Here is a 70,972-nt window from a genome sequence, read left to right as displayed (position 1 = left end):
CATCTCCTTTCAAATGGAATTAAAAATTACAAGCTGCAGCTGAAGCTGCAAGCGGTTCGAGTGACTGAATCTAGGCTACTTCCAGGTTCAATTTTATAGCTGAAGTGCATACCGGTGATTGTGAAAAAGTATTACGCTTCCAAACCACAAAGAAAGAGTATTTTGTATTCTTTTCTCGATCGTTTCTTCACATTCAACTTTGTTGAAATCATCTTAAGTTCAAAAAAATCTAAATTAATTGCGATTCAGACCAGCTTTGAACCATCAATAAGGGAAATTGTTACATACCTTGTCATTTTAAGAATGTATAACATCACAGAAAACAGAATAATCAGACTAGAAGCTTACTTTGAGATAAAAAGTTGTCTTTGAAATGGACACAATAGTACACATTTTTTGCCTGGCATTCCCGTTTCAATTACCTTTTCGGATTATCAAGTACCTAATTGAAAATGTAATGAAATGAGAAAAACCAGAATGTTGAGGCTAGCAAACAAAACGACGCTGCAGTAATTATGTAATTTTTTTTTTCAGAATTAAATTAAACGCATCAAAAGGCATTCGAATGCATCGAAATGATTTGATTACGCAAACCGAGGTGAAATAATTATGCTAATGAAAATCGAATGGGAAACATTTTCGTGCTGTATCAGCCCTATCAATAAATGGAAATCCATCTTTCGCTTCTGGTTTTTGAAAACTTTTCAACATCAAGTCAAACGCAGTGTATTTAATCTTAAAAGCTCGTTTAAACAAAAAAGAAATCCTAAGAACGGTCCAGTATAATCCAATGTAAAATATACGAGAAATATGGATTTTCATCTGAAGTAGATGTAAACTTATCACAATCCACGAAATCTGTAAAATATTTAATAACTGTGAAATGAATCAATAAAATTAGTATATCGATAAAATCAGGGGTGACATTGCGCATCCTGTTTCGAGTGATTTTCGTTCGAGACGCCCATTTGTTTAACGTGGTCGAAACGAACCAAAATCACTCGAAACGAGATGCGCAATGTCACCCCAGTATATCTATAGGGAAACTGTGGGTAAGACGAACAGGGTGGGTAAGACGGACAGGTGGTTGATTCTACTAGTTAAGCACTAAAATTCGTAAATGTTTTGATGGGCATCCAACCATCTTGCTATCTCATGATGTCTGAACATTCCCATCATCATTTAGAACTTTCCAATTTTGATAAAGTGCAGAAAAACTAAAAATTGGAAAGAATACTGCGTCTGGATATAACTTTTTTTCCATCGAAATTAAGCTTTTTGAGTGGTTTAATTCCAAAATGTTGCCCATAGCGTGAAGTATTTCGATTGAATACCTTTTCAAGCAACGTCTGCATTGAAATAATACGTAATTTTCTTTGCGTATGAAAAATTGTGAATACTTTAAAAAAATGTATAATGATGGGGTGAAATGGACAACTGCTAGTGTGGGTAAGATGGTCAATGAACATATTATAATAAAATGGTTGATTTTGCTTCTTAGTGATATCTCAAGCATATAAATGAAAATTTAACCGGCAAACGTGAACTTCAAACAAATTAGCAGCGGCCAGGCATGAAACAGTTTTTGGAATGCTTGTTCATATTGCCGCTGCCAAACAATTTTCTATTGGCTGCCTCTATTGGGAGGGGGTGGACTGCCCCCTTCATTTTTTGCACGCTACACTACCATATTTTACGTATTCAATTTGTTAAGGGTCAAAAATAATAATATGCTCTCAGTTGGGGCGATTTACAATACCTGTCCATCTTACCCCCACACATTGTCCGTTTCACCCGCAGCACTAAGAAAGTTCACTTTTTCGGACCATTTTTAAAACTCAAAATACTCATTGAAAAACATTTTTTGTTAAATATTTCACTAGCTGCTTTTGAAAACAATATATTGAACTGAAGTAAACTGCATTTAGATTTTATAAATCATAAGTTCTCTGTATTATATTAGCTATTCTTCTTAACCTGTTTGTCTTACCCACAGTTCCCCTACAAATTTTTTATTCTTATAACCATTCGTATTTATCAATTCTGTCAGTCAATTAATCAGTTTATAAACAAATTCAGAAAATCTGAAGAGAAAATTGTCGAATCCGAGTTCGTCGGTAGCCAACTCGAAGAATGCCAAGATACTTCGCACACGTTCTAATTAAACTACACCGAATTCAAGCGTAGCTTCTATCGACCGACACATCATCTTTTAAGATGAATGCCGATCTATTTCCTATTCAACTAAGAACAATTTCTTTTTCCGAAATACTTGCGAAGATGCAGAGGATTCCCTGGTCTTTAGTAGCAACAAGTATTGGACTAACATTCCCTCCCATTCCATCAGGTTCCGTATTCGGACGTGGCCGGCGTCGGTATTGATCAGCATGTGGGAGAGGTTGGACAATGAGGAATAGCCTGTTGTCCCAAGCATGGTTTTTCCCGCCATCATTTTGCAATTTTCATCGATCCTGGTCAATAACGGAGCATCAGCACGCGGGCGGTATCCAATGCTTATGCTTAAATTCAGAAAACCTGGAGAGTAATGTCACAGAACAGAAGTGGAAGATTGAACAACACGGTGATTATAAATGGTAACAGAGTCTCTTTTAATTTTGTCTTTCTTTTGGATGGTTTTCGTATAGAAAGGAATAACAGAAATAGGGTTTACACACTAACACATATACGACTTCTGGGAATTTTTTCGCGGCCCTTATGCTCAACAACAAACGAGCTCGGAGAGAAATGAGAGTATGTATGTGTTAGCTCTCTCTCTCTCTTTTTGTTAATATATTTTGTTTTGTTTATGCTTGCCCAGTTTTGCTCAAAATGGCGTCGGAACAAGAAGCATTTCGGGAGCGCGTTATACACTTTTAGAAACTGCAACAGAAATCTCGGGACAAAGTATACGATACAACATTTAAAAAGCAAATATGTTGCGCCTTTGACTGTTTACCATATCCTAAGATGCCCAACTATTCGCAACCAAGTAACGAACTTGAATCTGAACGATACTAAATTTTTCGTAACACATTTAAATAAATGCTGCCTATTGCAGGGAGAAGGGTAAGCCTCTTGAATAAAGAACGTTCGAAGTAGACACTTTATATACAACTTGGATGCACTCTAAAAGTTCCCTCCAGTTTATTCAATAGGTTTCTACAAGTGGCATTGGATGTTTAAATCTGACAATCTACCAATCTCAAAGTTGACCTAGCCAGATTCTTAACATGAACTAACTAAAGATTAATACACAATTCTGTGGATATTAAATTACAAATAGAGCACTTTTGCTAAAGTTACCGCCTACAAATTTTAATTTATAAATTAAGTCATTCCTGTCTTGACTTCCCAACGCTTTACAGAATGCTCGTACATTAAAACTCGCAAAAATGTCCAATCATCCAAAGTCTCTGTGAATTATGTGTTAATAATTCCTTTTGGTACACCTGGAAGCGACAGATTCCAAAAATCTATTTTTTTTATTAGAGTGCATCGGAAGACCCCTCGATTGTTTACGCTTTGATATTTTGACATGTTTTGAAGTAAACGGCTAGACATGCTTTTATAGACGTGATCGCGTTTGATTCGGTTGAAAAAAATTTAGAACGTAGTGATTTCGAAAGCGACTCCGTTGTGTATCCGAAAATTGGTGGTTCGTGATGTAGACCAAACCTCGTGTTTTTAGTCTTGGCCTTGAAATGGTTCGTGATGTGCAAAATGATGAATCGCACCGGGCCGTCGTTAGGAAGTACAGTATCAGCAAGGTAGCGAGTGGGAAAATTCTTCTGAAACCAAAAATGCTCAGATGAGTAATGGATCACCCTGACAGACATAGGAAGCGCAAAACGGGTACAAAAACAGCCACCAAGATCATGTGCGAAGTCAAGAGGAATCCGAGAGTAACCTTCCGCGAAATTCAGAAAACCCTGGAAGAGGAAATATGAATGATGGTCTAGTGATGTTTTTCGTGGGGTGGAGTGAAATGACGGAAAATACATCAACATCCTGTGGCAAAATCTGGAATTTTCGATGATCTAGAGCTAGACGGGCCACAACGAGAAGTTCATAATTCCGCAAGACAACGATTGGAAGCATATTGCCCATAAGCCCAACTTCCCAAGTAGTATTTTCGGATCAAATTGCTGAAATTGTCTCTACAAAGCCCACACCACAACCCTATTGAGAATTTAAGGATGATTGACACTTAGACCGTATGAATAAAACAGTTTGCTTTGCTTTTCCCGTGTAAATCTTATGGGAGAGTTTGCTTTAACTCTTTTATTCATACGGCCTAATAGTTAACAAAACTCGTATTACCAACAAAAATAACTATTTTAAAGACCTGGAGTGTGCCTGGGAAGAACTAGATCCACAGCACCTAAAGAACCTGGAGGAAAGAATGCCGAAGTGCCTACAGCAGCATTTTTTTCCACGCAAAGATTTCCACAAGGCCACCTGGAGATCAACGAACATTGAACCATATCGACCATATTCTCATCGACGGGCGGTTTTCTTGAGCATCACCAACACACACTCGATCGACTCGGATCATTACCTATTCTGAAACAAAAACCATGGTATCTCGCACAATTTTGCAGAAAACGCATGCTTTTTGTAAGTCCCAGTAAAAGGCTATTCAAATTTACCATGATTCTTGTACAAGTAATGTTCTCAGATAATTTTACCACCTTTCATGGTCATGTCTAGTAATTTTGACTACGATTCTGTTATTTTTGTTATGTATCGGGGTAACGCCGAAATTAACGCATAGTAATTTTGACCAGAACACTGCTTAAGCTAAACAGAAATCTTTACTGCAAAAATTCACCGGTGTGTCCTCTTAGTTTTACCCTCTAATATGGTAACAATTACCATGATTCTTGTTTCAGTGTAGTAACAGTACATATGCGCGCAAATCTCTCATGACAAAGCTATCCTCCTGGACCAAATACCTATTCAGCAATAAACAACCCGTAATTTGATGATAACTTCGCGCTACTACTGAGCTGAGGTGCTTCGGTCCTCGAAGACGGACTAGAACTATTCCTGGCTCGTGACACCCGTAAGTTCTATGAGAGGGTGAACCGATTTCACAAAAGATACATACGATTTCACAAAAGATTCACAAAAGATACATACATACATACCTACTGAAGCCTGAAATGTGTAGGAATGACGAACGGACCACACGAGCGTGACGTGGAAGTAGTTCTACGATGAGCATGTCAAAAGTTATAACCGTCTAGGACATTACCATTCTTTACCGGCAGACTTCGCAGCCGGTTATTTGAGTACAGGACAATTACGAGACTAGTGCAACGACTCTGGCAGCACCGTCCAGCCGAGATTCGAACGTTCGATGTCTGGCTTGATCGAGCAGCATCGTACCTCGAATCTGACTGGACGGAAGAGGGTATCAATGCCGATATAATAGATGGTGGCGAATCGGAATCTTGTATAGAAATATCTTATATATCTCGATTGCAATTGAGATTTACGAAGTCATATCTGAAAGAAAAAGTTCAGACCACATAACCTTTTATACAGCGGGTTTCAGAACATGCAGCTTAATACTCCGGAATATATGATTTAGATATAACTTAATATTACAATCATCTATACTGCTTTATAACACACAATCACAGTCGCGATTTGTATATGAGGACTCGCACGACTGCAAAACAACTCATTGTTCACTTTATTTTGACATACTAATCATCATTATACAATTCCAATGTAAAATTGACATGCGTACGATTTAATGTGAACTTTCTATTAGGATTTTCTTTTGTTATCTGGGTAGTAGTGTCCCAGCACTTGGATTCCAAAAGGTCAAACGAGAAATCGAATTACTGAAAATTAATAAAGTCATCAGAAAAGACCAACTCTCGGCATAACTCTACAAAAATGGTACCACTAACAATGACGCTTAATTGGATATTTTTTAAAGAAATGGTATGAAGAAAAATTCCCTGCGGAGGAGTAGAACTGGAATTTATCTCATCTGTCAAAAAAAGTAATCAGTTCGATCGCTGTAATCACCGCAGTATTACCCTGATCAACATCGCGATACAATCGAGCACGAAAAGCTATGGTAGATAAAGCACGACTACGGTTTTCCGGATAAACTAACGTGCCTTACAAACATTTATGTTGAATAGTAGCTTATTCAACCGTTGTACAGCCAATTTCCGGGTAATAAGCGCATGATAAGCTGTTATTCAACAAAAATGATTGTTGGGTGGCTGATCAAAGCTGCCCTGGAGCGAGTGATGTGCTACGTACGTGTTTCGGGAACACTCTAAAGTGCTTTCGAATCGCGCAAAATTCGCGGTTGCGGAATGGGATTAGGCTGTCCTACATGCTATTGACCATCACTGTTGAAGGTGTGAGCTGGCGAGCGGACTTTGAAACGATCTTCACCTAGAGTAGCCAACTTCCAGCCTCTACGAATGACTACGAATGTTTTCTCATGATAAAATCGTTTGCCGATGCTCGGCGCAAATATTCATTTTGTACATTTACCAACCTCTGCTTCTCAGCAACGCATTTAAGGTGTAAGTAGGGCCTACTTCTCCCTTCGCAAGAAATTTCGATAGGCGTATAATCGCCGCCAAAACAACTGTCGATGCACAAAACGCTAACCAGACCGATAATTCTTTACAGACTCGAGTCTGTGGCTTAACTTACGGAAGATATACGTGCGCTTGTCATATTTGTACGAAAGTATTGAAAAATATCGTGGATGCTGAATGCTTCATGACGAAGTTATTCCCGTAGTCTCACTGTGCCCTACTACTTTTTTAGTCTATCAATTTAAAAACATAGCTTAAGCTTTTCATTAATTTGAAATATTTAGGTATTTAAAAACTGAATGTAAACAGAGAAAAAATTTGAGCAGTAGAGGTTTTATTTGTTTTTCGTTTTTATGAGAACCTCCTAATTTTCAGTTATAAATTATGTCAAATTTAACCGAACCAAAAATTTGTTATGTATCCTTGTCACTTACAATGGAATACCTTTAATTTGAGCATTGTTTCAAACTTAACTCTAACTCACCTTTCAACACCTTTGCACCAAGCAATACCTCCAGGAGCTGGCTGAAATTTTTTCCCCGGCTCAACACTTCTATTCCTCCGAAACGGAAACATAAGCTTGTTAGAAGCTGCACAAACCACAGGCCGATTCAATTTAAATGGTGATTGTAAAATTTCCTGCAATTCTTCAACATTCCAACGTTTCCACAGTGCTCGTTCGATCGCTTCTTTGCTATAATCAGTACCGTCACAAATGACGATCGTTTCCAGATAGATCGGTTTCTCCAGTAGTGTCATGAGCAAGGAACCTTGCACGCCAAGCACGTTCCATCGTGCCATCTTGTCGCTACATGAGAGCGACAAAGTTCGAATGCCCTTACCTGGCTTTGTTCTGATCATTCCAATTGTCTGTGACATTGGATCAGTTCCTTCGGAACTAATCAATTTACCCCCAGTCATACCATCTGCTGTTTTTGAACTGGTTTCAGTATCACAGGAGGCATCTTTGCACAATTTCATTTTCTTAGCCAAAGGTTCATGTTCGACGGCATCAGATACGTCAAAAATGCTTGCATCTCCACATGGGCTATGGGTTGTGAAGAAGTGGAACGAAACATTGCTTTTTAAGCGGAATAATCTAGTTGACGTGTTGTGTTCAAAAATACTACATTCGTTGGATAAGGATTTTCTCATTTGGCTTAACAAATATCGTAAAAATGCTCTTCTGGTCAATACTTCAGCGTGGCTATCGTTGAGAATATCACCCTTAGAACTCAACTGATTCGATCCCAAGCATTTTGTCCCTGTACCAAGTGCTACAACATCCATTTTTACGTTATCATCTTTAGTTTCAACCTGTACAATAGCGGACAATATAGTCCATTCAAAGTCAATCTTTGGCTTTCCAGTTTTCGGCAGGCAACCAAATTTTTCAAGGCAAATTTTCGAAATTTTATTGGCGTCCTCCGGAGCCATGTTCTTAAGCTAAAAATTTATTGCTTGTTGGTAACAATAACAGTTTAACAGTATACCTTCCCGAATAAATAAAACTCACTGAACTATTTGATTTAAAAAGGCACCACATGAATAATGAAAGCGAATTCTATGCTTTAACTTTAACTTTATAGCCGAGCTCTAAACGACCGTATCAGGATCCCACGAGTACCTCGCACCACTGGTGTCTTTCAAACCATCCAACTGCTCCATATCTTCCGCCGGAATTTCAAAGTCTAGCGCAATATTTTCCTCAATGTGATCCTGCGATCGAGCCTTAGGCAAAATGCCGACGTTCCGTTGTACCGCCCAGCGCAGCAGAATCTGTGCCGGTGAACGATGCAGGCGAGTGGCAATGTCGGCAACCACCGGATCGTTCCGCAAATCACTACAAACGGACGTACCGAGCGACGAGTATGCTTGCAGAAATATACCTTCCGAGCGGCACAGTTCGAGCAGCTCCAGCCGGAACAGGTGCGGGTGCCACTCAACCTGAAAATGACAATAGATTTTTTAGTAAAATATGTTTCTATTGAGTCGATTGGAGATTTGAAGATTAAATTGAATTTATCGTTTGAATCCGGAATATCAAATGTAAATGTAAACACTTTGCGGTCGTAATATGTGTAAATAAGTAAGTAACTAAGTGAATTAAATAACTACATTCTTAATTTCTTACCATTTGTTTGCAAGAAAATGTAAGTCTTGAATGTCGAAAAAACCGCAGGTATTTTTATTATTTTTGATTTCCTAAACATTGAGGGATAAGGTACTTAGAGGACTTTTGTGAGGTAATTCAGTTTTTAGTAAAATATTGATGTTAATTAAATTCACATGGAACAAAATGCGATAATTGCGTTGCTCGAACGATATTGCTGTTGAACGAGGAAACGAGGAAAATGTTCCATTCAATTTGACTACAACAGATTTTGAGATAGTGGAATTAAAGGGAACAAATTAAACCACTTCTTCGAGTTTTCCTAAGACGCTCAAAAATCACTAATAGTACTAACTCGATAAAAGGAAGTTTGTTGCATTTCAACATTAACTGCATCGTTTACAATATTTTGTAGCAATCTAATAATTGACAATCAAAAGTATCATCACTCGATCGACAAAAACGTTATTATTACGATGCGTTCTACAGGTTAAATACCACATGTAACAGTGAATACGCGGTCACGTATCACATAAAAAGCTCATCAATTGTTACGAATAGATTACGTCAAACGGTTTTTATGGCAATTAAATTGTTCAACAATTTACCGTGTAATAGTAACAGTAATCGCTCCGCACATTTTAATTGGGTGGGTAGTGGGTACAACTTTGTACCATACTGTTTTGTCAGTCAACAACGGTTGACTGGGAAAAATGAAATTCTCAAATTCAGTTTTTGAAAATCGAAGAGTCAGATCAACCGCAATAGATTAGTCAAAATCAACTGTTATTTTAGTGATTCATTTTTTTTTTTTCTTGAAGCTAGTGTTACATAAAATAGGGCTTTTCAAGAAAAAATTCGCGAAAATAAAAGTTTCCAAGCTGACTTACTCATTAAGATTTGTTACTCTTCTAATATACTAAAGTGACATATAAAATCAAAATTGTCTTTTTGAAAAGTTTTCATTTCAGTGTCAGTGTTGGTTCAACGTTTGGCGGATAGTTCTTATTGGACTGTGTTACATTTCGAAATTCTGTAGAAAAAACACCACGTGAAATGGCTTGTTCATCCCGCACATTTTCAGCAAATATGTAATATTTCTCAACAAAAACTATCAAAACCCTCCGATCAATCTATCTAATAGCGAATTCATTAATCAACTTGGCTTAGGTTGATGAGCACTCAGATTTAATTGAAGTGCTGTCAAGGCGTTCATAAATTAACCGAGAGTTTAGCCCAGTTAAACTGACGACAGCATTCATTTTGAGGCGCATGTTAAAACTGTCTAATTATGGTTTACGGCTCAATATGTCAAACTGCGTATGTCGTTCATAAATTTCGGGTTCGGATTACCGAGGTAGCACCAAACTAAGATTAATTTAAGAATTGCCTATTAGAAAAGATTCAGTTTCCAACCTGCCTGGCAGGGCAACATTTGCTGCACCTACAAGGGAATAGCAATCAGTTTATTCGGGTAGTTGATCCAATAGTTGAGGTAGTACCAATAATTGCGCTACTATTCATTATTAATGCATATTTTCATCACCGTAGCATTTTAAATAAAAAAAATACGTTCTTTATATAAAACAAGTTCTTAGGAGTTCTTAGACTACACCATTTAAAATTAAACCATTATTTGCTAAAATGCCGACTTTCTAAAATCTAATACAACTATAGGCCCAGTTGAAGCGCACAACTATAGACGCTCATTTCTATAGTTGCGCTACAATGTTTTTTCACCTACCAACCTAGCAATGTATACGAAATAACACAATTAAAGGAACACCAAACTTAATTAAGGGAACATTAGCGCAACTATTGGTACAATCGAGGTACAATATAGTTAATCGGAAAATTCGTTTTTTTTTTTTCTTTATAAAACTTCTCATAGAACGAATGCAATTGTCTTGTGTCCTTGTGACAAATACCGTTTGCTTGATAAATTTATAACTCACCAAGAGCGCTCTCTGCGTACCACCCAGTGTGAACTGGGAGTGCGCCGTAAATACTTAAGATAGAGCAATATTTAGTTCAGCAATCTTATGAATAACAACTGACTCTATAAATACTCCGTACATAATATTTTTGAATTTTGCTTAGTTAAGGTGTTACAGTTATATAAGCAAAATAGGTGCACTGAGTGCAGGACAGCCCACACAAGCATTAATTGAAGCATTACCTCAATAAACAAGAAATAAAAAATTACATTGTGCTTAGCTACGCAACTAATGGAGCGTTTACCCTCATCAAATTTAAAAGAATTATAGTCGGAAATATTATATAAGATATACAGTGTCAATTTGATACCGCTATTAAAACTTCGTAATGAGAATACTACATAACAATTGTGTTTTAATAAAATCGTCAACAAAGCGGTAGCAGGTACTTTGTACTAAAATTCCCATAGGAATATTAATTTCCAACCGACCCAATTGCCCAAAAAATGCAGCGCATGGAAATTATTCCGACTAGCGAAATTCGAAAAATGACTAAATCATGTAAACCGTGTCTTCAATCCAGAGCCGGCGTTTAGGCCGGCAAACCTGTTCGATGGAACGGAGCCTCGCGCTTCAGGGGGGCCTTGCGCTTGGTGATGACTAGAGAAAAATGTTATGAATTCTAGTAGACAATCCCTGGCTGTTTACAACACAATTCACTATTCTAAAATATTTGCATGATTTGGATGATTTTCTACCCGTTTTCTTACAAAAAATGGACAGCGTAATATACGAGCTTATCAACATTTTTCGAGCAAGTTTTACTTTATGGGACATATTCCGGATCCGGAGAATTAACGGAAAGTAGACAGATACCGGAAAGTAGGCATACCTAAGGCAGAAAAAGAGAGAAAACCTTGCAAAAGGCTTTCAGAGCAATAAGTTTGACATCAATGTTTTTCAAGTTGATAGAGAAAATCACGGAAAACTATAGCCGCAATGAATTTTTAAAGAACTCTCCGTTATATGGAAATTAACATCCATACCAATACGGTAAATCTACGAAAACTGCACTGTACTGCGTTATGACGTCAATTGAGAAATCGCTCAAACATCAAGAGACGGCACCTTGTGTTTTTCTCGATATTGAAGGTGCTATCGATAAAACGTCCTTTGCTTCAATTTTCACAGCTCTCTTTTAAAATGGAATCGACACAGCATCATGGAGGGATACATCGGTCACGATTTCTGTGATGAAAGGAAATCCACAAGGAATTCTCTCACCCTTGCTTTAGTCACTAGCCAAATCCGAATTTTCAACTCAAACTCTAAATCCGTATTGCTGTACACCTGCGAAACTTGGTGCGTCTGAGCGGAGACAACGCAAAAACTGCAAAAACTGCAGATATTTATTAATCGCTGCCTGCGATAAACCATTCGTACCTGGTGGCCTAACAACTGGATATCTAACGAGGAACTCTATAGTCGATGTCATCAACGGCCGATAGCAACTGAAATTCGCGAACGTAGGTGGCAGTGGATCGGAGTGGATCGGACATCTGTAGGAAAATAACGAACGAGATCTGTAGAGAAGCACTCGACTGGAATTCACAAGAGCAGCGTAGACGTGGCAGACCCAGAGGCTCACGCTGCCGCAGCTTAGCCAACGACATTCGGGCTGTTTATGAGAACCTGTCCTGGCCAAAGGTGAAAACCATGGCGGGTAACGGTCGGCTGTGGAGATCGATCTCTGATTTCATACCTTAGTTCTGCCGGACCGGTGGACAGGGATACGTAAGTAAGTAAGTAAGTAAGTCTTCCATGACACATCTTTGTATCTCTCTGTTGGTGTCATTATTGGCGAGCACCAGAAAGCCCAAATGCACGAATACGCCTACCACTTCAAATTCGTATATATAAACGTATAGGGGGGCATCAGTTTAAGGTCCGAGCAGTGCATCTGAATGCAATAGATCCAAATTTAATTATCAAATGAATTTCACACTAGAGCTGTTGTAGAAGAGTCAAAAGGGGTTAGGCGGACCCACAAGCAGCGAAATCCTTGTGCGCATTCTAGGATTAAAAGAATCTCTTTTCAGCATCCTCCCATGTAATAATCAATTTCGCTACACGTGATGATTTCTTTGTTCGAAGGGCGCAACATAAATATTGTATCAGACCTTCAGGAGCTTTCTCCTAGTGATTCCGGTTGACTACTCACTCCATCCTCCACTTCGTCTAACACTTCGAATTCGTTACTAAAACTGGTGAGAAGCTAATATTTGTCTCCTTGGAGCCTTTTCGTCACATATACTGGGTAACTTCGACGAATTAATGAAACATCCAACTCCACTGGCCTCAATTTACAGTGTGATACACGTTACTGTCATCATTTTAACGACGACAATCGCGTTGAGCGTGAATGATCGGTTACTTTGATCAATCGCATTGAAAACTGTTTTCGATTGATTACGATGTCGTCAGCTAATTTGAAATCCATTAAACCGTGGTGTATCGCTACGTTGTATTCGTAACATTTCGCATTACCTGTCTGTCTCATCGTGAAAATCTGGCGGCGGCAGAACAAACTATTGAGAGAGCTTTGCAATCGGCGATCAATAGCGTGATCAAGCGGTAATTGCAGCAATCCAACTTGTCGCCCTTTTGGTAGATCTGGTCTCAAGATCGTTCCATCATCTCCTCCAATAGGCACTCCTCCCAAATCTTGGCACTTACTTAGCATAGTACTCTAACTATTGCTTTACCACTGTATTATAGAAGCTTTCTCCGTAATTGGTCGATACTAGTGGCATTATTGTTTTATGACCTTCCGCTCTTTTTTTTACAATTTCCTGAAGACTTGGAGCTTGAAAATGACGACCTCTGCACGTATTCCTAGATTTAACCGTTGTGCTTTCTGCCAGTCGACAACCACACTGGTTCGTAAAAAGATCACCATCCAAACGATAATGAAGTTCATCAAAGCTTCTACATGGCAGCCAAGCAGTAATTTTACTGTGCCTATGATATATAATGATACTGATATACTGACAAATCGACAGTCAGGTGGAGAACTTTCAGAGATGACTAAGTAGTAAGGAATAAGAGGAACAAAACAGCAGTAGGAGGAAGGTTGTGAACACTGGATAAGCTGCGGATCCACCAACACAAGAGGTTAAAAAACGATTAGCGAGGTGAAAACGGCATGGCCGCTCGGAAGGACGATATCTTGCATGAATTACCGAGGTACGAGCAACAATTGAACAAACGCTGGAGATGCTCAATTGTAGATACAAAATGCTCCCCCGTGTTCTATTTTCGAGGCCATTATCAGAATTCTTTGTTGACGAATAGTATCGCTCAGCAATCTGCAGACTCATTGACTCGTTGTGGATTTGAAAGCAGCGCACGATTCAATTAAATGAAATTTTGTGTACCTTTATTTTTATTCAGATATATCTGCAAACATAAACAAACCAAGTGAGAATTATTTTCAGCAGGGCTAACGGACCTCATATACATAGACAAATACTGGCACTGGGATCAATAGATTTGTACAGGTTATATTTGTTGAGGTTATATTTAACCGCCCAGTTAGCTTCGAGGGACGATGCTGGTCTAACCAGTCAGTTGTCGTAAGTTCTAATCACGGTTGGGCGGTGATGCTAGAGTCAATAGGATCGTTGCACTAGCCCCGTATCTGTCCTGTAGTCTAATAACCGGCTGCGAAATCTGTCGATAAAGAAGGGTCAACTTTTAAAGACGTTTATAACCCAAGGCTTTGCTTTTAAATTTGTTGAGCAAATCACGTCAAACTTATTTTCGTTTATTTCCGAGTTTTAACAGTAATTGACTAACAGCTGTATCGGAAAAAATGTAACAGCACCAGGTAGATAGGGACTAGTCTGAGACCTCACTGTTATTTAACATTTTAATTTTAATCGACAATTCGCATTTAGTTGCGCAGCAACTTTTATGTAAGATAATTCGCCTTGAATTTAATAGACATACCAGCACCACTACTTGTCTCGGCGTAATAAGGTTTGTTGCAAGATTAGCATGAGAAATTGGGGAAATTCACTCTAATTCGAATTGTTTACATTTCCACTTGATTTGTTTACGTCTAATAAAAAATACCGTTTTCCGATGAAACAGGTTGAGCTGATTCCAAGCAAGCTGTCGAAACATTGGATGGCGTAATCAATAAACTTGCGCTTTATTTTACACCTAATTCAAAATAATAACAAAAAATGACAGCGCTGTCTTCCTGCCCATAACTTATTGGAATTCCTACTATCCCGAGAATTCCTATTTCTCAGTAAACATGATTCCTTTGCCGAATTATAGGTAAGGTATAGAAAGATTCTAACTGTAAAATTCTCCTACATGAATCCTGCTTCCATAAACAAGGCAGCGAAACTTCTACAGAATTTCTCGCAGACAACGACGACATACACTTTCCTTTGTGAGCAACTTCAGCGATTTCGTGTAAATCCTTTTTATTCGCCCAGGTAGTCTGTGACTACGATCCCTAGATAAAGTTCGGTGTCTTATTAGCCTTGTTATTGTCTGTAGGCTATACGAAGAACCACACCACGCATACAACGATATGTTACGATATAAAATAACTGATTCGGCGAAGCTGGTAGTAGTGGAAATACTATTTACTAATAATATCAAGGAAGTAGAAGTTACATAACACACCCCTGGAAATCAAAATATTGCAACGGATTGATTGTGGTAATTATGCCGATAATAATGTACAACAATCCATCGATTTGAAATTGTTTTAAGATTGCAAAAGCTGAATATCCACACTAAGTACTATGCACAGTCGGAATAAGTATGATTATAATGTACAAAACTCCTCGGTCGCTTCAGTTTTACTATGGTTCATACCTGATTTACAGCCGGTTTAACACCATTGCAATCGTCTAACAGTTCGCGTAAGTGGTTAACCATATAGTTGGAAACGCCGATCGATCGACACTTTCCCTCTCGGTGCAGTTTGCAAAGCACATTCCATGTGCGCTTCCGATATTGGGCATTTTCTGGATGGGACACCTGAAGACCTGCAACCAAACGAATTTGTTGCTGTGTAATGCCAGGAGCGCAAAAATACAAAGCATAATTTCCAGAAGCTTATCTAATCAAACGAAACATAACATTCGACTATAGGTCTAGGGAAATGGCTTACCGTTAACGCCGGGCCAATGAATGAGGTAAAGGTCAATATATTCTGTTTGTAAATTGGCCAATGACTTATGTACCAGTTCCTCTACGAATTCTTCGCCTTTGTTGACTTGGGATACTGAAAAAATGTAAGTTGTGTAACAACGCCGAATTGAACAGTAATTTCGTTTGGAAGCTGACGGCTTAAAATAAGAAAAAACACCTAATAACTTCCTTCACCTGATTTACAGTGTAAACTAGAAAGCCACGGTTTTTTTTGAATAAATTACAAGCACAATTACGAATACAGAATCTGACCACGTCAATGGATCAAAGGTGCAATGCCAAAGAATCAATTCAACTTACTCAGCTTAGAAGTAATGAAGATATCTTCCCGCTGTAAATTGTACTTTGGAAGCAGAGTCTTCAGGGCCCGTCCTATATGCTCCTCGTTGCGGTAAACGACGGCAGTGTCTAGCGAAGGCAAATCAGATTAAATTTAAACCGTTTGCAGCTGAGAACTAATTACTAACCGATGTGTCGATAGCCGGCCTTCAGCGCGTAATCCAACGACTCGTAGATCAAATGGTTGCCGCGAATTTGGTACGTACCGACTGTAAGGGGGCAGGGAAATGGACAATAATTTTTATTCGCATTCAAATATATTCAAATGACTTTGTAGCTGAAACATCACATTGGTTATCGACCGAGCCGCGTTGAACTAGATTCAATTTTCAGTATTTTCACGAGTCTCAACACTCGCAAAACAGAAGATTTATTTTTTCTGGAGGAGCAATAAATTTCCTCCTTATCTTCTGTTTGCGCACCCTCAGTTCTAAAAATGTTATTTAATGAAACTTGTACTCACGGCCAATCAATGGAATACTGTAACCTGAATTGAGCTTGAACTTTAGATTCATTATTCACTGAAAACTTGAATAACTTTGCTTTCGAATTAAATCACACACCAAAACTCGGAATACCGCACACAATCGGCAAGCAATGAAGTGATACTGTTTGCGATCGATATCGAACTGTCAGTGTGACTGCCTCTCACAACATGTGACTGTAGACTGTTGCTATATACACTACACAGGCAGTGTATATATTCATACATCACACGCAACAGGTCGCACATGGATCGACCACACCGCAGTCGCAGTGGTGTACAGCTGACAGAAGCTTCAGAACAAAATAAAAACATGCCTGAAGCAGCCATCAAGCGAGTTGGAATGTTTAAAAAGGCAGTTAAAGCTAAAATTTTTTACAAATTTAAAAATAAGGCGGAAGCAGGAAAAGAAAAAAAATCTAGTTTTACTTGTTCTACAACAATTATAAAAATTATCTAGGTGATAAAACCACAGATAAAACTCAGAATACAGTAATTTGCACGCACAATTTTTGATGCTTGCCAATCTAGAAGTTCAACTTAATTGAATAAAATATGATCATTCTACGTATTTCCTGTTGCTTTAAAATATGTTTTGTAGTAATGACTGCAATACCTATACTTTTTATTTGTCTAGTTCAATTGCACTACTGGCAGGCTTGCTCGCCAGTAGTTCATTTCTATAGCAACCGTAACCAAGTGACCAAATTGTATACATAACAAAACGTGTGACAGCATCTAAAATCAAACAGTGTTTTTCATTAATCAAGTTTAAAAAAGTATTCAAACATAAATTTTCGCTTAGATCCTCAATTATACAAACATGAGCGATTCAAAACCTAAATCACCACGCAAACGCCGCTCACGTGGTCGCCAACGAAAGCGGCACCCCGCACAGTTCAAGGCTGACAAACGAGCTCCTCCGCAATCAACCAGCAGTACGGTAACCAAAGAACCCGAGCAGCCTGCGATCGTGAGAAAACCAAAACCTCAACTTAATCCCGACTATATCCGTGAAGAACTGGAAATTAAAACATCATTGCAAAAATTAACGACCGATGCTAGCAGTCTGAACGATGATCGAGATCGAGAGGTAAAATTTTTTACCGACTTCTTACCGGAAGCGTTCTATGATGCTCAGGATCACTTGAGTGAAACCATGCAAGAACCGGACACCGACCCAGTTCCGCTTGAAAAGTCACCCTCGATTCAGTCCACGCCGAACGCGCACGATTCGCCGACGCATTTGGCATCCTCGTACATTCAAACTGACGAAGATGATGTCATCAAGCGTTACACGGTGCAAAAGCTAAACTTAGAAGATTCAAAACTGTTGTATATACCGGAAAAGATTCTATCCGACATCCGGGGAAATCTCGAAAAAATTACCATCAATTCCAATGATGACCATTCTCAATCGGAACCGCTGAATAAACCACACCTCAATGAAACCAACAAAACGCGCTTAATAAACCGATTGATAGAGGAAGAGCAAGAAGAATGGTTCGACGCTTGCGGTGATTTGGTAAATTTACAGGACTTCGTTACTGGCAAACGAGTGAAAGGGGTTTGTAGTAAAAAGTTTCTTCCCTACTACGTAGAGCCAATACCGTTTGGAAAACCGTCAGAGCAACTGCCGGTGGAACGAACGATAAAAGTGTTGATCGGTAAGTTGAGATTCGAAAACCATCCCTCCTTCGATGAGGTCGTCAAATTGCGACTACGGTTGGAACAGATTTACAAACAATATTACACCAGCAAAATCATGAAGGTGATGCCAAAATTGCAGAAAAAATTAGATGAAATTAGGCGCGCAATGGCTGCCACCGGTGGTGAGGTGAGTTTGTCCAGCAAATTGCAACGACGAGAACTGAGAAAGCAGATTTATCAAGAAGCCAAAGTTAAGCGTCAACTGGAGAAAGAAATTGTGGATGTTTGGAAGAAGCTGAAGGTAATTATGAAACGCATATTTCCCAAAGTTAACTCCGGTTAACAGGTTACTTACTTACTTACTTACTTACTTACTTACTTACTTACTTACTTACTTAGGTGGCTTACCGTCCTAAGACAAAGCCTGTTGAACAAAATTTCTCCATGTAACTCGGTTGAGGGCTACCGCTCTCCAATTCCTCGGACACCGAGTACTTTCCGCCAGATCTCGCTCCACCTGGTCTAACCATCTTGCTCGCTGCGCTCCTGGTCGTCTTGTTCCTACCGGATTTGAGGCGAACACCATCTTTGCAGGGTAGTTGTCCGGCATTCTTGCAACATGCCCTGCCCATCGTATCCGTCCAGCTTTAGCTACCTTCTGGATACTGGGTTCGCCATAGAGCTGTGCGAGTTTATGGTTCATCCTCCGCCTCCATACTCCGTTCTCCTTTACGCCGCCGAAGATCGTTTTTAGCATTCGTCGTTCGAAGACTCTGAGCACTCTCAGATCCTCCTCGAGCATTGTCCATGTTTCATGCCCGTAGAGAACAACCGGTCTAATAAGCGTCTTGTACAGGGTGCACTTTGTACGGGGACTTAATCTGCTCGACCGCAATTGCTTGTGGAGCCCATAGTAAGCACGACTTCCGCTGATAATACGGTTAACAGGTTAGGTTTGCAGAATCATCGAAAGTCTTATTGCCAGAATTTGTTTTTGAAATAATTGTAAATTCATGTCTAAAACACGCACAACAACTGCAACAGTTATTAGTTTACCACAACTAAATTTTAGCAATGTGGTTGGCATGAACGGCGGTAGTTGCTATCCTTATAGTAACTTTGAATGCTCAACTAAGTTCTAGTTGTTTTTTGTACAAAAATGCAACATTAGTTGTGAAAAATTGCTTACGAAGATATTTAAAATAACTAGCAAACTGCCCCGTCTTCCTGGTAGATGTTTTAAATATTTTCGTATAAGCAGAACTGCTCATCCAGAACCAGTCAGATAATGTGCCATCGAACGGAACAAGTAACGTTCGGACGGCGTAATCTGTCGATAAAGAAGGGCCAAATTCTTGAGAATGTTTATACCCATGGATTTGCTTACAGCAATTTAATCCGACACTGTTCCTCAATGATATGGTTTCTTTCGATTTCAACTAGACTTCATTTGCCGTTTAAGCTAATTTGACCACAGCGCCACAGCGAAACTGAATTCGAAAAATTTATATACCTACGGGAAAATAGGACACCGCCTCTAGTTTCTGAAAATAAATAACAGATGTTTGCGCTAATGTTTTATCATGCGCCATGCATGAGAGTTTGCTTGAAACTATCAATGATTCCCTGTTGAATACAACAGATGTCATTACTTTGTAACGCATGTTGTACATTTCGGAAACAGCTCAATTTTGCGCGATCGCCGCCCTTATTTCATTGCCCTGGTCGGTAGTAAATATTCCGATCCTTACTGATTTGAAAGTCACAAATCCTCAACATGATTTAGGAAAACGTGCTGCTCGAAAATCCTGATTTGAACGTTGGTAGTAGAGTTTTATTGGGTAGATGTTGCCATTAAGGCTTTGACTCCCGTGAAAAAAAACTTATGTGTCCATGTCCGCCGGTCCGGCAGAACAAAGGGATGAAGTCAGAGATCTCCACTGCTGACGGTTACCCGCCATGGCTTTTACCTGTCGCCCGGACAGGTTCCCGTCTACAGCCCGGATGTCGTTGGCTAAGTTCCGCCGCCATGAGCCTCTGGGTCCGCCTCTTCTACGTTGTCCTTGTGGATTCCGGTTGAGTGCTTCTCTGCAAACTTCGTTCGCTCCTTTCCTCAAGGTGTGTCCGATTTACTTCCACCTACGTTCACGCATTTCTATGGCTCTCGGCCGTTGATGACACCGACGATGGAGTTCCTCATTGGATATCCAGTTATCAGGCCACCAGGCACGAATGATGTATCGCAGGCACCGGTTAATGAATACCTGCAGTTTTTGTGTTGTCTCCGCTGAGACGCGCCACGTTTCGCAAGCATACAGTAGTACGGATTTAACGTTTGAATTAAAGATTCGGGTTTTCGTACGTAGAGTGATCTGGTTTGAGCACCAAATGTTTCGCAGACCTGCAAAGGCACCCCTAGCCTTCCTGATCCATGTGGCTATATCAGTCTTGATACCACCATTGGGCGTTGTTCGGCTACCAAGATATTGAAAGGCGTCTACCTGCTCAACTTGTTGTCCCGCTACTGTGAAGTTGGTGGATTTGTTAGTGTTCACTACCATAGACTTAGTTTTCGCTACATTGACTGTAAGATCTTCTGCCTGGGAGCTCTCGGAGAGGTCATCTAACTTGCTCTGCATATCGTCTCGGCGTTGTGCGAGCAAGAGAATGTCGTAGGCTAGGTCGAGGTCATTTAGCTGCTCCATCGTTAGAGGATTCCAAAGCAATCCTTGATTTGGTCTACTGTCAATTGCTCCAACTAATATCTCATCCATAACGATGAGAAACAGAAGCGGTGATAAAATGCAACCCTGTCTCACGCCAGTAGTAACCCTTATGGGAACGGACAAGACGCGTCGTGCAAAACCTTGCACGAGAACGCCTCGTACTGAGTAGTGTTCGACATCGGAACGATCCGGTCCGGTCCGGTCCGGTTAAAAGGCGGCACGAACTTTGTTATTCCGACTATAAAGACTAATAATCCGGTCCGATTTGGCTCTGTTCAGGTTCCGGAACCGGAATAGAGCCAAATCGGACCGGAATAAAGTCGGAATAAGAAAATTCGTGCCGATTTTTACCGGACCGGACCGGAACCCGGACCTCAATTTTCGTTCCGATGTCGAACAATTGTACTGAGCCTCGATCAGATGGACTAGCTTATTTGGAACTCCTCTACGCCTTAGTGCGCCCCAGATGTTTTTGTATATTATCTAAATAAAATATCTACTTATGATAATGTATGTTGAATTACGATTAAAAGTAATTCAAAACAGAACATAAAAATGTTCTTTTTATTTCTAGTTATAAAATGTTATACCTACATATCTTTTCAACAGGATAACAAAGCTGACCGTGGCTACAAACTAGTTATCACCAACGACGAAATAGAGCAGACGGAGGATGATAGCCAATTGAAGAAACAATTTGCACTCGATTTGGAGGAATTACTTCAAGAAGAACACGAAATTTATGCCAAGGAGAAACAGGACTACAAGATCTACCTCCGAGATCTGGAACGGAATCTCGACGACGGAGAAGTTGTTGCTGTGCATAAACCCAGGAAACCCGATCAATCACGATTGAAACAGGATTTCGAAAAATCATTTGCCGAATCATTTCGGACCGCCGGAGAACCAATAGTAGATTTATTGCTTCTGAAAAATCCCGATGATACGGTGACACCAAAGGTGAACAAAGATATGCAATTTAAAGTTAAGTTCTACATCGATAATTGTCACGTTGCATCCACCAAAGCTCATCATTTTCAGAACAATCTCTTAGTCGACTTCAATACGTCATTTTCAATTAAATTAACGACGAAAATCCCGCAAGCATTGAAAATCGAACTATACGAGAAGAACCGCCTTAGAGTTAAACTAAAACTGTTCGAACTCTACGTTCCGGTTCCTAACTCATCCGAATTGTTCGACGAAGTAGAGTACGTGCCTTATGAGTTCGCATCAGGGAACACATTTAAAACCAATGAAAGCAGAACTGGTAAAATCGATTTGAAAGTCGGTTGGCTAGAACAGGTTGGTTCAAGCCCTTCCAAAAAACGAAATGTTCCAAACCGGGCACAACTTTCGAAAGATTTGATTGAGAGATGGCTTGACGAACAGACATTTGATCCCAATGATTCCGAGACAGAACAGGTGATGGAAACATTGGAAAAACACCACGCTGCACAAGATGCGGAACAAGATGAAAAAGAAGATGGTCAAGAAAAGGATGAGCCGTTTGTTTTCAACGAAGATCTGCTTGCTTTCTGTTCGGAAGAGGAAATTAACAATAACGCACGGTTGAATATGCTAAGCCAACGATTCAACAACAATCTCAAATATAAAAATATTAAATTTATACCACAGATCGAACGAGAAATCGAAATACCGGAGGAAATGAAAATCATCGATGAAACTCTTGGTACGGATCCGATCGATTTGCAGAGACACCGCGGAAAGAAATATCTCAAAAAGGTCTACGATACTATCACTAACCACTGCAATGTGATCAATCAGGACAAGGTTAACGATAATTTACTGGTTGGTGAACAGATTCCGACTTTTGGATCGTTAAGTTTGGCATTTTTCGAAATTTTTGGTCCACGAAGGCCACTTAAACCTGCGAGGCGATCTCCAATGAGCAGAGCATCGATTCGGGTTTCCGACGTTAATCAGTTCAAGATAATCGTTACCATTGTGAGAGCCTTTGGAATACCTACTCGCTTGGATGAGCATCCGGTTACCTCAGCAAGCCGACGGAATAGTAATTTATCTGCGACGAAGTTTTGTAAGTTGAAAACGCTAAACTTTGTGTTTCTTAGTTGAGACCTCTCTTATAATTCTAGCGATCCGATCATCGAACGTCCGTCCGTACATAACTATATCAATTAAGGATAAACTTCTTCGAACCTCCACGGGTGATGGAACAAATCCCACCTGGAATGAGAGGCTGGCGATTCCACTGGATGCCACAAGTGATCAGATGCGCCGGTATTTGAACATCGATTTGTACGACGAGTTCATGGAGGATCTGCTGGAAGATGATCGAGCGCGCCTGACGGAAGTTTACCAGAGAATTTCGAGCAAATGGCTGGGACAGCTCAGGATACCAATAAGTACCATCTACGTTAACCAGAGGGTAAGTTTGTTGCCAAACAAATAGTTTCGTTCAGATTCCATTTTTTTCTAAAATGACTTTAAATTTTGAGTGTTTTATTTACACTTGATCCTAAATGAAGGCAAGGTTTTTCAGTTTCTCCATTACCATAAAAAAATAATAAATTTTTTACTTATCAATATATCTAGATCGAAGGAACTTTCGAAATCAAAACTCCTTCGATTCTGTTTGGTTACTCGCGAAGCAGCGATGACTCGCCGGAGTACACCTCTATGCTAATCGGATCCAGCCTACCGGATTTGCGTGAACTCACACACATTTCGTTGTTCATAAACTTGGAACCGAACGTGGAAATTCCCTGCTTCGACACCAACGGGCTCGAATGTGTGGAACTAGAGCAGACCAAGGCTCGGATATATTTGTGGTACGAAGAGTACCGCAATGAATTTCCACAAAGGGCAAAGCTACCGTTAGTTACGCTACTTAGTGGAAAACGTGTTTGCGTCACACGACTAGTTGGACCCATTAGCGTTCCCTTTGTTCTTGACGAAAACGTGGAACAAATGATAAGGCGCTATGTTTCACTTATTCCAATCCATTACAACACTGATGCGTGCTCACAGCTGGGTGGAGTCTGGCTAACCAATAGGGTGAGTAAATGGTAGAATAATCCTGAATTTTTATTACAAAAAAATTTAAACTGTAATTCTCAGGAAATAATGAACGTAATGTGTGCCTCACCAAAGGATTTGGGTGTCTTATTGGCTTGTTTCTACAGTAGTCTAGAGTACGAGGTATACCTTGTTTTGGGACACAGTCTTTTGGCAGGAGACAGTGTTTTCGTCATGATTCGTGAAGGCAATGAGTTTTTCCTGATAGATCCAACGAATGGCAAGCGGTACAACAGTACCGATACGTACTGTCCACTAACTAAAATCTACTATATTGTCAATCAAGACAACGCGTGGGGAAATATCCAAAAAGAAAATCGAGTATTTCTAACGCAGCTAGATGTTACTCGATCTGCTTACTGGAGACCACTTTTTAACAGATCGCACGAAGCTCCTACCGGGTGTATTCATGACGGTAACTTTTTATATAAAACGGCTTTCGCAGTATCTGACTTACAAAAAACTATTGAAAGAAAAATTATTAAAAAGATTGGTGTTTGGCGGACACATCGCAGGACTATTTGGAACCGGTAAGAAACAATACCCTTATTATTGAATTCGTCAGTTAGAGATCTCAATCGAAAATTCAACCTGTCGGATTCGTTTTACGATATTTTGAACTTTGCACCATTTATAATATTTCAGTTACGTCAGTGAGCAACTTAAAAACGTCCTGCCTAGTTTAGAACTGGACGCTTGCCTGGATACCAACGCAGACCGTCACTTAGAAGTGTTCAGTCAACTATTGGCTCCGTACAAAGTTAATGGATTTCCAGTAAATCTGCCTTACACCAATCTCTCCGCCATTGTGGCCCATGTAAAAAGCACAGGAATACATCTGAACTCTGATAACAGAGCAGAATTTGCACTTGGTTTGTACATCAAAGACTATCCCAGTAATATCTATTCAGTGTGGATTTTTCTCGTTTCTTTAACACCTAGAATTTAGGAAATGCAAATATCATCTACATTTACTTGTATTTCGTACATGTTATTTACATGTAGAATATAAAGCCTAAAATACGAACTGAATTTATTTATTTTTTCAACCCTTCAACTCCCCACAGGCAACGATCATAACTTTCTGATTTACCTTTCCTGCTTTGGACCCACAGCGTTCCATTTTCCGAACCACATCTGCACCACTAATAACATTCCCGAAAACGACATGTTTTCCGTCTAGCCAATCGGTTCTGAAAAAATTATTCAATTAGAAACTAACATTTTTTCAAACCATTTGGATGAAAACCAATACTTACTTTTCAGTGCAGATGAAAAACTGCGAACCATTAGTGTTTGGACCGGAATTCGCCATCGAAAGAACTCCGAAACCCGTATGTTTTAGTATAAAATTTTCATCAGCAAACTTTTTCCCGTAAATCGATTTGCCGCCAGTTCCATTGTTTGCAGTAAAGTCTCCTCCTTGGCACATCTACAAACAAAATCCAATGTTAGTTTCAATTCAAAATCTGTTACCTTCTAAATTTTCTTACAAACTCCGGAATTATACGATGAAAAGTGGAACCTTTGTATCCAAATCCTTGCTCGCCAGTGCACAGAGCTCGAAAGTTTTCTGCGGTTTTCGGAACAATATCCGCTCGGAGGGACATAATCACACGACCAACGTCGTTGCTGCCTATTCGAACATCAAAGTACACCTGTGGATTTCGTTTTTTCTCCTCCGGTGCTTTCGGTTCCTTTGGTTGGACATCGTTAGCCGAGGTACTATCGTCGCCCTCGGTCTGATTGTTGAGTGTTGCTCCAGCGTGCTGCTGCAGCCAGGCATCCTCGGCCCAAACCGGCTTATTGCTGCCTTCTTTGATCCGTTGAGGTTTGGCAATATTTACCCGGATCGTCCGCCCGCACAGCTCGGAGTCGTTCATGTTATCCACCGCTGCGGCGGCATCCTCAGCACTTTCAAACTCAATGAACGCAAAACCACGATGCTTTTGCGATTCGTAGTCCACCGGCATCTGGATGTCTACTAAATCACCGAACGGAATGAAAGCGTCGTTTATCAGTTTCTCGGTGACCTCATCCGAGAGGCCACCAACGTATACCGTTCGTTTATCACTTGCCATTTAACTAATCGTGGTAAATTGTATTTGAATACTAAACCTAACAAGGACTAATGATTAAACGGATTAAACTGAGATTTTTGTTTTATACAGGATATTTTTGTACGATTTACAGTTTACCTATATAATGTTTACCTAATTATTTATAGGTAAAACACGTAAAACATTAGCACTCCACTACCTACAAACGTTTTATTTCAAATTAAAAATATAAACAATAATTGCACGCTCGTCCTTTTCACCTCTAAATAGTAAAATATCTACACTCTTAAATGAGTTTACATATAAATACTTTGGGCGATTTGGGTAGTGTTTTTGTTTTTTTAACCTGCTATAGCGGTACTCAAGATAAATATTTTCCCATGGAAATCAACACTCGACCTTCTTTTGAAAGTACGAAAGTACGTGATCATGATAAAGTAATCATTTGCTCGATCGCATCGTTTTTACGATGTTGCCCGTTAACTAAGTGTTAACTAAGGGATAATCCCTACTAGTCAGTAAACCTAGGCCCTGACTCATCTATGAAACATTTGCTACTGACACGATCAATCCAGCTTTTTACGCGCTATAATGGTGGCCGCTATAAATTGTGTTCGTGCTATGTGAACAATCTTTTTGACAACTCTGCATACATCAAATCTGGCACTCTTCTCTTGCAACACTACCGTGCTCTTTCTTTCGTTTACGTCAAAGAAGGAAAGCAAAACTGTGCGAAATGTAAACAAAACTATTGCCTTCCTTCTTTTGCGTAAACGAAAGAAAGAGCAACACTGCCGTACAGGAGAAGAGTGCCCAGTTTTGATGTATGCAGAGTTGTCAAAAAGATTGATCACATATTACGAATTCAATTTATAGCGTCCGCCATTATAGCGCGTGAAAAGCTGGATAGTCCTCGCACGCTATAAGAAACGTAAATCATTCGCGCTTAAGGAAGAAATAACTATCAATCATCTATACTCTATCTACCAAAATAAAAAATAAGATGCAGAGTAGGGTAACCTACGTATTTTGGACCCCGTCAGCAGCTGTACATAATTTGAACACTTACAACAATATCAAATAAAATTATCCAAATTATGTACAGCTGAGGGGGTCCAAAATACGTTGGTTACCCTATGTCCTGTTTTTCTGAAACTAAGGTAAAGAATTTTACGAAAAGCTTTTTTCCTTCACCTCATCACAGAGCTGTGAGTGGAACAAAAGGCAATCCAGCTTTCCACGAGCGATAATGGCGGTTATTGAGCACAAGCGGGCACAATCTTTTGACATTAATTGCAGGAGCGTCGAATTCGCCCTGACGGAATTACTATGGAAACATCCATGATTGTTTGCTGTTCGAGTGTAAAAATGTAAACATTGTTTAATTTTGCAGATCAGCTGAAGAGGAACATAATTGAACGGATAAGAAGTTTTATGGATTGTGGCTTCGCAGTTTTCGGACATTTCAGGGAGAATGGCCAAATACGCAATGGAAAGTTTCTTATCAAAATGAGACGCTGTTCGAGAGCAAACTAGGCAACGGCTCGACCAATATGAAGTTAATGTTTGCCTCTGAGTGCACTCGAATGTTTAATTCGCACGATTGTAAAAAGTATCCTGAGCCGATGCTTTCAGGAAATTATGGCCGCAAACCACTACAAAAGTTTGAATCCGTTCAGTTATGTTCCATTTCAGCTGATCTGCAAAATGAAACAATGTTTACATTTTTACACACGAACAACAAACAATCATGGATGTTTCCATAGTAACTATCAGGGCAAACTCGACGCTCCTGCAATGAATGTCAAAAGATTGTGCTCAATAGCCGCTATTATCGCTCGTGGAAAGCTGGGTAAAGGGGAAAATTTTAAAGGTTTTTCAGGGGGATGTTTCAAATCCGCGGAGAGTAATAGATGAAAAAATTTATTCAAAATGTGTAAGGTCTCAAAAAATGAGCATTAAAAATTTTGTTGATTTAGGCATTCCGGGATTATTCGGCCTTCCGTGATTCGGACACTCGTGATTCAGTCTTTCATGATTCGGCCATTCGTGATTCGGCCTTTCGCGATTCGGCCTTTCGTGATTCGGCCTTCTGTGACTGTTGGAATTCGGCCATTCGTGATTCGGCCATTTGTGTTTCGGCCATTCGGTACCAGCCAGCGATGCCAGATGTGAAAACATGTCTTCATTTTGAAGACATTTCAGTAACTGTGAAGACATTTAATTTTGTGAAGACATTTTGAAGACATTTCGAAATAAATGAAGACTATGGCAGACTAGTGCTCAATATCCGCGATTATCGCTCGTGGAAAGCTGGATACATTTTTGGTTAAAAATATCCATCACAAAAATATTATCATATTTTTATCCGTGTCGCTTTGACTGGAACGAAACGTCTGCTTTTGTTGCCAGTTTCTTGGTGTTGTCGGCGGTGCCCGAAACGGTGGCCACCAGCACCATCGAAAGTTTGCTCTATAATATTTGTGAAACAGAGTTTTTCAGATCGCTCGACTTGTTCATTCAGTGTTTGCTTCCAGTATCCAGTCAAAGTAGCACGCGTTTTTTGGTTTTCTCCTACTTAGAAGACTTCTACTTAGACAAATTCGTTACTAAACGGCTCTGTTTCTGCAATTTTAATTGTCGTGTGTAATTGTTAGGTGTTTAATCCGAGGAAACATGCCGAAAATACACCAAAAAAATTACTTAAAAAAAGTATTGTGAAAGGTAAGCTAAATTTATGGTTATGGTTATGTTATGTTATGGGCAGTTGCTAAATCAGCATGTTTTATAAATTTTTAGTTGCAAACGAGGCAATTATACCACCTCAAAACCAAACGCAACACCTTGATTCCGTGACTCCTGCTCTATCCAACGATGATGGATGTAATGTTACTCTGGAACCGGATATAGATTCTAACTATCTAAAGTTCCGTTGTGCGTATTGTTAGAATCCTAAAATAGACAGATAAACATTTTCGTTGTAATTTATACTAGGTATTCAATGTTTAATAGTTCTGCTGATGAAAATAAAACGGAAAAGTTTCATCTTTTCTTTGTTTATACATTTGATTTCCTTATGTTCATTCAATTTTGACGTAGGACTACGTCTTACGGCAAGTTTTTAGATAGGGTGTCATTCCAAAAAATCGAAAAATGCGAGCGTCACGAAAAATGAAAGGTTTTGAGCGCTAATAGCTCAGCGGGTTTCCGATCGATTTTCAATATTCTTACACCAATCGATCGGAAAATCTTCTAAGAATTAACCCAAACGAAGAAAAGTATGGATTCTTGATGTTGAACTATTGAAAAATTGAAAATAATGAACCTATGTTTTTCTAGAATTCACGTTTCGTGATTGGTTGGAAGATTCTTTACGATGATCTAAACCTATACCAATTTGATATCTGTGCTTGGGAAGTAAGCTAAAACAAGTGACAAAGTTTCCCCATTTTAAAAAGATTTCTTAACACCGCGGTTCAACCTAGACCATTTTGATGTCCTTGCTTGGGAAGTACGCCAGAGAGAGTGGCAAAGCCCCCTTGTACCAACAGATTTCGTACGAACGCGATTAAACCTAGTCCAATCTGATGTCTGTGTTCGGGAAGTGTGCCAGAAAAAGTGACACAAGTTCGTTGTCCCAACAGATCGCAAATTCTTTACTGCGTGACGATTAAACCTCGGCGAATTTGATATCTGTGTTGGAAAAATGTGCTACAGCCGTAGTATTCGGTTATAATACGGCTCTGTATGAATACGCATGGTTGCCGTTTAGAAGTGTTTATCACTACATGTGATGTTGCTAAAATAGGATTGAATTGGTAAAATCCCTTCAACGTGGGAAACCATGGTTAATAAAAACAATCTAAGGTAGCAGGAAAGTAATAGTTTGTGTTCTTGATTTTGTTAAATTGTTGTTAAATGTAGCATGTATACATGTTGCATATAGCATGTATACATGAAGAATCGAATGATTACAAGCATGAATACATGCTATTATCACTACAAAGAGACTTACGTAGTCCTGCGTCACCTATATATGCGGTCGTGTCTTGTACACAACCCCTCTGAGTTTTTTTGTTATTATGTGATTTTAGTAGTTGCGGTCAATGGTCGTTCGGCGGACGATTCGACGACTTCCCCATCACATACTTCGAATTCCGAGACGGACCGGGAGAAAAACGTTTCAGTTAAAGGTATGTACGAAAAAATGTCTACTGTATAGTTATTTTTTTGTTTTACCTTATATATCTAGAGACCAACACGAACGTAATTTATTAGGAATACTAGCAGACCCGAGAAACTTCGTATTGCCACAAATTAAACTGTGTTGTACATAAATCCTGAATCTCGGATGGCTTTTGTTACAATCTTGAGTTTTGCAAGTTTCTAGGGAGTTCATGGGTGTTTTAATATACAAATTTTCCTCACAGTAAAGTAGAAAACAACTCCCCCCATTGCTTAGCCTGATAAAATAAAGCGGATAGCATTTAATTATTCTCCATTATTACAAACCATTTCGCCGAATACCATTTTGCGGAACACCAATTCTCGGCTGACCATACCCCGGAATATAGAGTTTCGCAGAATACCATTTCGCGAAAAACCTTACGCGGGATGTACCAGTTCACAGAAAATCTCTTCGTAGAAAGGATCATTTCGCAGGGGTGACCCAACCGAAAGAAAGTAATAGAGATCAGTAGATCTAGGAAAATAAATAAACCTAGATACCCAAGTAACATTTTTGTTGTATAATAGCTTATCAAGCACTTGTTCCTCGGGAATTAGCTACACAATAGTTTAATAAGTTTTTATACAACAAAAATGTTACTTGGGTAGAGGTGATCTCTACGGGGGGCTGTCCCCCGCAGTGGCCGGCCGTTCCGACGGCAGGTCGCCGGCAACACTCGCGGCCTGTGGCCGTCTCACGCTGAATTATCTAATGTTACTATTGATAGTTTTTGGTGGTCTTGTTATTGATTGATGTTTTATGTAGAGTGACTATATACAGAGTGGCGACAAGTCATCCCAAATGTATGCAATGCGGTTTTTCCAAGGTTTTTCTTTCTCTTTCCTGCACACGCGTTGGATAGGTCGTCTGCTCGATTGGAATGACACTGACAGTTAATTATCATTCCAATTTTGACATTGTCGCCACTCTGTATATAGTCACTCTAGTTTTATGAAAGAGTCTAAAATTTCTCGAGTTCGATTAGTTTTGAGTTACGCAAAAATTTCTGTTTTATTTGTATGAGAGTCCTCAGCCCCCTACCACAAGGGTGAGCCCCCACATGCCAAATTTGGTTCCATTTGCTTGATTAGTTCTCGAGTTATGAGGAAATTTGTATTTCATTTTTATGGGAGCCCCCCCCCCCTCATAAAAAGGTAAGGGGTCCTAATTCATCATAGAAAAAATTTCTGTCCCCTAAAAGCCGCATGTGCCAAATTTGGTTCAATTTGCTTGATTAGTTTCCAAATTTTGAGGAAATTTGTATTTCATTTGCATGGGAGCCCCCTCTTAAAGGCGAGAGGGGTCATAATTCCCTTCCTATAAATGGTGAGGGTCTCAATTCGCCATATACAAAATTTTTGCCTCCAAAAACACCAACATGCCAAATTTGGTTCCAATTGCTTGATTAGTTCTCTACTTATGCAGAAATTTCTGTTTCATTTATATGGCAGCCCCCCTTCTTAGTGGTGGGAGGGATCTCTAACCATCATAAGAACCTTCCCTGTCCCCAAAAACTCCTACATGCAAATTTTCACGCTGATCGGTTCAGTATTTTTCGATTCTATAAGAAACATACCGACAGACAGACAGAAATCCATTTTTATAAGTACCCAGGTAACCAATAAGCATTTCCAATGCAATTTAAAAGCAAGCCAATCAAGGCTGCTGATTTCTCCTGTGAACCAAAAATCGCTGCGCGTATCATTCGCACCGTGCTAACCTTTTACATATACACTCGCTTGCCTCATCGGTGACGAACGTATGTGCATAGGGAACGAAACAAGTGATTTTTATTTTATCCCTCTTCTGCATTGTCTTTCCATTCAGCGATTTGTTTTCTTTTACAAATAATCGTCGAACATTCGGCAATGATTCGCTTCAGTATAGATGTGATCCTAATTGACTCACAGGCGATGCGAAGCAACGTGATGAGAAGCGATGCGATTGCGAGGCGATCATATGCGGTCGCTTCATATAGATTGTTCTGTTGGCTAGCGCTGACGGTAACGTGTCTATTATTTGCAGAGTGACTAAATTGTTCAATAAGTTTGTCGTGTATATTAAAAGGACTACGTCTTCTGGGCTTTACATATGAGCAGAGGTGGGCACCGCTAACCGAAATTTCAGCTTCGCTACCAGCTAACCCGCTAAATCAAAACGTTAGCTAATTAGATAAATACAAAGAGCGAAAAATATTTTCTCGGATACAGGATACACATTTTTATGTATCTAAAAGTTGTATTGTAAAGAAATATGTAGCAAGATCTTTATGAAATAATATTTAGTCCTTTCAGTAAATTTGAAATAGTCGGTAATACTAATTTACTTTTGTTCTCGTAGTCTACGACTATAGTACGTTTTGATAATGTTCGCACTTATTTTATGTTCCCTGCTGTTCCTTATTTTGCATTTAAAATTCAACCTGACCTTGCGCTTTTCTGTGCAATTCCGTGAAAAAATTTGCAGGCATTCACGAAAAATGTTTAAAGACCATTTTCACTTGCCACATTAGCACATAACAAAAGGGTAAAAAATATTTCCATGCGACAAAACAGTTTTCTAGATTTTTCATTCGTACATTCGTTTCATTTGAGTTTTCCATCGCTGTGAAAGTTTCTGTGATAGCTTTCCAAATAACATTTTCACTGGACTGCTTAAAAAAAGTTATTTACATTTTATTGAGTTTACAGTTGGGCATAACCCCGCCGATGGGCAACTGTTTATCCCAAACCGGTCGGTAAAAAGGAAAATATTTTTTATGTTTTTTAAGAACGAAGTGTGTTCTGTCCCATGTTAATAGTTAGATTTTCATTAAAAATATTTGTTTTATTATATGCTTCAAGGATGGTTCGATCACTTTGACTCAATTTTGATTCATTTAACAGTACTGTCTGAGCGGAGCAAAATTTGACAATGTGATATATGAATCATTTATAGAACAAGTTATTATCTACAATTTTGCTGAATACAGTTTCGCTGTATCTTTTGTGTTTACGGTGCTACCATGCTAGTACCTCTTTATTAACTAAATGAACGTTCATTTAGTCACTAAAGAGTTACTAGCATTGTAGCGCCGTAACTACAAAAGATACAGCGAAACTTTATTCAGCAAAATTGTTGATAATAACTTGTTCTATAAATGCCTCATATATCACTTTATCAAATTTTGCCCGGCTGAGACGGTACTCTTAAATGAATCAAAATTGAGTCAAAGTGATCGAACCATCCCTGATATGCTAAGTTCCTGAAATTTCAAATTCCTGCATTTTCAAAATAGTAGGGTAAGTAGTGGCACATTTAGTAATAAAATTTCAAGTTTTTAGTAAATATACAATGAAATCCAATGAGCCTTTCGCTGCCATAGAAAGTTTTGTGAAAAACTATTTTGCAGATAATCTTCCTTGGTTGTTAAGAAAACTTTATTCATTGTTACCTGGTCCAACAGTTATGAATTTATATATTAAGGCATTACAAATATTTAAAACAGTTTTTGTCCTTCCGATGTTTGGTCACTAAAGGGGGGGGGGCGAAAAAAAAGAGATCGAGCCAAAAAATATGGGTTTTAAGTATTTTTTAGGTAAAGTTTAAACGTGAAAACCAAATCTATTCTAGCTTTTAAAGCCGAGGCAGCGCTAGCATCAAACGGCATTTGTGCGAACGAGAAAGATAGCATTTGGAAAATCTTGATTATTTCTTAAATAACGCTTAAAACTATTTTGTAAGTTTTCCGAATACATCATTGTGTGTAAAACCTGTATCTGATATGATATGTCACTACAGTTGAGTATTCAAAACCATCTAATGAAAGCGCACTCTCATTGAAAGTTTTGCTTCGTCTTTTTTTCTCTCTAGTGCGCTGGCTTGGCTTTAATACATACGTTATTATTTTACATGCAAAAATCTACAAAAAAAAAAGGAAAAAAACGGAAAAAATTATTTTTGGATGATTTTCGGAAATTTCATTAGGATTTCCACTTCTGTTCAGTGCGTAAACTAAACTCGTACACTCAATTTTCGAGCTTTTCACGCTGGCATGGTTTTTATGCACCGAACTTTACCTGCACCCTTTATTCTGCGCGATTCACTACCATCGCAAACGTTTGCTTTTTTCTTTGCTTTTTTCCATTCACGGCGAATACTCGATCGATTCGCGAAGCGAAGCGCTACGATGCGATGCGATGCGATGTGTTCGCCTTCGAACCCACATCCTCTACCTCAAGATTTGAATGAATCGTGCCTGATGCGATGAAAAGCCGAAGTTAGCTTGTTTTCGCTCGTGTGTATTTCCCCCTTACATGAAGCATCATGAACGTGTCAGCGTATCGACGCTACTGACTCATCCGTTGAACACAAGCTCTGTTGCTCATTCTTAGTACGATTCGCGTACGATGCATGAATTTGAATGCAACGAAGCGAATATCAGCAGCCTTGAAGCCAATAAGCATTTAAGTTGCCTTTAATGCTACTTAAATGCTATTTTGGCAAAATATGCGGCTACTTTACTGCTAGCCCTCTTATAGTGCTGACAATGCTTATTTGCAGCTAGTTACCAACAAGAAGAACTTAAATAGAATTGTGGATGCCAATTTACAACAGTTATCCCAAGTAACCATAAGCATTAATCTAAAACCGTATATTGGAAATAATTCGGCATCCCAAGTGCCAAACTTTTGTATATTAGCAATCTTAATGCTTATAAAACGTATATTAACATTGTTGATGCATAGAAGCATTAACGTAAATCAGCATTAAAGAAAGCAATATATGCGCATATAACGTAACAATATCATGCATTTAGTCAATTGCATTAAAACGAGCCGTAAGTGTTGATGAACGGCTTGTACTTGACTTCTTATTTTGCTATTCTGCGGCCACTATTTGTGCCCTCTTCCATCTGACGGTTGCCGTCTTTTTCTACCCTATTGGTAATGCAGGACAAGTAGCTATGATATGAGAGGGAATATCACCAAGATTTAAATACGACTAATTTCACCTCACTCAATCACATCCGCTATGGTTTAGATAGCAAAGGTGCAAGGAAACGAATGAGGTTGCATGACTAACTCCCGGTTCGAGCCCTGTCTAGGTGGTAAGTTTATTCAGCATTTCCAAAAATGGTTCTGTTTATCCTGCTCACCTCGAGATGCAGCAAAAAAAAAATCGCTTGCTTTTTTAGTTTTTTAAATCCCGACCGAAACTATTTTTATTTACCATAACAAGCAAACGATATGCCATCGATACTTTTTCGATACGTCGATAATGTAGACAAATTGACGTTTCGTTTAAGCCTCAAACAAACACTGATAATGCTTATTGGATGCTTGTGGCGTAGCATTTTAACAACCCGCTATTTCGCCTTTTTAGCATTATGTGAGTTCTACAGAAGTACCGTGTACCCCCGTTGGTATGGCTTTCTTTAATCTGAACATTTTTAATCTGTACCCCGGTGGTATGAATGCGTTCACATTAAAAACCGATCAAGCGTCACACACAATTGACGTTAAAGTGGACCGGTAAATTAAAAAAAAAGCAAAAAATCTTAATGCGTTTCCTCTTGCTCAGGAGCTTTGGCAATATAGCTCATATGCAACTTATCTCTCTCCAGCACTCAAAATAGACCATTTTAGTCGAAACTGCCGAGCCAATTTCGTATTATACAAACCGAACCTTTAGAATTCGCGCATGTTTGAGATGTTTTCAAAACGTTTGTTTTCGTCAAATCAAAACAACAAGTTCATAGGGTGCGCGTCTTGCGCGTGTGTGAAAATGAATAGAGTTACCAAATATTCAGATTAAAAATGAACTCGCCCAATCTGAACGCGCTGTTTTTCATATTAGCGGGGGTTGAGTGTATATAAAGAAAAATATGCTGTTAATCATAGTTCTGTATGCTTATACAATGTTGTCCCAGGACTAGTGTTTAGGGCTTACTGGCTACTTGGGTATGCAGTCAAAAAGCTGATAAACAACAACCTGCAGTACAGTGGACCCCCGTTCGTTTGAACGATTCCTCATGCAAACTAACGGGGTTAGTTTTTAATTTGAACAACTGGTAACCCTAAATATGCTGGAACTTGTGTGAACTGGCTGCCCTGCTCTTTGTTATTGTTTTGGTGGTTTGATTCAGTTGGCAGTTGCAAGCAGCGAATATTCATTCTCCGATCGGATTTCTACCATAATCGTTGGGAAAACGCATTGTGAAACAGATTAAACACGCTAGATCTGCACAAACAAATCGTGTTTATGTGCATTGTCTGCATCAGCAAATGATGTCATATTGAGTATGACGTTTGAACCATTTTTAATTTGCACGTCGTGCAAACCAACGGGGTTCAAATTAAAAAGTGTTCAGATTAAAAACGGTCAAACGAACGGGGGTCCACGGTATAAGACGCCAGGGATGCTAATAAACGACTGATTTACTGCTTTTACTCATTACTCATTTTTGCGTACCCACGGTTTTTCCGAAACTGAGTAGTTCTTTACTCAATTTTGAGTAACCGAGGTTGAACGTGTAGGCTGTTTATAATTGTCAAAATCGGTAATCCCTGATTTCGTCCCTTTGGCAAACGAAGTCATTTGTCATTCATTCATAACACAAACACGTTTTGCTGAAGAAATTCACGTTATTTCGTACGGTGACATCGAAGTTTTCTTTTTTCAAATATAGTGTAAAATGTATTCTTCCGGTAGTGAAGAAGAGGACCTCACCGATTTAGAACACCAAGCCAATGGCAGTGGTTCTGATTCAGAACAGCAGCAGGATGCCCTCAGTGACGAGCAGTCTGAAAGTGATAACGAGAAATCCGACCAAGCTAATGGCGAAGATGATCCAGACTCAGAGACAAAATCCTGGGAAGACATGGTATGTATAATCATCTTATTGGAAAAGAGGCAATAAATAGACATCAGTTTAATTTAAGGGTCTAATTGATACGCTTTGCGAGGCGTGCCGAGCGCTAAAATGGAAAGCACCATCCAAAATTCAGCGGGAATCGATTCCACTGGCACTGCAGGGAAAAGACATCATCGGCTTGGCTGAAACCGGTTCCGGTAAGACAGGCGCCTTTGCATTGCCGATTCTACAAGCTCTACTGGACAATCCGCAGCGTTATTTTGCGGTCGTTTTGACACCAACCAGAGAGCTGGCGTATCAAATATCCGAACAGTTTGAAGCTCTCGGGGTATCGATCGGAGTAAAGTGCTGTGTTGTCGTTGGAGGTATGGATATGGTCTCGCAAGCCTTGCAGCTAGCCCGTAAACCGCACATTATTATCGCTACGCCGGGTCGTTTGGTGGATCATTTGGAGAACACCAAGGGATTCAATCTGAAAGCGGTTAAATATTTAGTTATGGACGAAGCGGATCGTATTTTGAACTTGGATTTTGAAGTCGAGCTAGATAAGATATTGAAGGTCATGCCACGGGAGAGAAGAACATTTTTGTTCAGTGCGACGATGACGAAAAAGGTGAAAAAGTTGGAACGAGCCTCGCTGAAAGATCCAGTGAAGGTTGAAGTTTCCAGCAAATATCAAACAGTGGAGAAATTGTTACAATATTATGTGTTTATACCGGCAAAGTATAAGGACGTCTATCTGGTTCACATTTTAAATGAGCTTGCTGGTAACAGTTTTATGATATTCTGCAGCACCTGTAATAACACCGTTCGAACGGCGCTTATGCTTCGTGCTCTTGGACTAGGTGCTGTTCCATTACATGGTCAAATGTCACAGAATAATCGCCTTGCAGCGCTGAACAAGTTTAAGGGCAAAAACCGCCAAATTCTCATTTCAACTGATGTCGCTTCTCGTGGTCTGGACATACCGCATGTAGATGTTGTGCTTAATTTTGACATTCCGACACACAGCAAGGACTACATTCATCGGGTTGGACGAACGGCTCGTGCCGGTCGAGCTGGTAAAGCTGTAACATTCGTAACGCAGTACGACGTAGAGTTGTACCAACGGATCGAACATTTGCTGGGCAAAAAGTTGCCGCTTTTCAAATGCGAGGAAGACGAAGTGATGGCCCTGCAGGAGAGGGTCAGCGAAGCTCAGCGTACCGCACGGCTTGAGCTGAAGGATATCGAGGAACGAAAGGGCAGCAAACGGAAAGGCCCCGGCGGGCGAGGCAACGATTCGGACGACGATGATACGGAGCAGTTCAGTGGAGCCCGCAAAAGAATTAAGCAGGGTGGGAAAAATAAAGGAAAAGGAAAATTCAAGAATAAAAAGTAGGCGGTAGCTTTGGCTATTTTTTACGATGTAGCTAATCTGTGTTAGAATTATTATTCGGAAATTGACTAAAAGAACGTTGAACAAAATTGAATTTAATTTATTGGGGTAGTACATACGATTATTACCTAGTATTTCAAATTCATCATCAAATGAGGTTAACAACCGTCATAATTCTGATATTTCTTAGGCCATTCAGATATCCTGCAGTCTGCAGATGGTTCAGGCAGTAATTAGTATTTGTTATAATTTTACCTACATCTTCAGTGCGTCATCCTACCTAATGGATGGATCGAATAAGGCGTGGTCCATACTATCAAACCACATATGAGTTTAATCTTTCAAACAAAGATTTTGATCGTACTTGTCATTTGTGCCATTCAAAGGATATACTTGGGATTTTGCTATTCGAATTTAGTCTTATGCCAAGCTTGGGAGGAATGAAATAAAAAGAAAAATTAAGACCGGTCGTACAACTTCAATTCCAATATGTGAAAAAAAAACATTGTGCACCCCTCGGAGAAAAGTGAATCACTGTTGCCAGTTAGTGGTGTTCCATTCTTCTGAGAAATCGACGAACGTGAACTCAACTTGATTGCCCACTTGTTTGAACATCTGCATAGTGCAGTGAATTTTACAGTAGTATTATCAGTATTATAGGGCAATTAATAACTAAATTAAAATAATTAGTAACGTTCAGATACGTTGAATAGAACAACGGGAAACCGAGACGAGAAGTTTTCAAAAATTCTTTTATTTTAATTGCTTTCTAATCGAAAGCCTCACTCATCGATTGTCGGACATCTCTACCTCGAGTTTTTAGCGAATACACAAACCCAAATCTCTCGAAGCTGACATTTCAAGTTCTCGCTCTGTTTTGTAGATGCGGTGTCCGTGTCACAGTATGCATCTAATGGCGGAATTCTTTCCCCTATCGTATCAATCGGTGTAAATTTTCTGATCTTGCGGCGCGAATGGCCAAATTCTGCCGGTTCCGCTAGTGGAAAGTGTTTTTGGAAAAGTCACTGAGTTCTCTGGAAATGATTGCAAGTGCCAGCGTTTCGATTTTTGTCGTTTGTTAATAGTTTAAAGCGCGTGAGTGCGAGTGCAATTGAAGTGACGATGGAGGTGCAAACTACGTCGGCGGGCGGCAGCAAAAAGCGCCAGTCCCAACATCAGGTCGAGGACGAGGTCGATCCGGGAGCGAAACGGCTGGAAAAATCACTGTCCGTCATGACCGTTAATGTGGTCAACTTGCTAAAGAAGGCCCCCAAAGGCATTCTGAATCTTAGCGAGGTATTTTTTCAACCATTTGCGCGACGAATACAGAGTCGCCTTGTTTGCTTTTATTTTTCTACTGCAAGTTTTTGCATCTACGTTGCAGGCCACCAAGGTATTGAAAGTTCGCCAAAAACGTCGGATCTACGACGTAACCAACGTACTGGAGGGAATCGGTTTAATCGAAAAATTCGGCAAAAACAGCGTCAAGTGGCGGTAAGTAGTCCCGCCGACCGACGAAATCGTGTCGATTTCATATAAATATGTACATACTCACATGAGTGTGAAAGGCGATGTGAGAGTGGTAGGCGGGGCGCGCAAGGTTGCATTTCAAATTGATAAAAATGGCGCTCGTAGAAATAATCATCGGAGAAAATTGCGCGCTTAGCATAGAATTCTGTTCGTTTCGTGACAAGAAAATTTTTAAAGTTGACTTTTTAAAATAATGAAAAAAAAATTAAAACACTGCAATAATCGAATGTGACAGCGAAAGTTTTCTTATGATCTTATAATTGAGCTTTTTTAATTTTTAGCGGTGACTCTATTGCTCCGGATCCCCGCGACGTGGCTCGTCGCACAAGAGTTCTTAAGCATGAACGAAGCTCACTCCAGGGTTACGAAGAGATGCTCGATCGCCAACTGGAACTCATACGCCAAAGCACCGAAAACACCAAAGCCGATGATTCGACCGCCTCGTTCGCGTATGTTACCAGTGAGGATCTGACAAACGCATTCGGTGATGGTGTCATCAACGTGGTACTGAAACCTCATTCCAGTCGCCTTGAACCGCCAGCAGTTAAAGAGAGAAGTGCAAAGACTTTGGGAATTGTTTCCACCGAAGGTCTACCGCTGGATGGGATGCTGCTTCGAGAACCACACGGAAAGTGCTTTACTCGACCGATTCGTAGAGCGAACATTTTCCGGAAACAGAAAAGGCGACCGGCAAGACAAACCGAAGACGTTGAACGGGGCAGAAAAAGTGCAATCAAACAGTGCGATGCTGATCTTGATCGAATAGAACAGCAAATCGATGCAGTAGCAGAACGCGGACAATTGGAATGGGATCAAAGTGCTCAATCGCTGCACGAGCGCAACGCTTCCAAGTATAGCAGCTTTCTTCCCAACAGTTCCGTTGTTTCCGCGCAAAACGACGGTGGTGATGCACCGTTTTTCTCTCTAGAACCGCATGAAGAGCATAGTTACCTAGTAGCGCTCACTTCCAAAGACGGTGTACTGGACCTGTTTGACCTTAACGAACCGTCCACCGTTGAGTTAGAAACCAGAGACCAATCGATTGATCAAAATTTGCAACAAAACAGTAAGTCGAACAAAACTGAAATCAACCTAACGTGAGTCGGTGCCCTGTAATTGTTTTATAACTATTGTGTAGCCTAATGCTTCCCTTTTCCATTCTGGACGTTAGTTCTAATTGAAAATCTATGTAAGAATATGTGTATATGTTAACATTCAAAATTTAGATTAAAGCACCACGAAGTTTTTATAGTTTTCTAAAGATAATTGCACAACCCCGGGATTATAGTCACCGAATAAAGTATTCTATGATTGTTGCATAAGTAGTTGCTTCACTTTGCTCAGGCTATTTGCCAGAAATAGCTTTCCGAAATTCAAATGGGTAAACATTGGTAGAAGCATGTCCGGTAGAAACGAATCTCTAATATTTTTTCAATTTTTGGAGAGCGACGCCAGAACTGTGAAATTCGGCAGTTCATCTCAAACCAAAATAGACTCTCGATATTGAGGTTCAGCCTGACTGACAAATAATTATCGGTTATAGTAATTTGATAGTTCAATATTCTTATTTATTTCCGCCTTGGATAAAGTCATACAGACTCAATGGCTATAAATATACGAACGTTTATTATAGAATATAAATATTTATTGTCTTATACTGAAATGTGTTTGTAAGGTCAAAATCGAAAATTTCGATGAGTAATAGTGCGCTTGGAAAACGCAGCCGGTAGTGCTAGGCTGAGCAGTCAATATTTCCTTTTGTTAATTCGAATATAAACATCATAATCTATAATGCTGTTTGATGCGTCTAGCAGGCGGTCTCGTCCAAAGATGAGGCTTGTTTGCGAACGTGCGCGTTATCTGATAAAACGAAGAAGAGGCAAATGCGTGACCAAACATGCTCTTCGTTGTTTCACAATTTTCTATCTTTTTGTCCTGCCAGATCAGTCACCTCGACTCTGTATTCCGCTCGGACCTGTTCCGATAAGAAAGTATATTCTAAATTCCGATCGACGTGTGTTATCATACAGTTTGCTTCTGATCGAAGTAAAATATCTGAACGGAACGGGACCCATTGATAATTTTGATAAAGGTGAGTATAATGTCTAGGTTATCCTGAACGCACGTTTGAGAAAATCAGACCACACGAATGCGGGCTTCGTAACACTGGCTACGGAGATCAAATTTGTTGATTAAGGATCTCAAGCCCCCGAAAGAACGCCTGGGAACTGCGACCAATTGAAAATAACTGGACTAGCCATGAGCTAAGCGCTTCGGAAATTAAAAAAGTGAAATCGGAGAAAGATATGAAGAAAAAATGGATTTCTACATGAAAAACGTTGACCAAGATGTTTATGAGCAGTGTTAAGCGGGAAGTTCGTGCATTTGGATATGGCAGTGAAGTTGAATAAAACAAACATGGAAAAAGTTTAACTCTATGTTTTATTTTATTTACTGAAAGTTTGACGATGATCGGTTGAATGGGTAAATATTGTTGAATCTTTCCTTGTGATGCCATTTGATTCCAGACGGTCTTTACTATTTTATTCATGCGGAATCCAGTTGTTGGAATTGTATTAATATAACGAAATACGTTATCACGGAGCTAAGAACCTAAAAATGGAAAAGAACGGTTATTAGGCCTCTAACGGGCCTTCGCTTTCGGAGCTTCAGAGAGGCACATACAAAGTTTGTTTTGAACGAACAATACGAAATATGTGTTCAGGACAGATTTTATAACATTTTTACCAACATTCTGACCATGCGTTCAAGAGTTATTATCTTTCAAAAACAAGAATTCAGGAAATTTCTGGGTTGAGCGCTAAAGTTGAACGAAAAAGAGAAAGTCGGATTGGTATTACAAGGAATACAAATGAAGCGTGCCATCAGGTGGAGGCTCATTAATGACCATCTGTGAGTGTTGAGGATTAAGGGCAAATTCTTTAACTACAACCTGATAACTATGTACGCACCGACGAACGACAAACCCTATAAATTCTCTTGCCGAAACGGAGCCGGTAGAGTACCAGGGCGCCCTCCACAGTAATTTGCTCCAAAACTTTCTACTCACGGGTCGAGATTCGCTCTGCCTGATCTCTGACTTTGTGCTGGAGGGTGGGCTGAAACAAAAGGAGAGTCGAACAGTTATGGCCAGTAGAATGGCTGTACAATCGCTCAAACAATCTAAATAAATATATAACGTCGAGTATCCACCCCTAGGTAACTCAAAAGTTGCTGAGTCTCAATAAGAGAGATCTCAGCAAGCTTACCGGTCTTGCGACAGGATATTGTCCGAGTAAATATCATCTTCGGAATCTCAGCTTCGTACTAGATGATATTTAACCTCGGAATCCTTGCTCTGCAATCGTGGAGCACAAATAGTACGCAGACTGAAGTATCTCAAAAAGGGGAGATCTGGTTGGCGTCACCGATCAGGGTACTAGGTTCATAAACCTAGTCATCCCTGAGTGGCACAAGTCTCGCTCCAGCTACCAGCCAGTCACTTCCTCAATAAGTGATAGGTAAGTGTGAAGCGTATAGTAAAACAATAAAACGGGGCATACCACAATAGTTCAAAATAATGGACGCAGTGGCAAGAGTACCCAACAGAGGAGAAGATCTATAGAACCTATTTTGCACGACGAAACTGTCGGAAGCATACCTTGAAACACCCTAATCGAGAGGCCTGCTTTCAGATCGACCACGTCCTGGATGATGGCCGGTACTTTTCAGATCCTTCTGGAAACCAAACATCGACTTGGACTACTGTCTCGTAGTAGGCAAGAGTCGCGCCCGGTTGTCCAAAGTATTCAAATCGAGACCAACGAGCAAGATACGACCGAACATTCGGCGGTTATCAGCGGAAGGAGTACTTTGCAGCAAAAGTACTCTCGGTTCCTACAAGTTGAAGGAACCTAAACGAGCAGTGCAAGTATATCCGCGATGCAATCGGTACTACAGTGCGAGATGTATTGGACTGTTGCAGCCACTGCTAGTAACTGGTTTGACACAGAATGCCAACGGGTGACTGACGAGCAGAATCGAACCAGGAGTCACATATTGGCTGCAACTGTAGTACTCCAGAGTACAGAGAGATACCGAAAAGAGACTTCACCATCGCGTCGTAGCTTGTTCAACCATTGTACAGCCAATTACTAAGTAACAAGCGTTTGACAAGCTGTTATTCAACAAAAATGTTTGTCGCCAAGCACTGGGGAGGCGGAGAATTGCTTCGAAAAGGATCGACGGAATCTGGAACCGAACCGTGCCAACTCCTGTTATGTGCAGGGGTGGACTGGGAGCCAAAGGGCCCACCGGGCCTTTGTGATTAGGGACCCCAGTTTGCAATAAGTTTGCAATATTCTCATGATAGTAAATTAACACAAAAAACGACATCTACTCAAAAGACATCTGCGTTACAAGGACAGTAAATCGAATGAATATAGGCTTTATTTTGTAAGGCATGTCGTGCAATTCGACTCGAGTACCGTCGAGTACCGGGAGAGCGGGCAGCATAGCGGTTCGATGCTCGAAACAAAACAAACTCAGTCGTTATTAGGACCGAGTCACCAGCTTCTAGCGTGTGCGTCATATTAGCGGTTCACGGTACTTTAGTTTTGACGCATTTTTCTTCATCTTCGCTGCTTTGAGCTTTAGTTTGTTCAGTCACCACCACAGATGTTGTTCTATCGACAATATCCATTTCATGCTTCTTGTGAACCGCCGATCACAAGAAGCAAACAATTTGAATTGCGGCGATCAGCTCAACGTAACAATCCATTTCATTGGCAAAGCAGACAAACTAACTAGATTGGCTGAAGATTGTGCCTGTGTGTTGCTCCTTTCATAACAGCCTGTAGCGGCAAGTTGAACAGCCCACATGAGGGACCATCACGTTGATAAAGTCCCCTGCGAGGTTAGAATGGCCCTGATTTTCCGGTCGATGGTATCATATGCAACTTTGAAATCAATGAAATAATTGTGCGTTGAATTCTGTATTCATGGACTTTTTGGAGGATCTGCCGCAGCGTGAATATTTGATTCTTTAATGACTGTCCTTCAGCGAACCCGGAAGAGCACTTTCCACATTCTGATGAGTGCCACTGTGCATCTTTGCTAGCAATGCAACGTTTTCCTCACCTATCATCCATTTATATTTCTGCAGATTTTAAGTTATAGGGTTAATTACATGCAAAATTGCAAGTATCAAATAAGCTGATTTTATAAATGATAGGATGTCAACAGTTCAATATATATGAGTAGCTTACTGCGTCTACACGTCAGAACAGAACAGGTCATAGTGCAAACGATTCCCGTGCCGAGTTATAGCTATCCCTGAGATTCAACTCTTGGATTCTCCTATAAGAATCCTGCTTTTATAAGCAAGATATGCTGTACGAATCCTGTGCAGAATTTCTTCACACGATTCCAATATGAGGAATCCCAGAGACTCTGCGCGAATCTTTTTGGTTCGTCTTGGTAGAGCTGCGGGAAAAAGAACTCACCGTCTAAAAACGCCAGTACGAAGAGCACGCGCCCGCTAGTCCAGAGGAGAGGTTCGCCTGCAACGACAAACGGAGTTTCTACGAAATGGTCAGGTGCAAGAATTTTGCCATAGGTGATAACTGCTCTCCCTATCCTGTGTTTTAGACTGAGGCCGTTAGTGGAGTTCTTCGTCGGCGAGTACCAAGCTGGTTTTCATGAGGGTCGCTTCACGATGGATCAGATATTTCCCCTGCGTCTAGTAACTGACGAGTTCCGGGAGTACAACTTGCAGACTCATCATATTTTTATGAATTTCAAGGCGGCATACGATTCAGTCAAACGAAATGAGCAGTGACAGTTAACGCTAGGACATGGTTTTCCCATAGAACTAGTTACGTTGGTTCGTGTGACGCTGGATGAGTAAAAATTATGAGTCAGAATAGCAGATGAGACCTCACGTGCTTTCCGATTTTGCGGATGACGTCGATATCACCGAAATAAAAAGTAAAGCAGGGAAAGAAGCCTTTAGGTCATTTATTGAGAAATTGGGATTTACCATTAACCATTGGCGTAGCTAGGAACTTTCCCTGGAGGGGGCCTAGAGGGTGCCTTCCAAAAATTTGAATTTTGATTATGATCTTGTTACTCTGGCTGTCAGGGTAGGGAAATACCAGGCGGGCTTGATGAGGATACGCGGAATTACTAGATATGTCGTGAGTACAACCTGTCCGCGCATCACATCTTTATTGATTTCAAAGCAACATACGATACAGTCGGTTGAGACCAGCTATGGCAGATAATGCACGAAAACGGTTTTCTGAATAAACTGACGCAACCGAGCAGAGCTACATTGGAGAGAGTGTTGTGTTTCGTGTGCATCTCGGGGATACTTTCGAGTTACTTTGGGACGCGGCGAAAGTTGGAACAAAGTGACGGCTTATTTTGCATGCTATTCAACATTGCACTTGAAGGGGTGATCCGACGAAATCGGAATCTAGGACAAGTGTTCTAAACATAAATACGGCCAAGACCAAATACTCAAAGGAAACAAACGCGTGCGTCTCGCGGACGCTAACTTTTGATGGCGACGAAGTAGAAGTGGCAGACGGGTTCGTGTATTTGGTATTGCTGGTGCACACGGACAACAACACTAGTAAGAAGATCTAGTTGCGCATTCAAGCGGGAAATTAGGCTTCCTTAGCCCTCCGCAAATCGCTAGCCATACGCGATTTTCGAGCGGAAGATACTGCGGATGATATTTGGCGGAGTACAAACTGAAAGCGGAGAGTAACGGAGACGTATGAATCATGAGCTACAAGCACTGTTTGGAGAGATTGCCATCGTCATCTGGCGAAAGTCAGTAGGCTACAGTGCAACGAAAATAGTTCTCTTTAACAACTGTACCAGCATCAGGAACAGGAAGGCTCAACGTGATGGCTCGACCAGGTCGAAAGTGATTTGCGACTTCTGTGAGTGGGAAATTTGCAACGAGTGGCTCAATATGCAGTTGAATGGAGAAGAACGCTTGAAACAGCATGAACCGGGGTGGCTACTAAGCTACTGACGACGATGACAACTACACTTTTGCGATGCCTAGTAAAAAAGAAAATATCTACACAGCGGGAACATATACACTGAGTTTTTTCCCGGTTTCCAATTCCAATGAGAAAAATTTCTGGAGGGGGCCTGGTACCCCAGGCACCCCCTATAGCTACGCCAATGCCATTAACACCGCCAAAACGAAGTACATGGCGTGGAAATCCAAATGGTGTTGGTGCCGAAGAGGAACTGAATATATTTTGGTATGCTCGTGACATGTGACGATGTAAGTCGCAAAATAAAACGACTAATAATTGCAGCTGCGAATTGGCCTTTATGCAGGTATTACATTTTGTAGCTGAAGTCCTGTAGCTTGCAAATTCGCATAAAACTGACGCTCTAGAGAACACTAATCCTCTCGGTGGCTTTTTACGGACATGAATCATGGACGCTAAAAGAAACTGATCGACGAATGCTTGGGGTTTTAGCGTAAAATTTTGCAAAATCCAAAATGGAGTGTAGCGCAGACGCATGAACCACGAGCTCTATTAAAAATGCAAATACCTATGCTGTTATAATGAAGATAGTATAGTGTGGTAGTCTGGGCTGGGCTGGTCACGTGGCTAGAATGCTCGACGAAAGAGTAGCCAAAATTATTTTAAGCAGAGAATCAAGAAGAGGCCGTAGACTTCGGAGTAGACATCGCACTGATAGATGTGCCCTATCGAGGATGATGCACGTTCAGTTGGTGTTCGAGGGGTTTGAAGAAAGATAGCCTAGGATTGAGTACAGGAGGACCATAATTCACTCGGCACAGGATCGATAACGGACCGTCGCCACTGAAGTAAACTAAGTATGGAACCGACAGTTCAATATTTATGAGTAGTCAAATGACTGCGGATGAAATACTAATTCTATTTTTAAATACTCAGAACTGAAGCTGGTAATATTTTCGGAGCTTAGACCCCAACAGCTCTACTTAAATGATTTCATGAATCATGGGGCCCCAGCAATTGAACTTTCGTAAGTCGCAGAAAAAGTTTAATTGAAATAGAAATTTTGGTTTAAAGGTCGGGGCCCCAACAGTTCCATTTGAAGTTGAATTTTCACTCATCAAATCGGTTGATTTCATAAATCATGGGGCCCCAGCAATTGAACATTCGTGAGTCGTAGAAAGCGTTTCACTGCAATAAAAATTTTGGAAGATCTCATTTTGTGTAACGACGAAATTTTTACAGGGGCCCACTGGGCATTTGCCCGGTTGCCCGGTGGGCCAGTCCACCCCTGGATGTGTAAAGACAAGTAGAGGAACCTAATTACCGAAAGATCAGAGGTGGCCAGGCGTTGACAACAACATTTCGATGTACTGTTGAATAGTGAACAAGATGGACCTGTCAACAGAAAAAGAATAGCAATGGAGGATGATGAACCACCTGTGTATCCACTAACATAGAACAAAGTTAGAAAAGCAGCTAGAAACCTGAAAAATTGCAAAGCAGCTGGAAAGGACGGTTATAGTAATGGTATGGAATGAGGAGGAACTACCTACGGACTGGTTAGAAGGTCTCATACGCCGTATTTACAAAAAGGGTCGTCCATTCCAATGCAGTACCCATCAAACAATTTTGTTTAAGAGTAGCTTATTCAACTATTGTACAGCTAAAACCAATGGAACAAGTGTTTGATTAGCTATTAATATTATACAACAAAAATGTTTCTTGGGTAATTATCATGGCATTACTCTCCTCAATTGCGCATATTAAATTCTTCAGCATAGCCTGAGGGCGTTGTAGGAAACCATTGTTGGCAAATACCAATGCGACCTAGCGACAAATCCTCGATAAATTCCGGAAATTCAACTCGCAGAAACATCGTTTATTTATAGACTTTAAGGAGGCGTACGATTCGGTTAAACGAAATATAGCTGTTGGGGATCATGCTTGAATATAGTTTTCCAAAATAACTGTTTAGGTTAATATATGGTATCCTTGATCGTTCAAAATCAAACGCCAGAATGGTGGGTGAAATATCAGACTGGTTTGTAACGTTAGATGGTTTGAAGCAAGATGATCCCAAGCAACAATGTGAGTTTAATTGTACTCGTATGGCGATCTTCATGTCTAATTTTAGTCTGCAATGCCATCATAAGAGTGTAATAAAACCCAAATTGTTGTTTGGGGTGGGCTATCGAATTTGCTGCTCAACATTGCTGTTGAGGTGCTCAAAGTGCTATTCTAAGGGCAGACATCATGAAATCTCCCATGCTCTTAGGGTTTACGAACGATATCGATATCTTCGTAAAGCTGTAGAAAAGGCTTACATGCATCTTAAGGAGTAAACTGTGAGGATAGGACTTATCATAAATTTTACCAAAACAAAGTACATGATGGCTCGTAGAGACCGTGGTAGTTCTTCGGGTATTAAAACTGCGATGCTGATGGAGATACTTTTGAAATAGTCGACGAATTTGTTTATCTTGTTAAGTTAGTGACATGTGACAACAATGTGAGCCGAGAAAAGGTGGATAGCGGCTACCAATAGAGCCTTCTATGGATTACGTAGCCAGTATGTAGCCTGCAAATCCACACGAAATTCGTGCTCTATTAGATGCTAATTTTCCCGGTGGTACCCGGTGGAGGTGGTCCGATGAGATCTTTTCGTTTTGAGCGTAAGATCCTTCGATCAATTCTTGACGGCATATATTAGACGAAGGAGCGTGGCGCAAGCGCATGAATCATGAAATATACAAAGTTTACAAAGATGCGGATATTGTGAAGCGACTAAAACACGGCAGGTTACAATGGCGAAAATATTATTCAGCAGAGAATCCAGCAGGGACCGCCGTTGGATGTGCGCTGTTGACGAAGATGCTAGAACAGTGGGTATTTGGGGCAGTTCTAGAGTGGCAACCCGAGACCGAGAAGCGAGGAGAAGACTCCTAAATTCGGCCCAGATTTGATAAGCGGATTGTTGCCGAAAAAGTAAAGCAAGTAAAGTTCTACGAAGGGAGCGGGACTTAGCCATCCTGGTTTCCCTTTAGTTGTGCAAATGGCCATAACGATTGAATTCCACTCAAATTTTTCAAATTTTTTTTATCGTTTCTGATTTTTAGGTAACTTAATATGTTTAATAAATTAAAATGAATAAGCGACAATGTTTACCATATGAATAGTTCTCCTATTGACATCGAAAAATCCAACAGCACGAAACGCCATCTTTTTATGGAGATTTTTTAACAGGCACCGATTTATTTGACGTGTTATTTTACTGTCGACAATGTTACAGTCTTGAAAAAATCGCATGCATAGGACAGTTTCATTGACCTGGAATAGTAATGCATATTTTTATCTACCTACACCTTTCATGACCATTAAACACATACCGCCGTTGTTGCACTGTTGCAAATGCTAAAGAGTATGAATATGATTGTGCAGTGCCACCAAGTGTACAAGCACAAAGCTTTCAAAACTTCGATAACAATGGCCAAGTCTTTGGAGGCCAAAAAGAGAAAATAAAACGCCAAACAACACCTAACAAACGCTGTCATACACATTTTTAGGAAAAATTGCCCATAATAGTTATTGAAAGCTTGCAGTAGTGAATAAATTAAGTCACTGGCTTTCAACGTATCGACGATCTGCTCATAGCTGCCAAATCTTAAGACATCACTCAGTCGATTATTCAAACAACGACAATGTTTTCTGACACTCCAAACAAGGCTTATTACGTGAATATTATATAAATCAAATATCACCACCAACACAGCATCCTTGATCCCGGTTATTAAACCAATGGAGTGATAAAAGGGTGTCCAGAATATATAAACTATTCGTGCTCCTATCGTTACACTAATTGCGATATCAAACAACAATGAAAACCAAGACGAGTATGGCTCGCTTTCGCGTTCAACATTTTCAAAAATCTCGAAAAAAGCTACTAACTTCTTTTTGTTCAAGGCACTGTGCAAGGCAATCGAAGTTATAATGATATGCCAGTGACAGTAAGCGACAATAAGCACAAATGTCGATGTTTTGTCCAAAGTGGGAGCGAAATTCAATACCCACGGCATATTGATTATCATTACACCAATCGAAATGAAAATAGTTTGCACTATAATCACATGGCAGGTATAATACCAGTATCGCGTCTGTCCCTTGGCCAACAGGTTTGGAAAGAGCAGGACACCGAAAAGGCTCAGCAGCCAAAGCAAACGGTTTTGCAGCCTGAGCATTCCCATTCTTACTGAAACTCAGATGCCCGTGTTTTGTCTCGTAGTTACCTTTGGCGTTGACGTTTCCGCAACTTATGAATTGATCCAATCAATCACATTGAATTGTTAATGTAATTTGAAAATTCAGTAGCTTTATCACTGAAGTAGGTGACCTATACGAGATCTAAAATATGGCAGTTTTGCAATAGACGTTGACATTTCTAGTAAACCTACTATTCAATTCTGTGCTTTGTAACAATATACCTTGTTACATGTGTTTATGTACGTTGAAATTTAGGTGCAAGTTCGAGTTAGCAAATGATAAGTTAGAAAATTTTCGAATGAAACGTTGTGTGGGCACGACTTGCATCGTTGCATATAAGATAAAGCGACACCTAGCGAGGAATAGTAAAACGTTAGATAAGACAGAATACACAGTGTTACTGGATGGTATAAATTGAGGGGGATTTCTGCCACGTTGTACCGACGTTATGACATCATTCGGGAAACTTCCAGAAATTTCCTATATAACTGATTGAGTAGTAGGTAGCGGGAGCAAGTAAATAGAAAACGACCAATCAGAGCACAGCACGCTAACACCTTTCGATCGCTTGTGAGGTGGAAAGCGTGATCGACTCGTTCACTTTGGTGGAGACCGTACTCGAGTTAAGTTAAACTTTATCGAGCAGTGTGAATCATTTAATTTGAATAAGTTAATTTGATATTTAAGTTGATACGCGAGTGAATATTTAATTCGAAATTGGATTGTGAGTGTTTGAAACATTTAGGACCAAGATGTGTTTTAACTAGTTTTTTAACTTTGCAGTACGCGTTCGGAAAAACTATATAGTTAAAGTTTTAGAAAATTATTTTGAAATTTGTGCTGATTCAGGTAAGGATAAAAGTTGTCGAAGTAAGTGAAAACCAACTAATGTGAACACGTTGAATAGGTTCACCCACCAATTCAACGTGGGTGCTAGTCTAGGCTGAAACTCGAGGGTGGATTGTGGTCGTGCTGTCTGGCAAGCCGCTGGTTCTCCACCGACAGTGTTCCGGGGACGCATTTACCCCGACGAATTCTTGGCCGTCGTCAACATCGGCCGCGGTGCCGCCACCCAGCGCATACGACCTGCCACTGATACTGCTGCTCGCCTAGAAACCACGTGGGATGATCTCGACCACCGTTGGACACTTGTTAATCCGTCCACGAAAGCAAGTAAGCACGCATGTTTGAGCTCAGAAGAACGAAAAAAAGTGAAAGTTGGGTAGAAGCAAATAAAAATAAGCTAGTGGCGCCAAAAGAAAAGCTAGGAAGAATCTGCACAAATTATTTTGAGTCGGGTCGAGTTAGATGTGAATAAAACACTTGAAGTCGGGAAACTAAAAAAAGGCATTTTGGTTAGTGCGATTAGTAAAAGTTGACCCTGTTCGATTAACGTAACGATTGTGCGCCTCCATTAGAGTGTTAAAGGTAAACGTGGTGCTGATTTGGTCTCGCGCTCCCTAAACGATTTTCGCAGTATTTTGGTTAGACTTTGTGGTTTGGATTTCGTTACACCCGCCCGGTGGTAAGAGTCTTTGGCCGGACATCGACGTGCTCTAGTGGCCTTCTCTGGCTTAGGGAAGTGGCGCTTAAGTCACTAGAGTGTAGTAAACTGCCACAGAGTTCCGAATACGAACGATTGAGTCGGAAGGAACAAAAGGCGAAGTTACATTTTGGCGCCCAACGTGGGGCCACGTTCTTTAGTCGAAAATCTGCAAAGTGGGAAATTTTTTTTTAGTAAATTTGAATTTTACATTTGGAATAAATTTAAGTGGGTTTCGGATTTGTATATATATAGGTAACGTTTAGTATAGGCATTCGTAGGTGTAGGATTAGGTTTAAATTGTATTATATTTTCATTTTTCTATATTTCTTTTTACTCTACAAATTAATTATTTTTACAATTGTTTTTTTTTTTACCTGAACTAAATATTAAATTTGCTTTTTTCGAGTCTAATAATGGCTGAGGCTCAACCTGAGGTTGCCCAGTGCGGGAAAGCCCAGGATGTGGCACATTTTTACCGGATGAATGTTTCGCATTTAGAAGAATACGAACTCGACTATGAACTTATCTTACGCGGATCCTCAATCGAGGGAACTAGGCAAGATAAGGAACGTCGGTTACGAAATCGGTTACGTGATGATGAAAAGGAAAAACGACGGTATAGTAGTTCGCGTACGGCATCAGAAGAGTGCGCACTTATTGAACCGCGTTTAGTGGAAATTGAAAATTCAATTTTGAACGATTTCAATCCCGCCGCGAAAGCAAGATTGTACCATTACTATAATAGATTGCGTTGGTGTTTTGTCGATACACCCGAACAAGAAGAAAGTCGGAGTATTTTGGTAGATATTATTAAAGTTATGCTGTCAACGTATTTCAGTGAGGTAGTGAGTGATAGTGATGAAATTTTTGAATCGATTCCGCCGCTGGCTGATGAATTAGCGAAAGTGCAACAAGAAGGGGAGAATATTCCAAGTACAGAGAGATCGAGAGAAGAATCAGGACCATCGGGTGCAATAGTAGTGGAACCTTTGAGACCGACAGGGACCACCCCGAAGAACTTAGAACTGCGACGACGGGTATCATTCTCGGAACGTACAGTAAGCGAAAACAGAGCTGCTCAGTCACCACTAGGACCACCCTCGGAAAGAAGGGACAGAGTAGAACGAACCCCTGCTGGCTTTGGAAATAGCTACGTGAATCGGGACGTGCCTGTTCGACCGCCAACACGGGAGACAAACGAATATGTGCATGTTTCGGAAATCAACGAGTATGTAAGGAAATGCATCGAACAATACCTTTCAAGTGAACGGAGGCAAATTGTGGTACAGGAGACCGTTGACCGCCTAGCTGAAGGACTTCTAGGGACGAATCTTCGAGATACGGAAGTGATGAACATCTCTAGAGCACCAATCCCAGAGGCATTACATCCGGAATCCATTATGGCAAAGAGGAGTCAGGAGTTACGACGTTGGTCTGTCGTTCCTGGTGAACTTAAAGTACCACCATCGGTAGCACGCAGTCGCATATGTACAGATGCAGCGTTCAATCGAACTGTACCGCGTGAGTCGGATTTCCCCCAGCCCAGAAGTACCCCGCTGATTGACATTAATAATATAGCGGAAAATCCATTTGAACCGCGACGATCGTCGTCGAATGGACAAAGACGAACGGAACGACACCCGCATCAAATTTGTAAAATTATCGGGACTTGGCCGAAGTTTAGTGGAGATAACAGTACCGTTCCTTTGGTGTCTTTCCTAAGAACAATCGATATGTTATGCCGATCGTACGAAATTGAAAAGGAGGAACTTAAGCCGCATGCGCACCTGCTGTTCACAGGCGATGCATACACCTGGTATACGACCTACGTGGACAAGTTTAGCACTTGGGATGCGTTGCTATATTATTTAACCATGCGGTACGATAACCCAAATCGTGATCGGTTTATTAAAGACGAGATGAGAGCTCGGAAACAGAAGCCTAACGAACTTTTTAGTGCGTTTCTGACGGATCTGGATGCTTTAGAACAAAGATTAATACACCCCATGTCTGAATTTGATAAATTCGAGCTTGTAGTGGAAAACATGAAAATGTCTTACAAGCGACGATTAGCCTTAGAGGACATTCATTCTGTGGAAGATTTAGCACAAAAATGCTATCGTTTCGATGCGCTCGAACAAACCTTATTTAATCCTCGTTCGAGGGGAGTTGGTCAGGAAGTGCACGCAGTGGTAGCAGAGTATTATGAAGAGTCGGACGGAGAACTGAACGCGATTGAAGCGAAAACAACACGCAAGACAAATCAGGCAAAAGTTGGAAGAGAGTCTGAGCAAAGGGGTCAAAGTGAAGTATTCTGTTGGAATTGTCAGAGGAAAGGACACTTTTGGCGCTTTTGCCCAGAAGCTAAACAAGTTTTTTGTCATTTGTGTGGGCATACCGGAAGAGTAGTTGCTAATTGTCCTGGTAATCATCAGATGATTAGTAGACAAGTAAGTGAATCAAAAAACGTGAGGAAAGAAGATGCTTAAGGAACCAAGCTTCTTCTAACGTCGCAAATACGGTTCCAACAAACACTCAACCATGGCAATTCTCACAGTACACTGAAGTAATGCAGATCGACGTGAAACCTCACAAATGTCCGCGAATTAAGGTCAAAATATTAGGTCACGAAATAGAGGCATTGGCAGATACCGGAGCGGCAGTAACAATATTAAATTCTTCGGAATTAGTGCGTAAACTTGGTTTACAAATTCATCCAGTTCATCTAAAGATACGAACAGCTGACGGAACCGCTCACCGATGTATAGGTGGTACAAATGTGCCATATACGTACGGTTCGAAAACAATAGTGGTATCTACTGTAATAGTGGAAGGGATCTCGCAAAAACTAATATTAGGAATGGATTTCCTCAATGCGTTTGAATTTGAGCTGCGTAGTCCGCTAACAGTGAGCTCGGAAATTGATTTGATAGACTTTAATTATGTCGAAAACTACTTTGGCGATAATGAAGAGTCGATTGTGTTCACGATAATGCCGGAAAATGTACACGACCCCACTCAAACCTGCGAAAATCCTGAAAGGGATTACAGTCTTGAGCTGCCTACGCTAGATTACCCTGAAGATTCTGTTAACGGCCCGGAAGATATCAAAACCGAGCACCACCTTACTGAGGCGCATCGTTCAATACTCTTCAAAGCGGTGAAGAAAATCCCGTGCACGAGTGAGGGAAATTTAGGGAGGACAAGCGTGCTAAAACATAGCATCGAACTGATACCCGAGGGAAATTTTAAAAGGAAATACCCCATGTATAAATATTCACCTGCGGTAGAACGCGAAGTGGATAACGAAATAGAACGCATGAAGTCCCTTGGTGTGATAGAGGAGTGTCACGGACCAGTCGATTTCCTGAATCCCATCCTACCCGTCAAGAAGGCTAGCGGGAAGTGGAGGATATGCTTGGACTCTAGGGGACTAAATCAGGTGACAAAACGAGACGATTTTCCATTCCCGAGCATGACGAACATTTTGCACCGAGTAAAAAAATCAAAGTACTTTTCGATCATCGATCTATCGGAGTCTTACTACCAAGTTCCTTTGGAAACTAACTCAAAAAACAAAACTGCGTTCCGTACAGGAAAGGGATTGTACCGTTTCACTGTAATGCCATTTGGTCTGACGAATGCACCGGCTACAATGGCCCGCCTAATAACCAAAGTATTAGGACACGACCTCGAACCGTATGTGTATACGTATCTCGACGACACTATAGTCGCTACAGAGACTTTTGACACACATATTCGAATGTTGGAGAAAATCGCTGAAAGATTCCATGCTGCTGGTTTAACAATAAACATACAGAAAACGAAATTTTGCCAAACTACAATAAAATACTTAGGGTATGTTCTTTCTGAAGATGGCTTATCAATCGATCCTGCAAAGATTCAACCGGTTTTAGATTATCCGACACCTAAGACTGTGAAGGATATTAGAAGGTTATTGGGACTTGCTGGCTTCTACCAAAAGTTCATCCCGAATTATTCGGACATTACTGCACCAATATCGGACCTCCTAAAGAAAGGTAAAAAGGTTTCATGGTCAACCGAAGCTGATATCTCCTTCAATAAGCTTAAATCTGCCCTAGTATCGGCGCCCATTCTCGCAAACCCTAATTTTGACTTGGCGTTCATAATCGAAACCGACAGTTCGGATCAAGCAATCGGCGCAGTATTAACGCAAGTCCAGGAAGGCGAACGGAAATGCCTTGCTTTCTTCTCGAAAAAGCTATCGGGAACGCAACGACGGTATAGCGCAACTGAGCGAGAGTGTTTAGCGGTTCTTTTAAGCATAGAACATTTCAAGCACTTTGTAGAAGGAACTCGGTTCGTTGTACAAACTGACGCAATGAGTTTAACCTTCTTACAAACAATGTCAATCGAATCAAAATCACCGCGAATAGCTCGATGGGCTTTGAAACTATCCAAATACGACGTTTCGTTTCAGTATAAAAAGGGAACGGAAAACATTTCGGCAGATTTTTTATCGCGGGGCGTTTATCAAATATCAGCCGATGTGCCGGACGAATACATATCTGGTTTACGCGAGCAGATTGATAAATATCCCCAAAGATATAAAGATTTCCAAATTGTCGATGGGAAAGTCTATAAATATATCACAAACACATCAGAATTGGACGATGGCGGTTTTAGATGGAAATACGTCGTGCCAGCCGCAGAGAGGAAAGCCATCGTACAACAAACCCATCAAGAAGCCCACCTCGGCTTTGTCAAAACTTTAGGAAAAGTTCGAGAAAAATATTATTGGCCAAAGATGTCCATTGATGTTAAACGATACTGTGCAACTTGCGAAGTTTGCAAGGAATCCAAAGTAGATAACGTCAAATGTACACCACCATGCGGAAAAAGGAAAATCTGTTCGAGACCCTGGGAAATGATATCGCTAGACTTTCTAGGTCCATATCCACGTTCCAAAAAGGGCAACATTTGGTGCTTGGTAGTATCCGATTTCTACTCCAAGTTCGTCATGGCGCAATGTATGCGGTCAGCTACAACGCAAGCAGTCTGTACGTTCCTAGAAAACATGGTGTTCCTCGTATTTGGTGTCCCATCAATTTGTATATCAGACAACGCATCAGTTTTTACGTCGAAATTGTTCGAAAAACTGTTAAATTCATACCAGGTAACGCATTGGAATTTGGCCGTGTATCATCCGGGACCAAATCCTACTGAGCGAGTAAATCGCGTCATAGTAACGGCTATACGATGCTCACTAAACAAAAAAGACTCTCATAAAGAATGGGACGAAGACGTTAATCGTATTGCAATGGCTATACGAACCTCCGTACATGACTCCACAGGATTTACCCCGTACTTCCTTAACTTTGGCAGGAACATGATCAGCAGTGGAGAGGAATACGAAAACGTGAGAGAAGCGGAAGACGAAAATCGCATCACGAAGTTCCGGGACAACCAAAGAAAATTGCTAGAAGTTGTTCAAAATAACATGAAAAATGCATATCGTAAATACGCGCATCACTACAACTTGCGAAGCAACCCAAAAAGACAGTTCGAAGAAGGCGAAATAGTTTATAAGAAAAACATTCATCAGTCTGATAAAAATAAAAACTTTGTTGGCAAATTTGCTAACAAATTTACAAAAGTTCGTATAAAACAAAAACTAGGATCTAACACTTTTGCCCTAGAAGACCTAAATGGGAACAGAATCTCAGGGACCTATCATGCCTCATTCTTGAAAAAAGCCTAAACCTAAACTCCTAAGCTACGTCGGTAAGTGTCTGTGGTTAGACCTTACATAAACAAAAATGCCTAACCGGTAAAAAAATACACAATGTGGATATTTCATTAACAAACCTAACCCGATGTCGACGTCGAGCTCGCTCCGTCCATCGTGGCCAAAACTGCTCCAGCTATGTCGGTGAGTGCTGGGAACCTAGCCTCGCATAAACGAGAAACATAAATCCGTAGCAAATACTCATTAGAGGAACCTAAAATAGAAAAATAAAACGAGCATTAGAAAAAAAAAAAGGTAAACAAAGTCGGACTGATGCGATGTTGAACCATCTCCATCAATCGCGACACGAACCTGAAAAAAAACAATCAAATTAGTTATTTGTTCGAACTAGAGGAATAATATAAATATGTTAGTGTAATTAGTAAGAGTAATATGTGAGCCGCAAATTTAGTGGTAGCATGCAAAATGTAGATACAAAATACTTAGCTCTGAGTAACACGATAAGCAGCGACCTTGACCTTGTGAATCGGGAACCTTAGCCTTAAATTGAAGCGGGTCCAGGTTGTAGTACAGTAAGAGAGGGCAGTCATCACACTACTGCTTAAGCTCGAAGACGACAACATACGGCAAAATGGTTATTCAAAGCTGTAAGAAATAAGAATATTTCAATTAAATTTTATCAATAAGTGTATAGAATCGTTCAACTTACCTGCAAAATTAATTTAATTTGCAAAAACAAATTTAACAGCACATTTCCACTTACAATCAAAACAAACTTTGACAGAATTAGCCAATGTTCGAAATTAGTTCGAATCACATAAATTTCGAAATTGGAACTTACATGAAAGCAATAGCCCAATGCATTCGAATACGTAGAGTGAATGAGGTAAATACGAGCAGAGGATGAATAAGTAAATAAGTTAGATTTATGATGTTCCATTCATTAATGGAGGAAAAAAAAAACACTAGGGCAGAAACATGTTTTGTACCCAATGATAAGGTACAGTTATTAATTTGATGGGAATAATGAAGCAATTGGGTTTTTCACAATTGTGTGAAGTAATAAATATGAGTAAGAAAAGTTATTGGTTTTTCACAATTTTGTGAAGTTATGAAGTAGGAGAATAGAAGGACTTGTTTCACAAATTTGTGAAGTTATATGAATTGGGGAATTTGGGGCGAAATTTTTTTCTGGGAGTTGGAGGAAGCGAAGTAAATTTTTCACATATATGTGAAGTTTAAAGTATAAGTAACAGTTTGGATTTTGTTAGTGGGGGGGAAATTGCGTGCATACGTAGATGCAAGCAATAGGGATGAATGAGATTAGAGTGACTGAAGTATTCGAAGGCACAAAACACGTTACAAATGCAATAGACCGGTTTTAAAAATGGTACGCAGATTAGAACGAAAAGTGATATAAAACGTACTAGTTTATTTTAAGATACAAAAAAAAGGTTTTGAAAACTTTTTTTTAAAGTTAGCGTGGGCGAATGTAACAATATACCTTGTTACATGTGTTTATGTACGTTGAAATTTAGGTGCAAGTTCGAGTTAGCAAATGATAAGTTAGAAAATTTTCGAATGAAACGTTGTGTGGGCACGACTTGCATCGTTGCATATAAGATAAAGCGACACCTAGCGAGGAATAGTAAAACGTTAGATAAGACAGAATACACAGTGTTACTGGATGGTATAAATTGAGGGGGATTTCTGCCACGTTGTACCGACGTTATGACATCATTCGGGAAACTTCCAGAAATTTCCTATATAACTGATTGAGTAGTAGGTAGCGGGAGCAAGTAAATAGAAAACGACCAATCAGAGCACAGCACGCTAACACCTTTCGATCGCTTGTGAGGTGGAAAGCGTGATCGACTCGTTCACTTTGGTGGAGACCGTACTCGAGTTAAGTTAAACTTTATCGAGCAGTGTGAATCATTTAATTTGAATAAGTTAATTTGATATTTAAGTTGATACGCGAGTGAATATTTAATTCGAAATTGGATTGTGAGTGTTTGAAACATTTAGGACCAAGATGTGTTTTAACTAGTTTTTTAACTTTGCAGTACGCGTTCGGAAAAACTATATAGTTAAAGTTTTAGAAAATTATTTTGAAATTTGTGCTGATTCAGGTAAGGATAAAAGTTGTCGAAGTAAGTGAAAACCAACTAATGTGAACACGTTGAATAGGTTCACCCACCAATTCAACGTGGGTGCTAGTCTAGGCTGAAACTCGAGGGTGGATTGTGGTCGTGCTGTCTGGCAAGCCGCTGGTTCTCCACCGACAGTGTTCCGGGGACGCATTTACCCCGACGAATTCTTGGCCGTCGTCAACATCGGCCGCGGTGCCGCCACCCAGCGCATACGACCTGCCACTGATACTGCTGCTCGCCTAGAAACCACGTGGGATGATCTCGACCACCGTTGGACACTTGTTAATCCGTCCACGAAAGCAAGTAAGCACGCATGTTTGAGCTCAGAAGAACGAAAAAAAGTGAAAGTTGGGTAGAAGCAAATAAAAATAAGCTAGTGGCGCCAAAAGAAAAGCTAGGAAGAATCTGCACAAATTATTTTGAGTCGGGTCGAGTTAGATGTGAATAAAACACTTGAAGTCGGGAAACTAAAAAAAGGCATTTTGGTTAGTGCGATTAGTAAAAGTTGACCCTGTTCGATTAACGTAACGATTGTGCGCCTCCATTAGAGTGTTAAAGGTAAACGTGGTGCTGATTTGGTCTCGCGCTCCCTAAACGATTTTCGCAGTATTTTGGTTAGACTTTGTGGTTTGGATTTCGTTACACCCGCCCGGTGGTAAGAGTCTTTGGCCGGACATCGACGTGCTCTAGTGGCCTTCTCTGGCTTAGGGAAGTGGCGCTTAAGTCACTAGAGTGTAGTAAACTGCCACAGAGTTCCGAATACGAACGATTGAGTCGGAAGGAACAAAAGGCGAAGTTACAGCTTATAAAAAGTTATATTTTCAAGAGTGAATTTTTCTAAAGGTTCATTGAAGACACTCAAAATCTGCAAATCAAGAAACTGAAGTTTGTGGAGCGTCTTAGTAGAATACGAAACCTAAAATTAAAAAAGAAGAAAACTTATCCAATTTAATTCTACTAGAATAGAATAAGTAGAATTAAATTGGATAAGTGTTCTTCTTTTTTAAATCAAGAAAGGTGAGAAAACAGTTTTGAGCTTCTTTTTCAGAATGATCGCACCATGCGCTTTCTTCCTTAAACAACTTTTGTCTCGAAGCGAACGGCGAACTCGTAGTGCAGCTCCCGTTTGCTATCCAATCGAACTACTGTACTCGAAAGTCATCAAGTTATGTAGAATGAAGAAAGGAGTCGATTTGGATTTTTGCGTTTAAATATGGACTCAAATCGAAACATGGAATAGAGAGTGTCTTTTTGTCCAACAAGACATGTTGACTCAACTTGCAAGGAAAGCTAGCCGATATCACCATTGTTGGACTGAGCGAGGTAAAAGGTCAAAAAGTAAGTTTTGTTTCGTAACAATCTCAAAAAATTTATCTTTGGTGGTATCAATATGGGAAAATGACGGGCAGTAGCCCATTTTGCATCATTAACCCCCATTTTTAAATTTATATGAACGATTCATGTACAAATTAAAGATTATATGAGTAGAAGAATGTTAGGAAATAGGAGTATGAACAATTTTATTTCAATACAACATCTACAGGGTGTTCAATATGTTCAAATACAACTTTTCATCATTGTGTAAGTGCACATCATGTGCATTCTGTGTATTGGTATTGGTGTCAGTTTTAGCCTTATATATAGGCTAACCGACGCGCAAGGTGTCGACTTGATGTCATTTGTTATTTGTTTACCACGCGCGATGAAGGAGTACCGCAACGTCGTAGTAAAGTTGTTTACGAGAGGTGAGCGACCCGGCGACATAGGGTAAAGAACCGGTTTTAAGCAGTCTAAGCGGGTCACTGATTGTTTTACCTAATTACAAGCGATGGGTTGACTAAGTGGGGGATATCAGCATACCAATCTTCTTGCTATCTTTAGTTCTTCAAGCTGTTACCATTGGAAGACACTATTGTTGAGCTAAACTTTTGATTTTTCGCTTTAAAAGTTGGAGCGGTTGAACTAATTTTGAACAGACCGAACATATTTTCACCAGCAAGGTGCTTTTTTAAGCAATCCTGAAATCTGAATTTTTTTTACGTCCCCATAAAAAATCCTTCGAACTTTTCCCCCTATTCAGTAAGTTCACGTTCCTATCCGCGACCTACTAATCGGCATCTGATGCGTAATCGGTATAGATACGTAAAATGCCATCTGTCTAAATTGTTTATCGGGGTATACACTCACCGCACCGTTCGGCAAACGGTATTCGTCGTCTCTTTTATTCTCTAGTGTTCTTATGGGAAACTGCGAGTTTGACGTCTCACTCGCTGTTCATAAGGATGGTGGGAGAACAAAAGAGGTAAACATAGCAGTACACACGGTCCGACTCAGAACAGTGTTGTCAAAGCAAATAACATTGAAACACATCGTTGCTTCATTAAATCACTAAGAAAATCTTCGAAAATTATTGAAAAAGCTGTCTTTTCTGTTGTTTTTAATAAAGAAAAATTAATTATGAACATACATTTCTCTTGAAAGTATTGAACCACGTTTTCACCATTGGAGGTTTCAGTTAATTTCAAACCTATAATTGTTATTACCAGAACCGAAACAGTGTCTTGGCAACACGATAGTTCATCAGTTATGCTGCTGCTGCTGTTACTGGTGAACAGGTTCCGTCAATTCAGAATTTGTTTTCAGTTTTGTTATAAAATGATAAAACTTTCGGCTAGTGACAAAGCCTTAGATAATAGAAAAAAAGATAGTGAATAATATGGTATGTGACAGAGTGGTTGTAATCAGTGCTGAAAAATGTGATGGATTCGTTAGTAGCAACGTGGCGATTGCCTTCAGCAGCTGAAAAATGTACGTTTTTGGACAACAATTTTTAATTCACCATATTTCTTGTTGGAAACCCAGTAAATTGTGTTTATGTGAATCAAATGTATGGTTAAGTGATTTGTGAAGATGATCCTATCAAAAGATTTTGAAAATATGAATAAAAAAGTGCATTTTCGGCTCATTTATGTTCAACTGATTAAAATAGGTGACACTGCTTAACTCGTTCCTTACCCGAATTCGGCGATTGAAATCCCACGGGGTGAAGCGGATGAATTTCATCTATAACACCATCCGTCGGTACCGGGAGATGGGCTCGGCCAAGGACCGTGCTAGATCCGGGCGAACGTGTTCGGCGAGGACGTCAGCAGCCATCAAGGTGGTGAGGCAGCGGGTTCGTCGAAAAACGAACCGCTCGATCCGAAAGACCGCCGGTGACCTGGATGTGTCGATCGGGACTGCTCACAACATCATGGCGAAGGACCTGGGATGCAAACCGTATAAGAAACGCAAGGTTCACGGGGCAACGGAGGCTACAACGAAGAAGAGGCTGGACAGAGCAAAACTGATACTTTCGCGGCACGCTGGTCAGGAGTTCGTGTTTTCTGATGAGAAACTTTTCATCTTGCAACAGCTGCACAATGTCCAAAATAATCGGCTGTGGGCGCCGACGTTGGCCAGCATCCCCCCGTCCCACATAAACATCCCGCGGTTCCAGAGTCTCGCGTCGGTGATGGTTTGGGGGGCCGTATCCAAGCGTGGGAAGCTTCCACTGGTGTTTATCAAGAGAAACGAGAAAATCAACGCCGCGTACTATAAGACCGAGGTTCTGGAGAAGGTTGTGGCCCAGGCACTTCGTGACCTTTACGGGAAAGATCATTACGTCTTTCAACAGGACGGTGAACCGGCCCACACGGCGAATAGCGTCCAAGCGTGGTGTCGGGAGAATTTGACTGATTTTCTCGATAAGACTTTGTGGCTTCTCAGCTCCCTGGATCTTCATCCCCTGGACTTTTATGTATGGTCGTAGATGCTGGCCAAGCAGAGCTAACATAAAGTGAGCACTGTTCGGTAGCTAGCGGAGAGCGAAGTGGACTGTATGGGATCCGATATCACCTGACACTTCGATTAGTTTGATTTTTTTCGTTCGCCCCTTTTTGAGATACTCTATTCAGAAAAAGACTAAAAAACACTGGAAAAACGTTAGAACTCGTTACAGGTATACGTTTTTAACATACAATATTCCACAAAAATATGTCTTTTGATAAGAGAAAAGTTCCTTGTATATTCTTTAGCTACAACTTTGTCGAAAATATTATTCTATCTCTTTTCTATAAAAAGTTATTTGTGTGTTATGTGTTTACAAGCTAAACTGGAACTTGGCAGTTGATTTCACATTAATTGTCTTTTAGAGTTGAGCAACTTTGCTGAACATCGTGAGAAGCTATTTTGAACCACAAAAAACTTTCCACTTAATTTTCGCCTCTGGACCACTGCAGTAGTGCATTGTAATGTAACAATGTTATGTAAAAAAGTGGGAAATTTCAACCATCCTGTTACTCTCAGGTTACGTAACTTTAACGTCACATCATAACACAGTTACGTAACAATCTGGTTAATGTTATGTAACAATGTTGACCGGGAAGGCTCTTAACTGAATTTGCAAGGCGTAGTTTATATAAGTACTAGTGCTAGTCAGACTGAGTAAGTTGTATTTATCAACAATAGAATCCAAATACAAAGTGTAGTAATAAGAAATTCAGTATCTATATCTAACATTGTATAAGAACGATCGGGTTACGTAGCTTGCCTTTACTGTGAGTTGCTGCCAAACTTTTATCTTGGACCTGTACCGGACCTGAAGGAAGCAATCGTACAGAAGGGCACCCTTAGTTACGGTGACAACCGGCGCGGTGTGCTGTCTTATTCACGCTTCGCCCATTTGTTGGAATTGTATTAATATAACCAAATATGTTACGACGGAACTAAAAACCTGAAAAAGAAAAAAAGCAATTATTAATGTTGCCTGTTGCGGATAATTAAGAATATTTTGTAATGCTTGTGTTGAGTTACACCCCGCGCGCTCGCTTGATGATTTTTGTTTTTCTTGCGCATAGCAAAGGGAAGTGTGCAGTTTGAATTACCGTCGAGTGTAGACGTGTTTTCACCGTTTCAAAGAATAAAGTTTATAAAGTCCATTAAATCGTGTTTGTGTTTGAATTCCCTCGAAACATTCCCAGCCATATTTGCTAAACTATGGGCTAAGCAATTATTATTTCAGTATTAGGGTTTATTTCTAATTCCTGTCGTAGTAAGTAAAGCCATTCTAATTTTCATCATTTGTTGGATGGATTTAATGAATACTCCAAAAGTTCTTGTGCTGATTTGACTAAAACACACTTACCTTCCGATCCGTGAACTTTGCAATCACTGAAAAGCGATTATTAATAAAGCATATTATTGAAATTTCGCAACTGACTTTATTTCTTAAATTCGTCGTACCGTTTTAAAATCCGTCCATCAAAATTTTTCATCGTCCGAACTAAAAATCACAACAATGTTTACGTAGCTAACGCGCATGTATTTGTGTAGGACGATATGACAAATGTAATTATGCAAAATTTCTGCAAGTCAGTGCAAGTTTTCCTAGCTGCAGAATAACGACAATGGCTAGCGTGAGTTATTTTCATTTATGAATAACGGAAATTAAAACGATTAGTCGACGTTTTCTTCTTCGTCGCACGAAAACACGCAGGGAATTTGGCTGGTAGGACTTCTTTAATGATAAAAAGCATTTAAATAGATATCAGTTCACTTTGATTGATCGCGTATGATAGACAACAAACTACAATATTAGGGAATAACTAGTTTTGCATTGTGAGTCATAAAAATGCTATTTTTGATAATTTGTGTTGGATAAGACGGGAATATGCAATTACGACGAAGCAGCAACATATCTTATCATATTTACAGAGCCTTTTAGTGCATTCTTGAAGTATAGCTAGATATAAAAACCCAATCTCGGTTTAATATAATAATAATATTGCCATAAATTACCACCTTTGTGAAACAACAAAGCGTGCAGAGCTTACTGCGTCCCAAAGCCTGAAACTCCATACGAGACTCGCAGTTTGTGAGATGTTAACGCACCCGGAGGTACTCTACGGCCACGAAGTGTGGACGTTAAAAGAGCGCGACCGGTGAGCTCTTGGGGTTTTTGAGCGTAAGATCCTGTGATCAATTCTTCGCGGCATACTAAAAGATGCAGTGTGGCGCAGGCGCATGAACCACGACATTTACCGAGTATATAAAGATGTGGATATTGTGAAGCGAAGGAAATACGGCAGACTACAGTGGTGTGGTCACGTAGCGAGGATGTTGAATGAGAGATCAGAGTAAACAATATTCAGCAGCAGAGAATCCGATATAGGCCGTCGACTTCAAGGCAGGCCCCGTACCTGTTGAGGAGGATGCTAGAACCGCGAGTGTTAGGGACGACTGGAGTGTGGCAGCCCAAGACCGAGAAGCGTGGAGACAACTCCTAAATTCAGCCCAGATCCCCCAGCCCAGTAAGTAAGTATCGGCTATGTTCACCACACAACCCCCCCGCATTTTCAAGCTTCGAAGTTTTTCCAATACCTTCGGAGAATCTGTATAATAAAACAAGCAAAGCATTGGGTTATAAACGTCTTTAAGACTTGACACCATTGATAAGAGTACAGGACAGCACCGCCCAACCGAGATTCGAACATACGATGACTGGCTTGTTAGAACATTGTACCTCGAAGCTAACTAGGCGAGCAGAATTATTGGTAATAATAATCGAATCGAACTGTACAATATTTCATCCTAGTATTTCGAGCAGCACTTTATTAAACCCAATATATTTATCAAACTAAAATTACCATATAGATAGCTTCCCTGTTAACATCGAAAAATCCAATAGCATTAAACGCCGTCTGTTTATGGAGACTTTTTAACATGAATCGATTTATTTGACGTGTTGTTCTGCTATCGGCAAAATTATATTCTTGAAAGAATCGCGTGCATAAAACACTTTCGTTGACCTGCAAAAGTAATATATATTTTCACCTATTTGTACCCTTCATTACAATTAAACACATACCATTGAGGTTGCACTGTCGCAAATGATAAAGAGAATGCATATGAGGGTGCAGGGCCACCAACTGTATAAAAAGAAAGCCTTGAAAGCTCCGATAAAAATGGTCCATTTTTTGGAGGCAAAAAACAAAAAATAAAAAGCTATACAACTTCTAACAAAAGCTGTCATGCACATTTTCAGCAAAAATGATCCATAGTAGTCATTGAAAGCCTGCAATAGTGAATAAATTGAGTCACTCGCTTTCAGCGTATCGGCGATTTGCTGATAGCTGCCGAATCTTAAAACATCATTGATTCGATTATTCAAACAGCTACAATTTTTTTTGATACTCCATACAAGGCTAATTACGTGAAAGTTATATGCATCAAATATTACCACCAGAATGGCATCCTTGATCTTAGTAAAGAAATCATAGGACTGATAGGCGGTTGCCCAGAATGCATAAGCAATTCGCACCACTATCGATGCACTTATTGCAACATCAAACAGCAGTGATGAACAAGGCAAGTATGGCTCGTTCTGGCGTTCAACATTTTGTAAAATCTCGAAAAAAGCGATTAATTTATTTTTGTTTAAGGCACTGTGCAATGCAATTGATGTTAGAATGATATGCCAATGATAATAAGCGAAAATCAGTACAAAATTCGATGTATTGCCCAACTTCGGAGCATCATTTAGCGCCCATGGCATATAAATTGCTATTAAAACGATCGAAATGGAAACAGTTTGCACTACAAACACATGGCAAGTATAATAGCAACAGTTCGATCGCGTCTGCCCTTTGGCCAGCAGATTTGGAAAGAGTACTACACCGAAAAGACTTAACAGCCATAGCAAACGGTTTTGTAATTCGAGCATTCCCATTGTTACTAAAACTTGGATGCCTCAGTTCTGTCTCGCACCCAAGCAGGCATTTCTGCAGCTTGTAATCGTTCCAATCAATCGCATTGTAGTCACGAATGACACAAGCTGTTAAAGTGACTTTAATCGAAACAAAGAAAAAATCGCATTGGGTTGTTAATGTAATTGAAAGTTAATTGTCTTTATCACTGAAATATACAACTGATTAGTCATTATTCATCTAAATTATGGTATTAAAGTTTTAGTCAGCCTACCATAAAATTTCAAGTTTGAATCTATTTATTTGCATCTAGCTGTTAAAATTGAAGAATCAATATCCAGCGAGTTTATTGTTAGGTCCGGTATTCCCCAAGGCGGTCATTCGGGCCCGCTCATCTTCACGCTACATTTCAACGATGTAAACTTTTTGCTACAAGGCCCCAGGCTTTCCTTTGCTAATGACTTTCCTTTGCTAATGCAAATGAGAAGACAATTCAGGTATTGTGGGGTAGGTTATTCCGACTCACTAAAACCCTACTCGAGTCTCCAGTCTCAATCCTTCCTGGCACCACCTTATCGGTATTACCTTGGGTATTACTTCAGGGCTCTCGAGCGATCTTGTATCTTAAGTACAGCCGCATTGACCGCTCCCCAAACGTCCGAGCTAGAACACGTTCTTTGGACTAAATTATCCGGAGTAGTGCCCTGTCCGCTCGCTACCATCATGTTGCTTTTCGCGCCCACGAAACGATAGCATATGAAGAAAGCCTGTGCTGTAGTTTCCTCTACATCCAAGCATTCGGGACTTGTGCAGATACTGTCTAAAACAACCATGCCCTGACAGAATCTGTGTCAGGTAGAAGTTGACTTCGCCGTGGCGCCCGGTGACCCACCCGGATACTTCCGGGATAAGTCGATGTGTCCACCGGCCTTTTGTGGAATTAGACCACAGCCGCTGCCATGTGACCATCGAGGCCGATCTTGTGGTACTCTGTATGCCTCTAGTTCCACGTTGGTTGAAGCACTCTACGTCCTCGCTGATGATCATGCCAATAGGTCATACCCGCTAAGAGTCGCCACTCTCAAGTACATGAGACGATAGGTGCTTCCCAGTTTCGCTAGATAGCTTTTGGTACTTAGCGCCGATGACCACACCGGCCCGGCATACCTGAGTATGGACTGGACCACGTTGGCTAACAGCTATCGTTTGCTGTCATATACCACAGAGCTATTAGACATCAAACGAGACAATGCCAGAATAGTTGTGGAAGCTTTCTTGCAGGCATAGTCGACGTGGTTCCCGAACTTGAGCTTGTCGTCGACCATGACTCCCAAGAGTTTGGGGACCGCGCTGATGAAATAGTGCAGTTCCCGACGCTGATCTTTGCTTGCTGCACCGACTGGCGGTTACCTCCGTTTTATGATGCGCAAGCTTTAGTTTCCTGGACAATCACAATCACAACCCCTACCGGGAACTTTAGCTTCAACACCTCGTCATACATGACGTTCCACAACAACGGGCCCAGTACGGAACCTTGCCGAACCCCTGCGGTTATTGGAACGCACTTCTGACCCTTCTCCGTGTTGTAGCATAGCACGCGATTCTGGAAGTAATTTTCCAGAATCCTGTACAGCGACACCGGCACTTGGACATTCCGAAGCGAGTTGGCTATGGAGTCCCAACTACCGCTATTAAACGCATTTCTCACATCGAGCGTGACAACTTCGCAATAGCGGATACCCGTCCTCTTACGCTGGATTGCCACCTGGGCTGTCTTAGTGACAGACAAGATGACATTCAGCGTAGATTTGGCTTTTCGGAAGCCGATTTGGTTCTTTGACAGACCCTCAGTGTACTGTACGAGCCTGTTAAGGACAACCCTCTCCAGCGCCTTGCCGGCTGTATCGAGCAGATAGATCGGCTTATATGACGAGGGAACACCCGGAGGTTTTCCCGGCTTCCGCAATAGGACCAGGTTCTGTCGCTGCCAAACTTTTCCATCTGTCCGAGAAGTGACCATCTTCTAGGCAACGACTCATTACTGTCCCGCTTCAATGACCCAATTCGGGATTCTGTCTGGTCCTGGTGCTTTGCTGACATTTAAGGATTTTGCAATCCAAATGAGTTCCTCCTTCGTAACTCCCCGTCGCTCCTCTTCGACATCTCAACCACTGTCACCCACATTACTTTGGATGTTCGGTTGGGTGGCCGACTATCTTATACTGTGGTCTGAGATACTGGAACGTCGTCTGTGGGACGACTCAGCGGCCTGACGCCTTAACTCATAGCGCGGAAAGAGGCCCCCGATGATCCGCTCCAGCATCTCTGGCGATCGCTCTGAGGG

General features: G+C 40.5%; 7 protein-coding genes across 7 annotated transcripts in view; 3 read left to right on the top strand and 4 right to left on the bottom strand.

Moving 5' to 3' along the window:
* Positions 1 to 8,041, bottom strand: part of LOC128740454 (tRNA-specific adenosine deaminase 1) — an 8,663-nt gene extending 622 nt beyond the window's left edge. Inside the window, exon 1 of the mRNA XM_053835995.1 lies at positions 7,063 to 8,041. Within this exon, the coding sequence (XP_053691970.1) occupies positions 7,063 to 8,015 (953 nt within the window). The 5' untranslated portion in view covers positions 8,016 to 8,041. The remainder of the gene's footprint in view (positions 1 to 7,062) is intronic.
* A 122-nt stretch (positions 8,042 to 8,163) lies between these two features.
* On the bottom strand, positions 8,164 to 16,826 carry LOC128742835 (glyoxal reductase-like). The gene is made up of 6 exons (XM_053839312.1): positions 16,669 to 16,826; positions 16,334 to 16,414; positions 16,167 to 16,274; positions 15,826 to 15,939; positions 15,528 to 15,700; positions 8,164 to 8,525 (listed from the first exon to the last, which is right to left on the bottom strand). The coding sequence occupies exons 1-6, from the start codon at positions 16,718 to 16,720 to the stop codon at positions 8,175 to 8,177; spliced, it is 879 nt and encodes a 292-aa protein (XP_053695287.1). The 5' UTR covers positions 16,721 to 16,826; the 3' UTR covers positions 8,164 to 8,174.
* Positions 16,827 to 17,512: 686 nt separating this feature from the next.
* LOC128743768 (coiled-coil and C2 domain-containing protein 2A) lies at positions 17,513 to 25,074 on the top strand. Its single transcript, XM_053840430.1, has 6 exons — positions 17,513 to 18,640; positions 21,675 to 23,124; positions 23,183 to 23,475; positions 23,643 to 24,104; positions 24,168 to 24,655; positions 24,771 to 25,074. The coding sequence occupies exons 1-6, from the start codon at positions 17,513 to 17,515 to the stop codon at positions 25,072 to 25,074; spliced, it is 4,125 nt and encodes a 1,374-aa protein (XP_053696405.1).
* A 65-nt stretch (positions 25,075 to 25,139) lies between these two features.
* On the bottom strand, positions 25,140 to 26,354 carry LOC128743941 (peptidyl-prolyl cis-trans isomerase E). Its single transcript, XM_053840653.1, has 3 exons — positions 25,619 to 26,354; positions 25,385 to 25,557; positions 25,140 to 25,318 (listed from the first exon to the last, which is right to left on the bottom strand). The coding sequence occupies exons 1-3, from the start codon at positions 26,204 to 26,206 to the stop codon at positions 25,171 to 25,173; spliced, it is 909 nt and encodes a 302-aa protein (XP_053696628.1). The 5' UTR covers positions 26,207 to 26,354; the 3' UTR covers positions 25,140 to 25,170.
* Positions 26,355 to 37,057: 10,703 nt separating this feature from the next.
* On the top strand, positions 37,058 to 38,651 carry LOC128743362 (probable ATP-dependent RNA helicase DDX47). Its single transcript, XM_053839918.1, has 2 exons — positions 37,058 to 37,278; positions 37,337 to 38,651. The coding sequence occupies exons 1-2, from the start codon at positions 37,090 to 37,092 to the stop codon at positions 38,648 to 38,650; spliced, it is 1,503 nt and encodes a 500-aa protein (XP_053695893.1). The 5' UTR covers positions 37,058 to 37,089; the 3' UTR covers position 38,651.
* Positions 38,652 to 39,579: 928 nt separating this feature from the next.
* On the top strand, positions 39,580 to 41,467 carry LOC128743363 (transcription factor E2F5). The gene is made up of 3 exons (XM_053839919.1): positions 39,580 to 39,943; positions 40,032 to 40,141; positions 40,459 to 41,467. Exons 1-3 carry the CDS (start codon positions 39,770 to 39,772, stop codon positions 41,276 to 41,278), a joined length of 1,104 nt encoding a protein of 367 aa, XP_053695894.1. The 5' UTR covers positions 39,580 to 39,769; the 3' UTR covers positions 41,279 to 41,467.
* Positions 41,468 to 42,724: 1,257 nt separating this feature from the next.
* Positions 42,725 to 51,437, bottom strand: LOC128740453 (putative gustatory receptor 2a). Its single transcript, XM_053835994.1, has 4 exons — positions 51,142 to 51,437; positions 50,583 to 50,847; positions 50,362 to 50,523; positions 42,725 to 42,790 (listed from the first exon to the last, which is right to left on the bottom strand). Exons 1-4 carry the CDS (start codon positions 51,435 to 51,437, stop codon positions 42,725 to 42,727), a joined length of 789 nt encoding a protein of 262 aa, XP_053691969.1.
* Positions 51,438 to 70,972: the final 19,535 nt, after the last annotated feature.

Source organism: Sabethes cyaneus, chromosome 3 (assembly GCF_943734655.1).
Source record: "Sabethes cyaneus chromosome 3, idSabCyanKW18_F2, whole genome shotgun sequence".
Lineage (NCBI taxonomy): Eukaryota > Metazoa > Arthropoda > Insecta > Diptera > Culicidae > Sabethes > Sabethes cyaneus.
The sequence above is the reverse complement of the archived record's forward strand: the minus strand, read 5'-3'. Positions and strand labels throughout refer to the sequence as shown.

Bases quoted from the DNA above. Each gene is read 5' to 3' on its own strand.
- LOC128742835 (XM_053839312.1), bottom strand. From the start codon at position 16,720: ATGAATCTAAAGTTCAAGCTCAATTCAGGTTACAGTATTCCATTGATT. The intron at 16,415-16,668 runs GTGAGTACAAGT...GCCCCCTTACAG, and splicing joins CAGTATTCCATTGATTGGCC to TCGGTACGTACCAAATTCGC. The intron at 8,526-15,527 runs GTATGAACCATA...TGTCATTTTCAG, and splicing joins TTAAACCGGCTGTAAATCAG to GTTGAGTGGCACCCGCACCT.
- LOC128743363 (XM_053839919.1), top strand. From the start codon at position 39,770: ATGGAGGTGCAAACTACGTCGGCGGGCGGCAGCAAAAAGCGCCAGTCC. The intron at 39,944-40,031 runs GTATTTTTTCAA...TCTACGTTGCAG, and splicing joins GCATTCTGAATCTTAGCGAG to GCCACCAAGGTATTGAAAGT. The intron at 40,142-40,458 runs GTAAGTAGTCCC...TTTAATTTTTAG, and splicing joins AAAAACAGCGTCAAGTGGCG to CGGTGACTCTATTGCTCCGG.
- LOC128740453 (XM_053835994.1), bottom strand. From the start codon at position 51,437: ATGGGAATGCTCAGGCTGCAAAACCGTTTGCTTTGGCTGCTGAGCCTT. The intron at 50,848-51,141 runs GTTAGTAGCTTT...AAGATTTGGCAG, and splicing joins AGTGCCTTGAACAAAAAGAA to CTATGAGCAGATCGTCGATA. The intron at 42,791-50,361 runs GTAAACATTGTC...TTCCATTTTTAG, and splicing joins ATAGGAGAACTATTCATATG to GTTCTTAGCTCCGTGATAAC.
- LOC128743941 (XM_053840653.1), bottom strand. From the start codon at position 26,206: ATGGCAAGTGATAAACGAACGGTATACGTTGGTGGCCTCTCGGATGAG. The intron at 25,558-25,618 runs GTAAGAAAATTT...TTTTGTTTGTAG, and splicing joins ATCGTATAATTCCGGAGTTT to ATGTGCCAAGGAGGAGACTT. The intron at 25,319-25,384 runs GTAAGTATTGGT...TAATTTTTTCAG, and splicing joins TTTTTCATCTGCACTGAAAA to AACCGATTGGCTAGACGGAA.
- LOC128743768 (XM_053840430.1), top strand. From the start codon at position 17,513: ATGAGCGATTCAAAACCTAAATCACCACGCAAACGCCGCTCACGTGGT. The intron at 18,641-21,674 runs GTAATTATGAAA...TCTTTTCAACAG, and splicing joins ATGTTTGGAAGAAGCTGAAG to GATAACAAAGCTGACCGTGG. The intron at 23,476-23,642 runs GTAAGTTTGTTG...CAATATATCTAG, and splicing joins CCATCTACGTTAACCAGAGG to ATCGAAGGAACTTTCGAAAT.
- LOC128743362 (XM_053839918.1), top strand. From the start codon at position 37,090: ATGTATTCTTCCGGTAGTGAAGAAGAGGACCTCACCGATTTAGAACAC. The intron at 37,279-37,336 runs GTATGTATAATC...GTTTAATTTAAG, and splicing joins CAAAATCCTGGGAAGACATG to GGTCTAATTGATACGCTTTG.